At 33.5% G+C, this 72,089-nt stretch overlaps 4 protein-coding genes across 4 annotated transcripts; 2 read left to right on the forward strand and 2 right to left on the reverse strand.

Annotated features, from left to right (window-relative positions):
- Positions 1-16,805: 16,805 nt before the first annotated feature.
- On the forward strand, positions 16,806-18,326 carry LOC112805234 (putative pectinesterase 10). The gene is made up of 3 exons (XM_025847635.1): positions 16,806-17,020; positions 17,098-17,257; positions 17,880-18,326. Exons 1-3 carry the CDS (start codon positions 16,806-16,808, stop codon positions 18,324-18,326), a joined length of 822 nt encoding a protein of 273 aa, XP_025703420.1.
- Positions 18,327-23,424: 5,098 nt separating this feature from the next.
- Positions 23,425-35,001, reverse strand: LOC112695725 (uncharacterized). The gene is made up of 27 exons (XM_025748183.3): positions 34,587-35,001; positions 34,410-34,475; positions 34,209-34,295; positions 34,065-34,121; positions 33,826-33,890; positions 33,517-33,686; positions 33,119-33,180; positions 32,889-32,972; positions 32,423-32,582; positions 31,887-32,002; positions 31,073-31,201; positions 30,927-30,998; positions 30,653-30,748; positions 30,489-30,566; positions 29,193-29,312; positions 28,540-28,713; positions 28,129-28,332; positions 27,933-28,046; positions 27,593-27,834; positions 26,740-26,785; positions 26,407-26,655; positions 25,528-25,758; positions 24,970-25,061; positions 24,629-24,857; positions 24,192-24,545; positions 24,016-24,089; positions 23,425-23,915 (listed from the first exon to the last, which is right to left on the reverse strand). The coding sequence occupies exons 1-27, from the start codon at positions 34,686-34,688 to the stop codon at positions 23,810-23,812; spliced, it is 3,579 nt and encodes a 1,192-aa protein (XP_025603968.1). The 5' UTR covers positions 34,689-35,001; the 3' UTR covers positions 23,425-23,809.
- A 1,763-nt stretch (positions 35,002-36,764) lies between these two features.
- Positions 36,765-40,718, reverse strand: LOC112695728 (DEAD-box ATP-dependent RNA helicase 24). Its single transcript, XM_025748186.3, has 5 exons — positions 39,804-40,718; positions 38,393-39,621; positions 37,709-37,748; positions 37,063-37,477; positions 36,765-36,955 (listed from the first exon to the last, which is right to left on the reverse strand). Exons 1-5 carry the CDS (start codon positions 40,414-40,416, stop codon positions 36,910-36,912), a joined length of 2,343 nt encoding a protein of 780 aa, XP_025603971.1. The 5' UTR covers positions 40,417-40,718; the 3' UTR covers positions 36,765-36,909.
- Positions 40,719-46,595: 5,877 nt separating this feature from the next.
- LOC112695733 (uncharacterized) lies at positions 46,596-51,704 on the forward strand. The gene is made up of 8 exons (XM_025748189.3): positions 46,596-47,241; positions 47,818-48,210; positions 48,379-48,750; positions 48,989-49,198; positions 49,748-50,119; positions 50,286-50,529; positions 50,616-50,763; positions 50,933-51,704. Exons 1-8 carry the CDS (start codon positions 47,232-47,234, stop codon positions 51,308-51,310), a joined length of 2,127 nt encoding a protein of 708 aa, XP_025603974.1. The 5' UTR covers positions 46,596-47,231; the 3' UTR covers positions 51,311-51,704.
- The last annotated feature ends 20,385 nt before the right edge of the window (positions 51,705-72,089 follow it).

The raw sequence follows: 72,089 nt of genomic DNA on the forward strand, positions 1-72,089 counted from the left end.
TAAATCATTTCTGCATGCAAAATGGCTCAACTAAACACACTAACAATCAAATGACTGAAAATGAGCATCTCCACTGAACAGAAAGAAAATAAGAACACATTTCCATTCCTATACTCTAGTTACGCCAAAAAAATATAATTAGATTAAGTCAATTTACTAAACGAAGTAACTCAATTTAGTAAACCTAAAATGCAACTAGGAGAAATGCGAGATTGCAAGATTTTAAACGAACAGTAGTTTTTATCATATATTTCGCAGTCTTTGTTCTTGTTTTCGTTATTTTTTCTTTTTCCTTTTAAAATCTTCTCGTGATTCTTTTTCAATAACGATTTTTGCAGAGAAGACAAGTGAAGTTTGAGAGATTTTGAGAGAGATTCAAAGTTCTTCAATAGCAGTTTCAACGTTGAAGAAGGAATGTTGTTTCATATTCAAGACGCAAATGAATATGTTAATGTTTTCGATGCTCTGGACGCGTGTAATACACTCTCATTTAATGGTATTGAGATTTTTTGGTATTTGGTCAGTTTGGATGGACTTAGATGAAAAATTATATGGATGTATAGTATGACTGTAACGAATAATAATATTTTATAATTTATAAAAAAATTCAAATAATATAAATGATGCATCATAGGAGAAAAAATATTGAAAGAGTAATTGATAAAAAAAAGATTCTATTGTAATACTGTTAGAAAGATTTATAGAAATAGGTGAAATAAAAAAAAGTAATGAAATTATTTTTTTAATAAATTAAAAAAATATTCACGATCATATAATTGATGATATATATATAAGTATATAACTATTAGATAATAAATTGCAAGACAATATTAATAGAAATATTAGATTCAATATTAAATAAAAAAAGAAATATAAACAATTAATGAAAATATAAATTTTAAAATTAAAATATTTAATATAAAAAAAGAAAATAAAAAAATATTTAGTAAACAATGACTTAAACATTAACGTGCAGTGATAATAAGTTAAATTAAATATTATATATTTAAATTAATTAAATTAAATAATTTATATAATAAATAAATTATCATTATTTGACTCAATAAAATAAGTTAAAAAAATATTTTATAAATATGTCATGTAAAAATTTATAACATTGTCAATTAATCAAATAGATAAGACGAAAAAATTAATACAAATTAAAATAAATTCAATTCATTTATTTCAATCAAATCAAATAATTAATATAATTAATTAGTTATAATTAATATGATCAAATAAAATATTAAATAATTTATTTTTTAATTAAATTAAATAAATATTTAATTATAATATTTTAAAAAAATTAAATAAAATATATAAGACAAAAAATTAATATAATTTAAAACAAAATTAATTTATTTATTTCAGCCAAATCATATAATTAATATAATTGATTAATTATAATTAATGTGATCAAATAAAATATTAAATAATATAATATTTATCTCAATCAAAATAAATAAATAAATATTTTCAAAAGTATATCACATTAACAATGCTATTAATTGAAGAAAATCGATTTTTATAATATATTAGATAGATTTTTAATTTCTAAGAATTTTCAAAAATTATTCGGGTTGCTTTCGATTAGATTTTCAATATGATTGTCACGTATAAGTTCCCAAAACTTTTATTATAAAATAGTTAGGTCTTAAAATTTAATTATTATAAATCAAATTAATCCTCTTTTAAAATGACAGAAGAATTAATCTGTCTAATTGACTAATTAAAATAATTCATGAAGATTCTTAGATAATAAAAATTTGTTAAAATTAAAGTGCTATACATATATATATATATATATATATATATATATATATATATAGATATATATAACAATTAATTTGAATGTTTATTCAAAAATAAATATAAAGAATTATTTTTAATTAGTTAATGTTAATTTTTTATTACAAAGTTATAGAAAATTTTAAAAATTAATAAATTAGATTTATATTAACTAATATTTTTAGTTAACAGTCTAATATCTTTAATCCAATATTTTTAGCTAATAATTATAAATATTATTAGTTAAATTAAAAACAATAAATGTTGCTAATACTATAATTTTACTGTAAAATTATTTTGAATTCGGTTGTATGTTGCTGTTGTTTCCAAATGCTTCTGTATGTTGTAATTAATTGTCATCTTTTTTTTCCCGCGGTTAAGACTGACTGCTTAAGAAGTTAGAATACTTAAGAAGTTAGAAATTGGAATAGCCAATTCTTTAATTTTTAGCGGTTTATGAATGTTTAATAAAAAGACAAGGGATTTTAAACGTTGGCCATAAAATTAAGGAGATCATCCTTATATAGAGAACTCCCGATCGGGGCCTCTGGATTAATGAAATAGGTAGATTTTGTTCTGTTGGGCGCGTTAAGCCCTTCTACGGCTACTTTTGACTCAGAAGTCGCTTCACTTCATCTATTCGTTCGGGCTTCTCATCTCCTCCAAGATCGGAAATGATGGTGTCTGCCTAGGTCTGAGTATCTGGTCTCCAAGAGAGTCAAGCAAGGGATGAGATAACTCGATCTGTTGGGGAGGAGTTTATTTTTCTTAGGATAGGACTTTTTTTATCCCCCTTCCAACTTTAATAAAGATATTAAAAATATTTTTTTTAAAGATATTTACATATGTCATGTTATTATTGGATATTTTTATTAAATTAGTTAATAATTTATTTTTTAATAAATCAGAACAAAATCGATTTATTATAACAACAATAATAAACTTAATTGTCTACATTATAATTATTAGACTAAATTTAATTTCATCGAATTACACAATTTAAATCGAATATTTTTAAATTTTTTGATAAAAAGATAAATATATCCCTAACTTTTTGTTTTGCGAACATTTAAATCCCTAAAAATTAAAAAATACAATTAAATTTCTAAAAAAAATTAGATTTATTGTTATTGTTATAAAAAAATCAATTTTATTCTAATTTATTAAGAAATTAAAAAATAATCAATTTATTAATATATTCAATAATAATGCAATACATAAATATTTTTATAAAAAGACGTTTTACACGTTTTTGTTTTTACGAGAGTATCCTTAAATTAAATGTGATTTTTTTTCTAGGGTCCCACAATATCCTTTCTTCATTTTTGCTTGTTCTCTCAAATTGTTACGTTTTCTCTCTACCTAGCTAGAGAGTTCTAATGGAGAGTTTACACGTCATATCACTATAATGCTCTCACACTCAAACTCAATATATACATTTGCGTAAGCTATCATGTATCATCAACGAAAATAAGTTATTACTGTGCAAAGTTGAAAAAAGCTAGGCTCTTCATTGTTTAATAATAATAATAATAATAATAATAATAATAATAATAATAATAATAATATACTAGGAAAATTAAGAGATAGAATTGTAGAAATAAACTTTGAAAGCGCATAATTTTTGTCAAGTAGAAGTAAGCTGGAGTTTATAAAATGTAAATACGAGTACAAAACATACTTATTATCCAACAGGCTATAAAATTTTTAAGTATATCAATCTTTATGCATGTAAGATTTTATTTCATTTTTTTATATACTTTAACTAATAAAAAAGTGCGAAGAGCCAATGAAATATACAAAAAAAAAGATAAGAGACATTTTTTTAATGAAGATGGGAGATGAAAGAAGAATTTCTATGCCTACAGAAATTCATTGCCATCTCTATTTTATTAGCAAATAGGAAAAGAAAAATAAAATAAAATAAAATAAAATAAAAGATAATGGACGGCTAACTTTGATGTTTGAACTTCTGGTTTCATCCACCACCTTCCAACTCCAGAGAAATCCACAATCACAACTTGTATGCCCCATTTACTTGATTTTCAAGAAAGTCAATCATAGATCGATAGTCATCATTTCTTTTTTTCGTTTATATTAATATTTTTCTTATGAGACCATCTTTCTGGAGAGGCATAACTAGAGTTTTGATTAAGAGTTTTGCTAGGGATACAATAAATTATTTGTATAATATGTATAATGGGTTATTAAGTTATAAAATGAACATCACTTATACTATTTAGAATAACTATCTGATTTTGAGGTTTACAAAGGATCGAATTATTGACCTTTTGAATCTAGAACTCTAATACCATGTCATGATATCACTCATTCAAAAAACTTCATCTGATAAAAAAATATAACACTAATGGTCATATCTCTAATACTTCCTAAACCTCCATTGTACATATTGTACAAATATTCCATTGACTCCTTATTTTTTTTTGTGATTTTTCATTTATTTATTTTCATGGAAAAAGCAAATATTTGTGATGAGTATCTATAAATATTAATTTTTTAAAAAATTTAAAAAAATTTAACTAAAAGATAACATAACATAATAATTATAAAATAAATTAATTAATTAAAATCCAATATAATTCGATTAATCAACTTTCATATTAGTAATCCATAATATATTTATTATAAAAAATAACATAGTTTAAAATGGAGGCTAAGAATTTGAGATTTACGACAAAAATAAATACTGACGCGGGTGAAACTTGCCTCAGTGTGCGTGGAAGTCTAGAAGAGAAGTTAGATATAGAAAAGTAGGATTTCTATATTCATCAAACATATAAATTAAGAGTATTTAATAATTTCACATTTTATGAAAACTTTATATGTCTCTATAAAATAGTATTAGAGTATTTTTAAAGTATCATTTATAATATTTTCAAAAAATATCAATTGATTTAAAATTAAAATCTACATTAAAATTGATATATGAATATGGTATCATTTTAATAAAAAATTAATAAAATTTTATTATTTATATAATTATGTTGATAAAATAATTAAAAATAAGAACAAGTTACATAAATAAAATTATATAAATAAATTAAATTAATTTTAAATTTATGCATTTGGAATTTTTAAAATAGATTATATTTTTATGCTTTTTTTAATGTATGTAAGATATAATAGTTTACAATATACACGTAATTTATTATAGAATATAATAAATTATGTTAAAATGTGCATAAAACAAAAATTATTATAAAAAAATAAATTATTAATTAAATTGATAAATTATTATAGTTAAACCGATAAAATCGATCTATAGATAAAAGAAAGTGTATTGGAGTAATATTCTTACCTGAACAAGAAGCCTAGTCTCTCATTTGAAAAAAAATTTGTTGGAAAACCTTAGATTATATTCTAATGTACTCATTACCATTTCTAAAGAAACAAAATTTTATACTATCAAAATACTCCTAAGTAAGAAAATAAAAACAGATGGATTGTTCAATATTATATAAATTAACTAATAAATTATTATATATACAAAAAAATTTTAAATTTTTTATATTTATTTAAATAAATTAATAAATTAACCATTAAATCAACTCAACTTAATTATAAATTTTCATTTATAAACTCTAATACAAATAATTTCCACAAGTATTTATTTTAACGTTTTTTTCCTTCCCTGAAATAAGATCTTAACAGGGTCTTCAATTCAATTTCTCCATAAATTAAATTTAATTCTAGTATTTGAAATAAAAATAATTAAATTAGTTTAGATAAAATCCAACTTAATTCTATTATTTTTTCTTAAAATCAATTCTAATCTAAATAACTTTGATTTGAAATTTTATTTTATTAAAATTTTATTTAAAATTTAAAATATTCTTATAATTTAATTACTTCTTAACTTTTTTTATTCAATTTTTTTCAATATCTTTCACCTTTCTAGCACACTCTCTTTTCATTAATTCTCTCACTACATTCACTTTCTTTTTTTTTCCATTTTCTTCAACTCACTTAATATAATATATACCTTTATTTTTTGGAAGATCTACTATGTAGATCTAAAAAAATATCCACACGTATAGATTTTATGTGTTTAACTTAGATTAACGACACCAAATATTTACCAATACATCTGAATATTTTAAGTGAAATTGTGTCAATCAAGTGGCATAATTTTATTCCATTTGAATAACATGAATTAATTGCTATAATTTGTTGTTAATAACTAAGTTTTTTTTACTTGTTATGTCATTAAACCACTCAACATATTGGTTCTTGTTAGTTCATGCTTATCTTTTGTTGTTGGTTTGTCATTGGAATTAATTATGGAGAATCATTTAAAATTTTTTATTAATAACAATGTTTTTAAATTTAATATTTTTAGATTTATCCAATTTTTAATTTTTTAAATTATATAAAAAAATGCTTAATACCATCAAATTTATCATCAAAAAGAGTCAGATGGTATAAACCTCACCCGTAAATATTTACTGTCAGATTTTTTTTGTCCGACAGTAATTATCGTCAGATTCTGTGACGGATTACTTGCTCGAAAAATCATTTTTATCGGCTTCCTATGGTAATGTTGGCACCATAATATGTTATTTTTTTCGCACTATTACCGTCAGATTATTTTCTCGAAAAATTCGACGATAATGTCAACTTTTTTTTAAATTGTGAAATAAATGATCAATTTTAATTCTCTATTTAAATTTATTTTTCACATAATTAATGGTCAATTATAAATATTAGAAACCTATTATTTAAAATAAATTATCAAATGTTTAAATAAATTAAAAGTAAAGTAAATCAAATAAATATAATGAATCAATAAAAGGAAGCACTAATCACTAAAGATCCAGGTAGTCCCCGTCATCATCGTCGTTATTTCCGTGGCGCTGATGAGGCGGCGGTGATGTCTGTGTGCCACCGACAGCAGTGCTGCCAAAAGCAGGGATGATACCAGCAGTGCACATCTGAGTCTAGTACACCTCCATCTGAGCCTCTATCTGCTGAAACCGCTCCAGTTGCTTCCTCTACTCCAGTTTGAGGTCATCTATATCCATCAGACGTGTGAGGATCTCCTAATAACTCTCCCGATCATTGTTCAGCTCCTGAGCTGTTGGTGAAGGCTACAAGTGAGATCCTATACTTGCAGCCTCAAATCCATACCTTTTTCGTATTCGACGGCTCGACTGGTGGCAAAGGCAGACGACTGCCTTAACGTGGAGATGTGGAGGCTATTGACGAAGAACGACTCCATCCCGTAGACGCAATTTTTGTACGGCGCTGAGGCGGTCTCGCGCCAAATCGCAACGGGATCGATGACTGAAGCAATAGAGCCATCGGCGTCCTTTCCACTTTGTTGAGATTGTTGAGTCGCAACCTCTAGTTTTTGCGTGTAAGGCTCCTGTGTAACACATGTTATTGTGATTAGTACAACAACTATACAGTTAATTTCTAATTTTATATCAGAAGATCAGATGTATGTTTACTCACATAATGATCCTGAGACCGTTGATAAGCAAATCGCGCTTTGTTCTCCTTCAACGTGTGGGTGTACTTGAACGTCTCCGCCAATGTCACCTCACAATCTAACGACTTCAACTACATATGTTGCATTGAAACAATATGATTATGATGCCTAGTAATGATATATAAAAGAATATAAATAAGTTAATAACAAAATTAAAGAAACTACATACCAATCTAGCCTTAATCGTCATGAAGGTCGCTGAGCCGCCGGTATACTTGGACGACCTGGCCGATGTCCTGTTAGCTCTGTTGGTGAGACACCGATTCCTGAACCCCTCATCGGTCTCCCAGTGAACTAATAGAGCCTTCTTTATTTTCGGTCGGAGCTAGGTCGTCAGGTGGTCTTGCCCCTCACAAACATCGTCCAGTATCTATTGGAGCTGTCGACCCATTCGATGGTCGTATATCTTCCTAATGAGGGCATCGTGCTCAGCGTCCCATATAAAGTGCAGCTGCACAAAGAAAATTTATAAAATTAGTTAATCAAAATAGAAGAAATAAACTAGCTAAAAAAGTTTGAACTAAAAAAAATAATTACCGTCCATTTCTGAAACCATCTCTCTCTGGTCTCAGATGGATCTTCTTGTAGCTGGCCTAGGAATAGTTGTACATCATCTTGATGATATTAGTCATCTCCTGAGTACATGCATTGTTGTTCGGTGCAAACCTATCAACAATTGATGCGTGATCATCTTATCTATCTTTTTCTAGTGAATTTGCATCTAATTTATTGAGTTTAATTAAGAATTAATTATATTTTAGCTACTATGGATGCTATTTTGAGTTTTGTGCAATTTTATTTATTTTAGGTAGCATTCGGATGGATTTGATGAAGTTTCTGCAGAGAAAAAGAAGAAACCAAAGAGATGACCAGCGAAGACCGACGTAGACGCATGGCTCACGTGACCGCGCGGAATGGAGAAATCGCAATGACGCGATCGCGTGCCTGATGCGAACGCGTGGACTGGAATCTGCACAAATGACGCGAGCGCGTGGACGACGCGGACGCGTCACATGCGCGATCTACAAAAATACAAATGACGCTGGGGTGATTTCTGGGCTGTTTTGACCCATTTTCCAGCCCAGAAAACACAGATTAGAAGCTGCAGAATGGACAAAGCAAGTGGTCCCCATCCATCAACTGAAGATCTGTAAATTAATTCGAATTTAAATTTAAATCTTATCTTTTAGGAAAATATATTATTTTTATTTTTAGATAATTAGATTTTAAATTAATTAGGATTAGTTATAAAAAGGGGAGACTTCTCTTCTTTTAGGGGGATCAGATTACATTGCATTAGGGGGATTTCATTAGGGAATTCTATACAAATTTACATTCTACATTCCATGAGCAACTAAACCTCCACTGTTAAGGTTAGGAGCTCTGTCTATTTGTATGAATTGATTTTATTACTTTTTCTATTTTAATTTTTGTTTTGGATTTATATTTAAGAATTGTTTTCGTTCTTTATCTTATGAATTTGGGTGGAACGGAAGTATGACCCTCTTTCTATTTGAGTTCTTGTATAACTTGGAAAAGCTCTATACTTGAACAACAGCTTGAAAACATATTCTCCTAAATTCTAATTATCTGGATTTAACGGGATACGTGACATATAATCCTTTTATTCTTTGGGTAATTAGAGTTTTTGTGGCATGCAAACTGGAATTTGATTATGTACCCTTTAATTAGAATTAATTGACCAAGGAATTGGCAGTTAATGAATTTTAGAGGAGACTAGGAAGGTCTAAGGAATTAGGGTCTAGTCACATATAGTTTGCCATAAATTAAATCCTACATAATTAAAATAGTTAGTAAGAAAAGTTAATCCGGAAAAATAATTAACTCTGAAGCCTTAACTGTTTTATCAATATTTCATTCCCAATTTATTTAATTGTCTATACTTTTGATATTTTGAATTCGAACTTAAACCTTTTGAACATCTCAAAACCAATTTCTGCTTGCCTAACTAAGCCTATCAAACACTATTGTTGCTTGATCTATCAATCCTCGTGGGATCGATCCTTACTCACGTAAGGTATTACTTGGTACGACCCGGTGCACTTGCCGGTTAGTAGTGTGGGTTATAAAATACCGCATCAACAATCCACAAACAAACCAATATGGCAATATAAATTAAAACTTCAAAAGCAAATAACCATAATATATAGAGATTTTTATAGAAATGTTGACAGAGTTTCATCTATAACTGGAATGCACCACAAATTCTATCTATCAACAATTAACTGAAACAACACCAAATGTCAACAATTAATGAACAACAACCAATAAATCGACTAAACTAGAATCAATAATTGGACACTTTATTTTCAGCAATTAAATAATCAGGAAACATGAAACACTTTCAGCCATTCAAACCTACAACCCTAAATCCACTAAAATAAAATCAATAATCAGACACTTTAATTTCAAAAATTCAATAATCAGTAAACATGAATCCTAAATTAAATCCACTAAACTAGACTCAATAATCAGACACTTTTAGTAATTTAATAATAAAAAAATATAGAATAGTTAAAGTGATACTTATCCCGTGCTGCCATCAAGCTAAGTCGTCAACCATACGATGGGAGGTGGTGGAGGGACATCAGCTGCCTCACTTCCGTGAGAGGACTCTGGGACCGCGACTTTTGTCGCTGGAGGCAGCGTCGTTTTAGCAACGGGCTGCTGAGTAATTGGAGGCAGTGTCATCGCCGTAGATGGGGGGACGTAGTTGGGGTTAGGGATCATGATAAACGGCTGGTTTGATAAACCCGTAACCTGTGATGTCACCAGGTAGTTGGAGAGGAATTTATCCCAAGTGTACGAGAAGAAACCTTCCCTCTACCACGACCATGACCAATATCCTGATTCGCAATACCTCTATCTGTCATCATGTTTGCAAATAGCATACCAATTCAATTACCAGAAATTCAGAACAATAAATTATAATAATACCAATGTAATTTTTATAGCTAATACCACAATATTAAGTTCAACATTTAAAATTCATTCTTAATATAAGTTCAAACACCAATTAAACATACAAAGTTGATATAATTGGGTTAAAAATGACTAAATTAATTTTGTATTATTAAATAAATACCTCAGTCATGCAAAATCAAGATCAAATATCAATGGATAGCCCCAATTTTAAATCTATAATCAACACTAGCAACAAATAATTTAAAACTAGAACCAACCAAGTATAATCCAAATAATTCATCAATCAAATTTTAGTAAAATCAACCGTAACACAGTGAATCAATATAATTCAAACAATTTCAAACAACTCCAGCAACAATATTCAGCAATTCAGTTTAATAATCCAAACACTTTTCAACAATTTAAAATCCTAATAACTTAATCTAACATATCCTAACCACCTAAAATTCACTAACAAAAGATTAAATCTAACTAAAGTATAATACTAACTAACAACTAAAACATAAACTAATAATAATTCTAACTAAAACATAATATGAATTAGCAGTTTGAACAAAAACCTGGAGTAGTGAGCAAAACGAGAGAGACAGGGATCGAGCTAGAGTGGCCAAGAGTGAGAAAGAGGGAACTAGCCGCAGTGGCACTTGGTAGACAGCGGCGGCAGTGAGCTCAAAGGGAGGCAGGGACTGGAGCTTTGATGGTCTCTGGAATAGCGAGGGTGGTTCGACCAGAGGAAGAACAAGAAGAAGGGAAAGAAGAAGAAGAAAGGGGGCGAGGTCGGAGTGGATCTATGGTTGCCAGCGACGACAGAGAAGATGGAACAAAGGTGGTGCCGATGACAGTGGGTTGCTGTTCGTGAAGGCTAGGGTGTGACCAAATGGAAAGAAGAGAAGAAGGTCTCAGCGGTGGGTTGACGGCGACGGAGAGCTAGGGGGCTGTGATGGTGGTGGTTTTGACAGCGGCAGATGGTGGTGTTGGAGAAAGGGGAGGAAATAGATGAGTGAGAGAGATAATGAAATTCGAATGAAGGGGAAAGAGGTTTTACACTTTGAATTTACGGCCCAGTTATCGTTGGATTTACAGTAAAAAAAATTCGATGATAAACCATTACGGGTTACTAAAACATAGCGTTTCACTAAGTGGGTTTACCGTCGGAATGGTAAATCCAACCCAGAAAGATGCGCCAATTTATTTTTGTTTCCCTCCAAATATTACCGGCGAATTTACCATTAAAAACTAAAATCCGCCGGTAATTACTTAACCTTACGAATTTGATGTCGTTACCGCTAGTAAATCCGACAGTAAATCCGCCTATACTCTTCGACGTTAAATTCGATGATACTCAACGTTTTTTTGTAGTGAAATAAAGAGGTGAAAAAAATTTAGTTGAAAAAAAAACTTTAGTTAAAAAAATAATTTTTTAATTATTTCATATAATTTAATAAATAAGTATATTTATGACTTAAATATGATATTATATTAATAAAGAATAAAGTTGTCCAATATAAAACTTTAATTTATTTGATAAATATTCCAAACATTCAAATTTAATTCAATTCAATAATTTTACTAATTCATTTTAAACACTATAATTTAATTCAATTCTGACAGGAATTCAATTTTTGATAAAATTTAATTCAATTCTACATCATTAAAACTTTTTAAACATGCTGAAATAAGTCTTTTTAAAATATGTTTTATTTTTTTATTTTTGTAGAGATATAATAATAGTATATAGAATTATATGTTGTAACATTTATATAATAAGTTAATTAAATGATATATGGATTGGATCAAAATATTTTTATTACAATATTTCATAACCAAGATTTGATTTTAAGGTGTTTCATTTTTGTTCATATAGCTAAAATGACAAATAAAATGAATTGAACAGATTTCCTTTATTTACCTATTCAGACTTTTGTTTAGATAGGTAAGTTATCCGATCCTTCTCGAGAAACAAATATTTTATTTACAGATGCGAATATACGAATCTATTTTCATGAGGCTAATAAGTATATTCTTCTCATAGTCATATTATTAGGTATATATAAAAAATTAATTATTAATATAAAATATATATTAAAATATAAAATATATATTTAAAATAAATTAAATAATACGTATTTATATATAAATATATAATAATTAATTTAATAATTAATTTTTTATGTATATAGCATTTTTTATTTTCCTAAAACACATAAATAAGCAGTAAATAGTACATCAGCAATAACATCCTAAATATATAATAAATAAAAGTATATACCCAATGAATTGTATACCGGATATTGTACCGAAAAATGTAGAGTGAATAGAGTAAAAAAATTATAATATCATTAATTTGATATCCAATCTTTATCTGAGCATTAGTAACCAATTTTGAGATATGGAAGTCACTTGAATAAAGATGTCAAAAATATTTTTTTAAATATTTTTAATAATTAAAATTTAATACATATAATCGATTAAATTGTGTTATTTTTATTAAAATTAGACAAGACAAATTAATTTTGTTAAAAAACTAATAAATTAATTTTGAATCGGTCTAAACTAATATTTTTTATAAAAAATAACTATAATATCCCTATTATAAAAAAATAAATAAAATACCCCTATTATATATATATAAATTTTAAAAACTCTAAATCTTAACCCTATGACATTAAAGAAAAAAAAGGCTAGAATTTAGGATTCTCAAAATTAATATATATAATAGGAGTATTTTAGTCATTTTCTATAATAGGGGTATTTTAGTCATTTTCTATAAAAAATAATATTAATTTAGACTAATTCAAAATTTGATTTACCATTTTTTCGATCAAATTAATTTTTCTGGTCTAATTTTAACAAAAATTAACACGATTTAATTGATTATACGTGTTAAATTTTAATTATTAAAAAACATCTTTAAAAAAAGACGTTTTTAAAATCTTTATCTAAATGGCTCCCTTTGGAGAAATAACAGACATTGGTAAATCACCTATCAATGAACAACAGGCAATAAATTTACTAAACTAGAATCAATAATCAGACACTTTAATTTCAACAATTTAATAATTAGGAAACGTGAAACACTTTCAACCATTCAAACCTACAACCGTAAATTCACTAAACTAGAATTAATAATCAGACACTTTAATTTTAGCAATTCAATAATCATTAAACATAAAACACTTTCAGCCATTCAAACCTACAACCCTAAATTCACTAAACTAAAATTAATAATCATATACTTTAATCTCAGCAATTCAATAATAAAAAAACATGAAACACTTTCAGTCATTCATACCTACAACCCTAAATTCACTAAACTAGAATCAATAATCAGATACTTTAATTTTAGTAATTCAATAATCAGTAAACATAAAACACTTTCAGCTATTCAAACCTACAAACTTAAATTCACTAACTAGAATTAATAATCAGACACTTTAATTTCAACAATTCAATAATCAGTAATCATGAAACACTTTCAACCATTCAAACCTACAACTCTAAATCCACTAAACTAGAATCAATAATCAAACATTTTAATTTCAGCAGTTCAATAATTAGAAAATATGACATACTTTCAGTTATTCAAACTTACAACCCTAAATTAAATCCACTAAACTAGAATCAATAATCAAACACTTTTAGCAATTCAATAATAAAAAAATATAGAAGACTTAAGGTGATACTTACCCGTAACGCCATCAGGCCAAATCGTCAACCTGCGATGGGAGATGGTGGAGGGGCATCAGCTGCCTTACTTCCGTGAGAGGATTGTGGGGCCGCAGCTTTCATTGCTAGAGGTGGCGTCACCGTGGCAGCGGGATGCTGAGTGGTCGGAGGAGGTAGCGTCGCCGTAGATAGAGGGACGTAGTTGGGGTTAGGGAGCATGATGAACGGCTGATATGATAAATCCACAACCTGTGATGTCGTTGGGGGTAGTTAGAGCAGAAAAAGAGGATGCAGAATTTTCAAGGATACCAGAAGAAATCCTCCTTCTATTACGATTACGATCACGTCCACGACCAGTAGTCTGATCTACAACACCTCTATCTGTTGTCATATCTGCAAATAGCATACCGATTAATAAAAATTCAGAACAACAAATCAACAATAAATTATAATAATACTAATGTAATTCTTATAATTAATACCACAACATTAAGTTCAATATTTGAAATTTGTTTCTTAATATAAGTTCAAACACTAATTAAACATATAAAGTTGATATAATTAGATTAAAAAAGACTGAATTAATTAATCTTGTACTATTAAATAAATGCCTTAATCATATAAAATCAAGATCAAATATCCATTGACATCCCAAATTTTAAATTTACAATCAACACTAGCAACAAATAATTTAAAACTAGCAACAATCAAGTATAATCCAAATAATCCGGCAATCAAATCTCAGTAAAACTAGCCGTAACACAGTGAATCAACATAATTCAGATAATTTTAAAAAATTATAACAACAATATTCAGTAATTCAGTTCAATAATCCAAACACTTTTAACAATTTAAACCCTAATAACCCAATCTAACCTATCCTTACCATCTAAAATTCACTAACAGAAATTAAATCTAACTAAAGCATAATACTAATTAATAATTAAAACCTAAACCAATAATAATTCTAACTAAAATAGAATACGAATTAGCAATTTGAGCAAACACTTGGAGTGGTGAGCAAAACGTGAGAGACAGGGGTCGAGTTAGGGTGGCCCAGAGTGAGAAGAAGGGAAGAAGGAAGAAGAACAAGAGGAAGGGAAAGAAGAAGAAGAAAAGGAGCGATGTCACAACAACTTTGTGGTTGCCGATGACGACAGAGAAGATGGAATAGAGGTGGTGGCCGTGATGGTGGGTGCTTGTTCACGAGGGCAAAGGAAGAAGAAGAAGCTAAGAAGGGAGAGATCTCGGCGGTGGGTTGACGGTGACAGAGAGGGCTGTGATGGTGGTGGTTTCAGTGGCAGCAGATGGTGGTGTTGGGGAGAGTGGAGAAAAAGGATGAGTGAGAGAGTGTGTGAAATTCAAATGAGGGGTAAGATGGTTTGCACTTTGAATTTACGGCTCAGTTACCGTAAAAAAAATCCGACAAAAAACCATTATGGGTCACCAAAATGCAACGTTTCACTAAGTGGGTTTACTGTCGGATTTTTTCGACGGTAAATCCTACCCAAAAAATGCGCCAATTTATTTTTGTTTTTCTCTAAATATTACTAACGAATTTACCATCGAAAACGTAAATTCGTCGATAAATCCGATGGTAAATCTACCATTACTTTTTGACGCTAAATTCGATGATAAATCTGACGGTATTCAACATTTTTCTTGTAGTGAAAAGGTGAAAAAATTTTAGTTGAAGAAAACTTTAGTTAAAAAAAATAATTTTTTAATTATTTCATATAATTTAATAAATAAATATATTTATGTTTTGAATATAATATTATATTAATAAAAAATAAAGTTGTTTAATATAAAATTTTAATTTATTTGATAAATGTTCTAAATATTGAAATCCAATTCAATTTTATAGCTTTACTAATTCATTACAAACACTATAATTTAATTTAATTCTGGCCAAAATTCAATTTTTGATAAAATTCAATTCCATTCTATATCATTAAAAGTTCTCAAACAAATTGTAAATCTCCTTAAAATATGTTTTATATTTTTATTTTTGTAGAGATATAATAATAGTATATAGAATTATATGTTGTAACATTTATATAATAAGTTAATTAAATGATGTATGGATTGGATTAAAATATTTTTATTACAATATTTCATAATCAAGATTTGATTTTAAGGTGTTTCTTTTTTGTTCATATAGCTAAAATGACAAATAAAATGAATTGAACAGATTTCCTTTATTTACCTATTCAGTCTTTAGATTAGATAGGTAAGTTATCCGATCCTTCTCGAGAAATAAATATTTTATTTACATATTCTTGATGCGGATATAAGAATTATTTTCATGAGACTTCTAATAAGTATATTCTTCTGATAATCATATTATTAGGTGTATATAAAAAATTAATTGTTAATATAAAATATATATTAAAATATAAAATATATATTTAAAATAAATTAAATAATACGTACTTATATATAAATATATAATAATTAATTTAATAATTAATTTTTTTATGTAGATAGCATTTTTTATTTTCCTAAAACACATAAATAAGCACTAAATAGTATATCCGCAATAACATACTAAATATATCATAAATAAAAGTATAACCCAATGAATTGTATACTGGATAGAGTTAAAAAATATATATATAATATCATTAATTTGATATTCTATCTTTATCTGAGCATTAGTAAATAGTTAAATACCTTTGGGAGAAATAACAGACATTGGCTATCAATAATTATTTTTCAACTCTTAATTTGTCGAAGTATTTTGGTATAAATTAAAAAAAAAAAGTTTACCTTATAATGTTTAAATTATTATTTTAAAAAAATCCGTACTCGCCTTTATTTAAGGATTATTTGTGGCAGTGCCTAGATTATTTGCACTACATTTATTATTGCATGCAGGAGAAAAAAAAAAATGCAGGTTCCTAAATTCTTTTTCTTCAAGGTTTCAATGCTAATAATTGGTCTTACAAGTGTTTGTAAATGCGAGGATTGTAGGAAACCACCGAAGACGATTACTGTTAGTCAATCAGGAAATGCAAACTTCAAAACAGTTCAAAGTGCCATTGATTCTGTCCCCTCAGGAAACTCTCAATGGGTTCATATCCAAATTTCCCCAGGCGTTTACAGGTGATCTTTTTTTCTCTTATGATAATGTATGTGATTACATTATTATATACGTCATTTTGATATGATTATATGTGCAGAGAAAAGGTGGTAATTGAGAGCGACAAACCTTGCATATATCTTAAAGGAGGCGGCGGGGGTTCCACCAGTATTGAATGGAATGACCACGGCAATGCACATTTCACTGCTACTTTCAACATTAAAGCATCTAACATTGTTGCAAACGCCATTGCCTTCAAGGTAACTAAACTATCAAATACCGACTTTTTTTTTCTCAGACATATTTTGAATACAACACATAAATATTTGTTTGATACACTTATTTTTTTGTGTTTAATCGTATTTTAATAAAAAATAATTTTTTTCGGATATATTTGAACACACATGATAGTATATTCAACCTCAATTTTAATAAATATTCTTAAAATAAATTTAAAAATAATATATATTATTAATTATTAAAACAAAAAATATTTTAAATATTTTATATGATTAAAACATATTAAAAATAATTAAAAATTAATTTATATTTTAATGTCAATAAAATACTAAAATATCATTATAATTTATCAAAAAAATATTTTATATTTTATATTTTATATATGTTGTGTTTTTATATCTTATAAAAAAATTTAAATTCGTATATCTCTATGTCTGTATTGTATCCTATCCCATGTCTATATCAATATTTATGTATCACAGTAACTAACTAATATATATTTAAAAAAAAAAAGTCCAATACCAAATTAACGTTGATTGCATGAAATTAAATTAAATGAACCATGCCATGCATATGTATCTCAAAGTTTTATGATTATATAGGTTTAGTAAAATGTGAACAATAAAAATTTTCATGATGCAGAACACATATAACACTGTAGACACAGGCAAGGTGGTTCAAGCAGTAGCAGCAAGGGTTCATGAAGACAAAATTGCTTTCTACGATTGTCAATTTATAGGGGTACAAGATACCCTGTTCGATTCATATGGCCGCCATTACTATAAGGGTTGTTACATTCAGGGTGGAGTTGACTTCATCTTTGGGAGTGCTCAATCAATGTTTGAGGGAAGCACGCTATCTTTCTCAATGGGACTTGGTCCCAAAGTAGATGGGGTTTTCACAGCAAACGAAAGGGAAGAAGATGACAACAGCGGCTATGTGTTCAAGAATTGCAACATAACTGGAACTGGAGGAAAAGCCATTCTTGGAAGATCTTTGAATGCTTATGGCAGAGTTATTGTTGCCAATTCTGTGCTTTCAGATGTCGTTAGACCAGAGGGTTGGGAATCTTTGCACCACAATGTGTAACATTCATGCATACCTCATACATACTTTTATTTATTAAAGGAAACACTAGTTTCTTCTCACATTATAGATTATAATACAAAAAGTTTATAAAATTAAACAGTTGTAAAGGACAAAAATTTCTATCCATTAAAAAGGCCAGAATCTTTATAAAAAAAAATTAAATAATAAATTTTTTAGTTATTATTTAGAGTTATACTTGATAACTAATAATTTTTTTAAACTGAACAACTACCAATCAAATAAAAACACATACACATATAAATTATTTATCTAAATCTTAATATTAGAATAATCATCCATACATCTAATGAAATGAACATCCAATACATATATTATTCATATTATTTAATATTTTTATTATCTACTTATACTTTTTCATATGATTATTATTGCAGATTAAAGATAACGTTTGTAGAAGAGGGAAACGCAGGACCAGGAGCAAACACATCGCATCGTGTGCCATGGACGAAACATCTAAGCGCCTCTGGCCTTCATCAATTCTTGGACATGTCTTTTATTGACAAAGAAGGCTGGATTGCTAATATTCCCTCGTTATGATGATTTATGATTTGGTGATTGTTATAATGTATAAAAAGTAATATCTAACTTATTAAAAAAAGTTAAAAATTGTTATTTAATTTAAAACTATAAAAATATATCATCTTTTAAAATTTAAAATATATTATAAAAAATAAATTAAACAAAAATTATTCATAATATATATATATATATATATAATACATGCACCCACGTAACAAAAACGATTCAAATAAGGTAAAAATTTAGGTAAAGTTAATTTTATGTAAAGTTGATATTTCAGATTCGTTAGATTAAAATTTAATCAAATCAATTAAATTATTTAACGACTTTTAGTTATCAACTTCACGTCGACTTTACCTAAATTTTCACCTTCAAATGAATAGAGCAATAAGTAAGAAAATGTAAACTTAACTAGAAGACATCATGAAACTTATTAGATCACGTATAACAAAGGAGGAACAGCATAATGAACTAGTTAGTTCTTCTATTCATTTATAATTGATTATGTCATGTGTAAATTAAGATTAGAAAAGTTATTTAGATTTTTATAATGTTATTTTTAAAATATTTTTTTAATAATTAAAATTTAATATATTATTAAAATTAATCACTCATATTAAATATATGTTATAAAATATAATTAGTAACTGATTTTAATATATAAATAATTTTTTAATAACCGATTATAATGAAAAAAATTAAAAAAATATAAATAGATAATAAAAATAGTAAATAATGTATGCAACTAAATTAATAACGCATGCATGCATAACAACGTAGCAATGGAAGATATGTCGTTACTTATTATAATCCATCGAGAAAATGAAGATAAACATACAAAAAGATAATCAATTTTAATTTTTATGGTCTCATAATCAATTCTGTAAGATACGACAAACATAACATTTCTACAAAATATTAATACATGATCATGGGCCATGTTTTATTCATGAACAATACAATGTTCCCGTCATTTATATATTACATCAATGGACCATTTTACTAAGCTTTCTTTTGTTTAAAATTTTCCATCGTTTCCTTCGATTCTGTTATTTCTTCTGCCATTTGTACCGGCACCACCACCGGCACCGGCTCCGGCTCCGGCTCCGGCTCTGGCACCACCTCCGGCACCAACACCAGCCCCTGCTCCTACACCAACACCTTCGCTAACCCCAGCACCTCCACCTGCCCCAACACCTGCTCCTCCACCAGCCCCTGCACCTCCACCGGCGCCTCCGCCTGCACCAAGACCAGCACCTCCGCCTGCACCGACACCAACTCCAACACTTCCACCAACCCCAACACCTCCCCCTGCACCTAGACCGGCACCTCCACCTCCACCGCCACCAGCGCCAGCTCCTGCACCTCCACCAGCCCCCCCTCCAACTCCAGCGCCACCACCTCCTCCTACACCTACACCGCCGCCAGCACCGGCACCGGCACCCCCACCAACACCAGCACCTGCCCCTGCCCCTGCACCCGCACCCACACCTCCTCCACCACCACCTCTTCCACCTCCACCTCCCCCGCCACCCCCTCGACCACCTCCACCAGCACCACCACCACCTCGACCACCTCCACCTCCACCACCTCTTCCTCCTGCACCAGCTCCTCCTCCTGCACCTGCACCTACACCAACCCCAGCACCACCACCTGCTCCAATCCCAGCACCTCCTCCTCCACCAGCTCCAGCCCCAACGCCACCTCCTCCACCGCCACCAACTCTGCCGCCGCCGCCACCACCACCACCTGCACCTGCACCTCCTCCTCCACCTACACCAGCACCGCCACCAGCACCAACTCCAACACCGCCACCTACACCTGCACCTCCCCCGCCACCTACACCGGCCCCAGCACCTCCACCTCCACCACCACCAACTCGACCACCTCCACCTCCACCTCCGCCAACACCAGCACCTCCTCCTCCACCTGCACCAACTCCAGCACCTCCACCTGCACCAACACCGGCCCCAGCACCTCCACCTCCACCACCACCAACTCGTCCACCTCCTCCTCCACCTACACCAACTCCAGCACCTCCACCTGCACCAACACCAGCTCCAGCACCACCACCTCCACCTCCACCAACTCGACCACCTCCTCCTCCACCTGCACCACCTCCACCCCCAACACCAGCACCACCTCCTGCACCTACACCAACTCCCACGCTTCCCCCACCACCTGCACCACCACCACCACCTCCTCTTCCTCCTCCTCCTCCACCGAAACTTCCACCTCCTCCTCCACTTGCACCACCTCCACCACCAACACCAGCACCACCTCCTGCACCTACACCAACTCCCACGCTTCCCCCACCACCTGCACCACCATCACCACCTCCTCTTCCTCCTCCTCCTCCACCAAAACTTCCACCTCCACCTCCACCTACACCACCACCTCCACCTCCACTAAATCCACCTCCTCCTCCTCCACCAAATTGACCACCACCACCTCCTCCTCCTCCTTTGTCACTACCACCACCACCAAAACTTCCACCTTCTTCACCACCACCTTTTCCATGCCCACCACAAAAATATTGGATATTCCGCGCTTCTATTCCAATGACCATAACAATCAACAATAAGAAAACATGCAATTTGAAGTTGCGTGAGAATGTGGCCATATTTGCTACGAAGTGAAAGAATCTAACTAAAAGCTGATAAGAGAATATGTTCGGGGAAGAGGGAAAATCAAGTAGATTGGAAAATGCTTGCAGTTCGATGATGGGATTTGATTTGATGAGCAACGGTATTTATAGTAGAGAGGTTCCAATGGAAGGTAATGATGTAGTGACTGGCACTTAGGTTCCGAGAATTTTCTACTAGCCTTGTTTTACGTATAGCTGATGATCCATTGGCCCCAGCTGCAACCTGTAATTGCACTTGAAATCTCGACCACAGTTAGTGCCTCTGCCGCCATGATTTTATATACACTAAAATATACGTGTCGTTACACCTTCAATTTATGTAGAATTTGGCTGTCACATTTACTTGCAGGCAAGTTTGTAACTCCGATCCTAAGCACTACATGTAATTCTCCATTAAAGCGTGTTACGTGCCCTTAATACACGCTATGCTATTGACACATCGTAACACTATCCCTCAATTATGGCAAGTTCGTCAACGCATGCATATTCTTTCACATACACTTCGCCACACTTCGCACATCTGGTTATCAATGCAATGTTGTGTATGCTTCAGTGACAGTGAATTGCAACGTAAAGGGTCAAGTCATGCTCTTTGTAGTTAGTGGGGTGTGTTTAAATGTGAAAGCATCAACAAATACATTACCCAAAATAAGCACTTAGTATGTTCTATGCATGACGAGCTTTAATAAAAGAGCAAGCTTGCCTTTCACTTCATTTGCAAGTTCCGAATGGTACTCACAATTAAAATTGACAATGAAGGATAAAAATATAATATTAATTGATTAAACCCTACATTTCATGTCAAAGACCAACAAAATGTATGTAAAATGTGACAACGTTCGGAAGTATTCCTCCTCTTAATCATCTTTTGAAGCAACATCTCACGGCAGTTTTTATAAGGGAAAAGAGAACTGTTAGTCCTCAAAACCAAATGAAAGTTAAACCTTATCATGGCTGAATTTCTGATGCATAATAAGAAAAAAAGGTAAAAATTTAAATCAGCTAATAATCAACCAATATTTTCTCTTTTTAAATATTTTTTCCCTCCTTTAACCTTTATTCACTTTGTTGATTGAAAGAAAAATTAATTTCCTAAAAAAATCACACAGAAAATAAGAAAAAGGGAGTGAGCTGTGCCTATCTTATTTTAATTATGAGTCATAGCTTAAGAACTAAGATAAAAGTAAGTTTTAGCTTGTATGTATTTAAACAAGCAACATCATAATACCGGGAAAAGAATTACAATATTTTTAAAATAAACTATATTAGATATACACTATAATTAACCATCAAAATAAACTACCATATATTTGTATATAAATATATATTATTTAATTCATTTTTAACATATTATTTATATTCTAATATATATTTTATATTAATAATTAATTTAATAACTAATTTTAACGTACAAATAATATTTTTATTTTAAAATTTAATGAGAATTGAATAAATTTAGCTTAACCTTAAAATTTACAACTATATTAAATATACACAAAAAATTAACTATTAAATTAGTCATTCATCCAAAATATATATTAAAATATAAAATATATATTTTTAAATAAATTAAAAAAACATCTATATTTATACATAAATACATTGTAATATTTTGCAAAATTTTACTTTGGTTAAAAATATACTATAAAAATTTTTTGTGATTATATAAAAAATTTTTGTGATCATATATTTATACTATAAAAACTATATCCTTAAGAGATTTACAGCTTGTAATAATTTTTTGTGATCATATATATTGGTGTTATAAATTTTATAATAATCAAGTCAAAATAATTCGTATGTATAATAGGATACCATATAAATTAAATGTTCAGCCAAAAAGAAATTCAATGATCTGACAGTAAAATCCTTGTTTCCAGCAAGAGAGCTCGATATAGATAGAAATCTATGTTAAACTAACTTGAATAATTTAATTTCCCATTAAATGCAGAAAATACATGATGCATGTAACGAGCAGCACCGATTCATTAGTAACAAAATTGGAAAACCTAATTCTTTGGTCAAAATGTTGAAACCTTTGCCTTGCTGCAAAAAAAATCCCAAGCAACAAATACATATGGCTTCTATATGCATTTGCTCCTTGAACGAGAAGTTAGAAATAGCGTACTACCATGTAACAAAAAATTAATAATTACATTCTTCTATTTCCCTGTTGCCTCTCCAGAATAATAAAAACAGACATCTCAACCTACCAGAGAACGTAAACGCAGAAAAACTAACTCTACCAAGTGCAGTTATAACTACCATGCATGCCATCTGCAGTAGGAAAGGGAATCTAATATGTCTTCTTCCGCATCGTTGTCTTCCTTGTGTCCTTTCTTGAAGTAGCAGTGAGTCCTGGTGTGGGTATATCTACAGTTGCTTGATACAGATCCTTCAATCTTCATACACAATAAGGATAAGGAGATCAATAAAGATAAATCGCCCTAGAATCCAAGTCCAAAACTAGTTACCCAATGAAAAAGAATACATGAAACCTACCTTGGAATGCTGAGGAATAGTGCAATGAAAAATAATCCAGCTATAAGAGGGAATACTGGTGCGGGCGTCAGCTCCTGCATTGCAGAAGAGGAAAGAATGAAACAATAAGTGCCATAGCAACAGAAGGAAAATGATGAATTTTTATAAATAAGGAAAAGGTGGTGACAAGAGGAAACCTGCTTCATCTGATCGTCGATCTTGTATCTCAGTGGGCCTACATGGATTTGAGTATCTTTCTCCAAATCTACCTCAATGATGTCGGATTCAAATTTAAGGGAACTCGAAGGGAGGCCAGACCGGAGTTGCAGAAGGTGTCTGCCTTTAGATAAACCCTTCACTTGAAAGTAGTTAGAAATTGGTAGGGGGAAGACAGACTCTATCTTATTTGGGTCACTAGCTGACTTAATTTCTACCATCAGGTGTTTATGCAGTTCCTTAGTACCATTTCCTTCAACATGGCAACTAACAATTGTAATTTCTGGCTCCTCAAAAACTACGAAATCTAAACCCCTGATATCCTCAGTTCCAACCTGGAAACATCAGCCAACAAGTTGGCATTATAGGATATTCACATTGACGGAAAAGCCAAGAAAGATAGCTACAAATGACTAACCTTGACAGGAATAGAATCAGGAGAAGCACGCTCTATGTTTGAACTGCCTAGAACATCCCTTTTAGCTACTTTAACAGCATAGACTGTATCAGGCAGTAGTCCTCTGAGACGGTAATTCCCAGAAGAATCTGTCACAGCTTCCTCGAAATAACCTTTTGACTCTGCCCGAGCTTCAACTGACACTCCTCCTTTGGGCTGGCCAGACAACAGTGTGACGAAGCCAGTAGCACTGCAAGAGTAGATATAACTCAGCATCTTCCAGAATAGAAGTATGCCCAAATTGGAAAGTGAAAAGATGGGAATAGTAGGAAAGTTTCTAGGGTGAAATAATGTATTCAAACCTGTATGCTACACGAGTCGCCTGAAAAACAACTTCTTTAAATTCCCCTCCTCCAAGCTCTATTGCCTGTGCTGAAGGTGAGAAAGCATACTCCTAGGAAATGTGATTAAATAAAGCTGAATAAGGCAGTTGATCACTACACAGAGATGAGCACCCACAAAATCTCAATAATCATAAACTTTTTAGGAAAGTCCTTATATTTTACAAACACGAGGATGCCAGAAAACAGCAACAACTTAATACAAGCCTAGAGATACAACTTATTGAGCTGCACAAGAACACATGAAGATGCTCTCTACAAGCAACACAACAGGGCCGAAAACAATCTTCAGCTATCCATTTCTTTTTCTCATTTTGTTTCTTTGGTCAAGCATAATCAGGCTCCTACTCCCTTTTGGAAGGTTAGAGATGATTTTGATCGTGAACGAAACAAATTACATTGTTAATTGCAAGTGCAGAAGCACATGAACCAGGACATACTGATAGCAAAGTCATGTAATCAAGTATAACAGAATGGTAGTAAAATGAAATACCACAAGAGTTATGTTCAGAGAAGTACCTTCAAAACAGGACGCAAATAGAATGTTCCAGGAAACAAATTATCAAACAGGAATGACCCTCCATCACCAGATACCGAGTTGTTTCTATAACCATTGTCACCACTCAAAGATAGCAGAACAGAAGGAATGGGTTCTCTAACATCATCCTTGTGATGTATACGCACTGAAATTTGACTAAGCTTCTGACAACTAAAGGAATAAGGTCCAACTTGGTTTAAATGATAGCCAGGCTGCATATAAAAAAAAAAGAAAAACAACAACTAAGCCTTTTCCCAGGAATAAACGTAAGAAAACATAATGGCAACAATGGGAAAAACAAAATTTAACAACATGCCTTGTACATTTAGTGCAAAGTATAACAATTGGTATTAATAAAAGGGAAGCTGATTGGTGATAATATAATAAGAAAATTGTACAGTACAAATTATGATATGAAAATGTTTATTTATGTGATTTTCCTCCATTTTTTAGCACACACCACGCTTTCAGATGAAATTGGAAACTATTGACAATCTGTTTGGGCAAGAACGAGAACTATCAACACAACCATCATGGAAATGCATAGAAACAGCCAACACCACTTAAAATATTATTTCTAATTTGACCTTTACTGTAGGTAGTTTGACATAGCTCTGGTGTTGTAGTATAAATTTCATATTTGGCTTCTATTTGGCCTAAAGCTCATGATTTTTTTGGAGGGATTTCCGTGGCAAATATGTTGAGATTGGAAACCTTTACTTTATTGGTAAATTATCTTTTGTTGTTAAAAAAAAAAACAAAATCCCTTTTACTCTCTCCTTTCTTTTTTATTTTATTCTTTTGTATTCTTCGTGTATATATCCTGAAAAAAGGTATAATAATGATAATAATATAACTACCTTTGAGGCTTCAACATTGTAACCAACATCATCATACAGAGGACCTGCCACAAAGGTGCCATCAGCCCCAGTTGATGTTTCAAGTACTATTTCACCACTTTTAAGTGCAGTAATGCTACTCTCTCCAGCTGCAACAAGCTTGATATGGACTCCAGAAAGAGGAGGAGAAACTGATCCTTCAATATATACTCCCAGTCGAGAAGAAAACGTAGGAATATAAGTTTGACAATTATCATCTGCCACTGATATCTGAGGAAATGGAATTTTCAAATGAAAATTTTAGTGATTGTCCCAAGGAATGGTGTTTACACATATTTATCTTTTAATACTTACATGATGCTCTCTAGGGTAAAACAGAAGTTTTTTCTCCCCATCATTCCTGTAAACAAACCAAAAGAATAAGTCAACAATACAAGTTTGGCACATGCAGTCAACTTTGTTTGACCTAAAGACTGAGGAGGGGAAGGAATGAAGTAAGGGAATAACTAGTTACAACATCAGCAGATGCAGTCAAGCATAAATCAGGTGGGGTTGGCTGCATAAATCAAACTAGACCAATAGACCATCCTATCTTATCATAACTCATGTCTATAGATAAGGTGTTTAAATTAAAGTCATTCTTATTAGTTTCATATTTTCTTGATAAATTTCGACCTCTAGATTAATGAGGTGTTCTCCATCTGATCACCTCTTATCGTAGGGTTTTCTCTAAGTATTCTCTTCATGTATTTAAACAACCTAAGGTAAGACTTTACCATCTTCTTCAATGCATGTATTGCTTAATGCAATATATCGTGCATATATTGCTAGTTCTATCTTATCTAGTGTTCTCACTTGTATAATGGAACATTCTAATCTCTGCGACATTGCCTTATAAGGTTTTTACTGTCAACATTCGATAACATAGGAGCACAAATGGAAAGTATTCAATCCCATAAGACCTTAATGTTGTATGGGATTGAAGGATGTAAATGTCAAACTGCAATTTCATGAACTTCATTTATTAAAGGCTGTATGCAGTCCGTCCTCTTTCAATAAATAGACAGATGTCATGAGATAGTTAGAATCTCTAGTGTGTATTCACACAAATGATCTTGTTTTGATCCTACCTCTTTCTATTGAAAGCCTTCTACTAAAATAGATATTTAATCAAATACCATTTGAAAAACCAACCAGAAAGTTGTACCTTGAGTCCCGAGGAATAAAGGTAAGCTTTTCTCCAAGATTGGCCCAAAAAGAGTACTCGTAGATAGCAGTATTTGTTTGATCTTTTTCATGGGATTTAAGTTTGGCTGTAGCAGAATCAACACCACCAGCTCCACCATTTTTAATGTCCACAACTATGCTCTTGGGTAATGAATCAAGTGAGCTGGGCTGCACATTTATTTGTCCTTTAAGAAGATACTTCTCTCCTTTTAGATGGACAGGCTACAAAAAATTAATTCAAACACATTGGAATAAAATACCACAAAGAAATAATCCACATCAATTAACCAAAAATATAGCTGTGTCTGAGTTGTCCATACCGACAGAACAGATGTATCAATTTTCACAGATGAGCTCCCAAAGAAGACACACGAGTCTACATATTTAAATTCATGTACTCCTGGATATTCCACACATATTTTCTGGGAACCTTTCTGCAAAGAATAGAAAATGAACTTTGTGAAGCTGCAATTTCATGACATAACTAATATGGACTATAATTGTCAGACACAATACCTTGATCTTCAAATTCACATTTGACCCATCGGGTTGAGTCAAGTAACCATCAACATTATGAGTTGAGATAATATTGACCCAGTAGCCTTTCTGAACAAATGTAATTCCTTCTAAGTCCTCAGCTCCAAGATTTACATCAATGAAGCTCTGCTCCCAGCACCAATCATCCTTTGAAGTCACTGCTTCAGGGGAACTATGTTTGACCTAAAACAACAATTATCAAACAGCAAAAGAAGGGGGGTAACACCACATGAATCAGAACAGTTCAACAAACAACTTATATTGAAACCAAAGTAGAAAATTATTTGAAAAGACAAGTCTTCATGCAATAGAATTTTAAAAGCCAATAAGAATGCTAATTGGGTTAGATAAAATACACAAATTTAAATGGAAATGTAAAAGAGGACAAACCTCAAGTCTATACTTTCCAGGAATAACATCTGAAAACAGAAATTCACTACTCTCGGTGGTCAATTTAATTGTCTTTCTATCTTCATTATGTTTGTCAACCTTGACAAGAGTAACAGATACAGATGGACCACATTTCTCCTTGCAGGATACAGCACCGCGAATATTGACCAGAGCCTACAATCATCCAGCACCAAATCAGAATAAAACATGTTTATCAGGAAAAGGAAAAAAATGATATTATACTGAATCAGGGCCTAAATCATGGCCCCTGTGAGAAGAAGGAAAAAGGATTCTCAAAGGAAATGAAAGAAATTTTAAGGAATCAAATAAAAGTCAACAATATAGGGAATTATATTGAGATTTGTAATGCATGCAAAATCACAACATTCTATTTTCCCTTATAAGCAGTGGGCCTTTGGCTCAGAATAACCACATAAATATTAGTTATATCCCATGAGTAACACAAGTACACAACCAGATGATGGATCATTCATGCTCAAGTATGTTGACAAAGGACTAATTTATAGATTTTGAGCATTAGATTGCAGTATGCACTTAATAGAATAGAGATTATAACATAAAAAATAAATTAAAAAAAAAAAGAACTAACAAGCTTGAAAGACACCCTATAGTTAGTATCTATGAAAAATTACCTGTGAAAATTCTACATTTAACAATGGACTTTTGACCACAACATCAATATATGACGGCATAAACATGAGCCCAGGAGCATTCTCAGCAATAGCTGATAACCGATATTCACCAGGCACAACCTAAAAAATAAACAAACATGTTACATGTCAGTATTAAGGCTGGAAAAATAACAATTCAGCAAATACAACTAGGGAATCATATATTTGACTACAGGATGTGGGAATAATTCCGAGCAAATCACAGAAGAAAACTTCCTCTTACTCATTCAGAGAAAATACCCAATAAATAAATAAATAAATAAGCAGAAAAAGTGATAGAGACAATGCAGAGGCTCTATGGATCTGATCCCTTCCCACCCACAGGCCCCAAGATTCGCAAGGGATTGCCTACCAGCCATTCCTCTTCTCTTCATTCTCTTTGCATTTATTCCCATTCACCTATAAATGAATTTTCCCCCTCGCTCATTTTCCATTACGGTGTTGCCATTCTGTTATGCTATAGGTTAGCCTTGAAACTTCCCATCTTACCCTTACCAGAAGTGTGAGCAAATCCTTACCATACCCCATCTTTCTAACCTTCCTCAAAACACACCCCTCAATACCAGGGATCTATCAATGCTCTAAATGCAAAAATAAAGAAACAATAAAACAATTTTTATCACTTAGTTGATATTTTATAAGGTAAACATAATTTGGACACCTATTCACAGAACATTGTTGTTTAACGAACTGCAAGCACTGAAAATTAGCTGTTGTTTTTTACTTATTATTTTAACATTTGAACGATGTTTGATATAAGATTGCACTACCTAGCCAGAATCCCTCCAAAACTTATCACTTTTTATATTCTATTTGTTCAAAAAAATAACTATATAGCAAATTAGAAGAACAAATAAATAGTTAGCCCAAATCTGCAACCACAAATTCTCAGGTTTCTCTTATACGTGGTTATTGCTTTCTGTCATCCCCTGTATAGCTCATTTAAAAAGATAATTATCACAAATTGCATAGTCCTAAATTTCAGAAAATTCCTTATCAAAGCTTGTGACCATAGGATACAAAAATACAACAAAATTGAGACATATCGCGAAGGTAACATGCTGCTTCTTAAACTAGTTAACTGGCAATAAAATCTAAAACACTCAGACCATACTGTAGAAACTCTCATTTGCCATCCTAAGCCACTGCTTCCTTTCGCCTTTAGTTAAACGTATCCACATATCCACATGATAACTCGAGGACCTCAACAAAGGGAGGGGGGAAATGACTAAACTATTGCTCGTTGAGCAAACATACCTCAAAGCAGAATCTTCCATTTCCATCTGTTTGCTTCTTTTGTGGTTTCACATTCTCAGGTCCATGTGTCAAAGCCACCTATTACAATTAACAAAAGATCAGCTTTCATTAATAATTTAACATGCGAATATCACTGTAATAAATAAATGAGAGAAGAAGCATACCTTGGCTTTCGGACCACCACTAACTGACCTAACTGAGCCACAAAGGTCATATGAAATGGCATTAATGTCTTCTATTGAAGCCATATTTGGCAAAACCTGATCATGAAAGCAATCCTTAAGAAAAGTGCTATGATAGCGACGGTATTCATTACACAAAGTATCAATGCTAAATTTCATGCTTTTATCAACAATTGAGAATTTATTTATCATGTTACCACTAGAGCAATCTATTGAACTCAAATAAATCTAATATGATGTTAATGCTATAATTTACCATATAATTCTCCAACTTCCTGAATTTGTAATGCTCCTTTTTGGCTTCAATGGTATAATGCTTGGATGTCACCTAAGAAGTTCAAAAACATAGGTAAGGGGAGGAAACAAACACACACACACACACACAAGACTCTACTTTGATACCTGATCAAGCTTATAATATCCTTGATTATCCGTAATAGACCTGTCATGACCATCCACTATGATTTTAACACCCTCCACTCCCATTTCATTTCCATCAACCACACGGCCTCCAAGAGAAAACCCAGTTACCTGTAATAATAATTGACATAAACAGATAATTGAAAAAACCAGAACACAAAAAACAGAGTAAAATTCAAATACGATCATTGTTACCACAAACTTGTGACAACATACTAAGTATTTTTATTTATTTTTTTGATAAAAAGAAGAATTCATTAAAAGTAAAGAGAAGGATAATACAAATTGGGGGATAAAGGAACCCATACACAAAAGCAAAAGCAAAAAAAACAAAGATTTATCTATAAAGCATAGCTTTCCAATCTAACATGACCAAGAGGGCAAGTCCCCTATGAAGATCACGAGCTTTACACCAACTAGATGCTAGGCGTCTAATTCTATCCCATAAAACATGCTTGTCAAAAAATCTGTCGTTGAAGTTGCGTGCATTACGCTCCAACCAAATAGTCCAAGTAGTCATATATATATTTGACACCTAGATGTTTAGCAATTCAAAATTTTCATTTGCAATTCTTTTCCAGTTTGGTTTCTCTTATATTTTTTCATATCTTCTCAAGAGGCAATATGAACTTTTATAACTGATAGCAAGCAAATTTTTTCATCAGCATTTTCAGTGATGCATCATTAAATAATTAGTTTTACCACAGTGATGGACCTTTTGTTTACTTTTTGAATGCCAAAGAAAGAAACTAAAAAGATGGTATGTACATGCTACATTTTCATCTATATATTTTACCTGGAATTTCTGAGGCACCGTTACATGTTGATGCTTAACATTAACCGAGACGCTGGACGGTGAAACATCAAATACTGTATTTTCACCCTTATAGTAAGGTACGAGTTCATAACTTCCTGTAGATTAATAAGAAGGGTGAGCACCCATTTAAGCAATAGGTTGTAGTAGCAGGTGATAATAACAAGAAATTTTCATACAATACAAAATGACAAATAATCAACACAAGAAAAAAAAAAAAAAAAATTGAAGTGAAGTTTCACTCTATCATCAACCAAGAGAGAAAATGGCAACAGACAGGTGCATTGTGAAGTTTCCAAAACCTTGAAAAACTAAATTATATCTTTCCACATACATAATTATAGATTGTCATTGGTTCAAAAGTTAAATGCACAAACTAAAAAGCATGATGGAAATAATATACGTGTGTCAGAAATTCTAAAGAGTGCTCCAACTAGAGCAGAAAAAAAAAATTAAAATCCACAATGGCACACACCAAAGGAGGAGAAAAGAGAATAAGCATTTAAAAAGTGAGTTACCACAAGGTACAGAATTGAATGTGAACTTTCCATCAGCATCGGACACAGCATGACAGAGAGCTACCCCTTCTCGTGGACCATTTGGAGAACCTTGTAAACATTCTACCTCAGAAACATCATCTGAATATAGGAAAACATGTACCCCTAATATTGGATTTCCCTGTAAAAGGAAGAACCAAAATAAAAGAAACCATTACAAGAGAAATGATTCAATTAAACCGTCAAGTAGAAAAAACAAAACCACGACATTGTTTTGGAAGTTCAAGTTGACTGAGAGCTACCCTCAACTCACTCATAGATATATGTATAATTGAATATATGAAGCATTTGGGGTAATCAATAATTTAGTCTTGATTCTATATGTCACGCATATAAACGGCATTCTTCACTAAATTATCATATAGGATTAATAGTTCAAGTGATAATACAGAAATCAACATACACAAGTCCCTTTAGAAAACATTACCTGAGCAACAACAAAACCACTGATACTATACCCAGGGACAAAGAACACATCGTCAACTACACCATTTCCAAAGCCCAACTCCACCTGCAAGAAGCACATTATTAGAAACATTGCAAGCAGCATATTGAAGCTCATTAAATGCATTATGAAATTAAATTTGACACAGGAAAGCATGGGTATTAATACAAACAAAATGCCAAAATACAGCAACATAAAATAATAATTCAGACCTGGGTTGAACCTTTAACTTCAACTTTCATATTAGGACTTGAAGCTCGTAGTTCATATTTTCCTGCACATCAGATGTATTTCCCATATGTTGGAACCACAACTAGAAGGAGAATCGGAAATAATACGAATAATGACAGAAATGAATTGTTTTACGAACAAATCCTCTGGACCAATGATAATACCTTTCGGTCACATTGGTACTATCACAGGATGCGCACAATGTATTTTTTGCATCCAATCAGCTGAATTTCCATTTCAACTTATTCAATCTAAACATCCTGATTAGCATGTTATATGACTTAGGTTCCCCCCCCCCCCCCCAACACACACACACACAACAAGATATTAGAATTTAAACACAAAGATCTAAGCAGAAGTAAAGAAAAAACTTCCCTACCTGGAATTATATTTTTAAACAAGTAATTCCCTGATGGAGAAGTTAAGACAGCAGAGACAACATCCCCAGCAGGGGACAATAGCTCAACTTTTACATTTGAAGGACCACCATTTTTAACTGAACAGCTTCCTCCACCTACAGCTCCAACAACTCTACCAGATATAGTAAACCTACAGAACAGAAACTTATGCAGGTAATTTAAAAAGGCAGAGCATCATCAAGTTAAGAAAATAGAAATTTTAAACTTAAAAACAAAAATTAAAAAAAGAAAAAGAAAAAGAGTGAATGAAAAATAGAACAATAACCCACCCTGTGAAATGAAAATTGATATCTTCATTGCCATTACAACCTTTATCGTCAACCACCACTGGAACCTACAGGGATGGAGGAAAACAGAGTGAAATAGACCATAAGCATGCATCAAATATTTCAATTTTATCAAGATTCAGAAAATATAATAGATAAACATATCATGCATACAGATGAAGCAGGAAATAAACAAACAAATCCCCATAAGAAAATTGAATAATAAGCAAGAAATAACTAACCTTCTCTGGATCCCATGCCCATCCTTCAGGTCCATTAATTTTAATTACAAAGGAACCCTACAGTGAACACACTTGCATTGAGAAGAACAGACTAATGCATAGAATATATAAATCCTTGGAGCACGAAGATCATGCAAGTTTTACCTTGTCATAAACTGGAATAAAGTAGTATCCATTTGGAGCACACTGTGTTCTATCCTTTACCAGTCCATCCACTGTTTGAAGCTCAACCTATAACAAATATATATTGTTGAAACAACCAATATGCATAATTTTTATGTTTCCACTTCGTTTTAGGTTTGCAACAGAGTCATTCAGTAAAAACCAAAGTTTACAAGCACTCACCGTGACATGAGAATAATCCAATTTGGAATCACTTTGCCGCCTCGATTTTACTAGCGATGAGCTCGCCTATAAGAAAACAAAATAACATTCAGCTGATATAAAGAAAAGCAGAGATTCAGATCCACGTATTTGCATCTACAAGTAAAAAAAGAAGCAGAGGTAGATTGCTTTGTTTACCTCGACGAAGCCGCCGCAGCCATAGATGGAATCAGCAGAAGCAGCTGAAATAGAATGAAGTGCGATGAAGAGCGATAAGCATAGGGCGAATCTGATCGACATATCGGATCTGAGATGAATTCAATCAAAACAGATCTCGACGATCATGTGATATGTTTAATCCTTCAGTTTTTAATCCTATCTTATTATAATACTAATAAACAGTGGTTGAATCAAAGTGTGAAGTGTTAACTGTTAAGTGAAGATGGATGGAGGAGGGTTTATGGGTTTAGTAGGACGGAAGAATCACAGCAACGAGAACGGGCGGCTGCTAACTCTACCGCGCGGTAGCTGTGATTCTAATATTTTGTTTACTGGACTCGGCTATCAGCTTAGCCTTAAAGATTTCTTTTTCAATTTAATTTTATTTTTGACTGATATATCAGTATCAGAGTTGTTTAATTATTGAAAGATTTTTTTATTTTGATTACTCCATATTTTTTATTTTCAACTTAATTAATGTCACATATTTAAAAGCCAAGATAATACAATATGACCTAAATATTCAAAAATTTTAGCTAAATTATATCTAGACTCTACTACTACGAATCAGTTAATTTTGATTAAAGTTTGTAGTTATCTCTCTCAAGTCTCAATACAAATTTTCCCCCTTTTTGTTACTCTTCTTGGGGCTAAAAAATCTCATTTATCTCACATGAGGAAGACAATATAATACTTCTAATCAATACTCCTTTTCAAACGAGGGTTTTGATACCAAAGAATAAATAAAAGAATAATTTTATACATCTAAGTCTTTTTATTAATTAAATTTAACTAAATTAGTCTAACATAATAAAAATTATTTATAACTAATATTATTTTAAATTTTATTATTTAATTCAGTTAGATTTAATTAATAAATAGACTTGAATGTATAACATTACTCATAATTTTAACCTACGAAATATGGCATATGGCATAGTTAATAAATGGTAAACAATCACTTAACAAGAATTCAATTCTTCAACAGCACTGGAAGTGAGCCGAGCTAGACCAAACTCAAGCTCGACTCACAAAAATTGAGCTTGGCTCACGGCTCGACTCATTAACAATCGAGCTTATTTTTTAAGCTCAAACTCGGCTCATTGAAAGCTCACGAGTTGGCTCGAGCTCACGAGCTAGCTCAAATAATAGAAACATAAATACATAATATATAATTTTATATCAATAAATTATAATTTTTTTATTTATGTCCTACATCAAAATTATATGTAAAAAAATATAAAATTTTAAATAATTAAGATCATTAATATATTTATATATATATATATATATATATATATATATATATATATATATAATTGAGTCAACTCACGAGCTAATAAGCTGAGCTTATCCAAGCTCAAGCTCAGCTTATTTAATTTATGAGCTCAATTCCAAATTCAAACTTGGCTCACTAGCTCACGAGTTTAGTTTATTGAGCTATTATCAAATCGAACTCGAACTAACTCATGAGCTAGCTTGATTCACTTTCAGCCCTATGTACTGAGTTTAGTTTTTTATTTTGGAAAATGTTTTTGGTACAAGTAGCGCATTAACTTTCTTTCTGGTTTGGCCAAAAAGAATAAATATAGAACCTAGGTATTTTTTTTCCTTTATAATCAAAATACTGTTTAGAAATAAATTTTTATACTTGATTCTAGAAAGCTTTTCTTTTATTCGTTTGGCCAAAAAATGTAAAGATAAGTTTTATCAAAAATACGGTTTATTCTTTTTCTTTTATATATGCATTTTTTTATCTTTCTTTTTATGAATTTTTTATTTAAATTAAATAAATACAATATTTATTGAAATATATAACGTACAGACAATTTTAAATAGTAAATACACATACACATCTGACAAAAAAAACCTTTAAAATTATAAATTATCTACATATTACACATTTCGCTAAATATTATATTTATTTAATTTAAATTAAAAAATCCTTTACGTCTGTCATTGTTTATTAATCACTTCTAATTGAAAAATAAAAAATGTGGTGCATAATTGTGGTGTATCGTACAAAATTTCCCTTCCCAGTAGTAGTAGCTAGTAGCTAGTACCTAGTAGCATTAATTGATCAATGTAATCATTGACATGCATTCGGCTCTCTCGCTCTGCAAAACTCTCGTCTAAATAGAAAGTTGAAAACAACAATAAAACCGAACAGAGCAACCTTTCTATAATTTAGGCTAAAAAGCATTGAGAAATTATTATTTATACAAAGAAAATCATATCAAGACTCGACCTACAAATATAGAAACATTGATACACTTGAGAGTGATGTCACTCAAATAAGAAACTACCTATCCCAGCCTGATGGCCTCCTCCTTTCTCTGGGTTTAGAGCTGCAGCACAAGTTAAACAAGAGCTCTATCAGCAACTAAATCGTTTGAACATGTTGCAATTCAGAGAAAGATAAAAATTCAAAAACTTAGCTTCGAAAACTACTAACCTGTTTGAGTTGTTCTGAGCAGGGTTTACACCGGAATTTGGGCCACCGGAGTTTACTGCTGCTGTAGCAGGACTGGGTGAAGCAGCATTATTATGAGAATTTATATCCCCGCCAATTGATCCACCAGATACAAAACCGCGAAGTGCAGGTCTCTTATTTGCAGCCATACTTGTATTGTTATTGTATCCTTGATTTTGGGAGTTAGAGGAAGCAGCAACAAAGCTACTCCGAAACTGTGACATCATTCCTGTTCGTAAAGAATTTACAGCAGCAGAGCGGCTCGGAGGGGTGTTAGATGAAGCATTGTTGGACTCGGGATTATATCCAATACCAAGGCCAAAATCAACTCCACGCACACCCCGGCCGCCACCGCCACCACCACCACCTCCTCCTCTCCCTTTGCCTTTTTTCCCACCTGTGCACAATACACAACAAATTCAGATAGAGATTATTTAATCAAACAACAACCGACATCACATCACGGTCCTACTGTGTTAAGGTGGAATAATGCAGCTTATGACAAGTGCATAAAGTGGTACATTGCAAGAAAATCACATCACCAATTTTTTCTTTTAATAATTTTGTCTGCTCAGCAAATCTGTTACTGTTCCATAGACATAATATAATGTAAAGTATTATCTCATACCTCCTTTTCTTGCATCACGTTTTGACCTGAACCTCCCATCCTATTAAAATACAAGGCAACAGCTATCAAATAAAATCATGACACAGGTGCAATCTGAACTTTTAAACAGAATCTTCAACATTAAGAGCCAGATTAAAACAGAGTTTTTAAAAACAAAGAACAATAATGAGTAAAAATAAATATATTACTATAGGAGACAAGCACTTCCAAGATTACTACAGTATCTCCATAGTGTTAATAAGTAATAAATATGGCTAAGAGAATTGATATATTCTTCTCCACATGTTTAATATTTAAGACAGTTTTTGAGGATTCAAATTTCAATATAACAACCCAAGTAGCTGCAATGAAGGAGCTATAATGAGAAAATTAACAATATATATTTTACTACACATTTGTTAACTCCTTAACCTCTTAACAAAATACTCCAAGAGGAATCACTCGTAGAACTGTGTTAGTTAAAATTAATTATGGGCATCAAAGTAGCGGTATTATATCAAAAACACATGCAGTGAACCAACAAAATATACAAGAATGTCATAAATAGGAGAGCCTATAGAATCTTTCAATGATATGAACCAACAGCAAAATTACAAACTATTGGCAAAATATTTGGACAACATGACAAATTGTATAAACATCAAGGTATAAAATATTGTTGAAACAATTAAGGGGTATAATTACCTTCATAGCAAGATCCATCAACTCCATGGATACATTCTGACCAGCAGCAATCAAGCTATTCACCAGTTCGCCAGCAAAGCGTGCTTCTTTTTGAGTTATAAGAGTGTATGCAACCCCATCCTTGTCACCAGCACGGCCTGTTCTCCCAATCCGATGGACATGCATATCCATATCTTTTGCAATATCAAAGTTTACCACAGATTTAATTGACTTGATATCAAGACCACGAGCAGCAACATCAGTTGCAATAAGCACATGGTAGACACCAGCTTTAAACTTCTGCAAAGTTTCCATGCGAGAAGCTTGATCTTTATCACCATGCAGGGCAGCAACTTTAAAGCCTCTCTGAGCCAATTGTGATTCAATTTCATCCACAGTAGCCTTCTTGGAAGCAAATACTAGGACATCACCTTGATCGATCATCTCGGGCAACTTCTCCAAAAGCCAAGGCAATTTTTCAGCATCAGAAGGAATTACATGGACAACTTGAGTAATGTCTTCATTTGCCATTCCCACCTCCCCAACTGTTACTCTAACAGGATCACTAAGGATCTCTCTAGCCAACTTTTCAACTTTACGAGGCATTGTCGCAGAAAAAAGTAAAGTCTGACGATCCGGCCTAATCTGACCAACAATGGACCTTACTTGTGGCTCAAATCCAAGATCAAACATCCGGTCAGCCTCATCAAGCACCAGGTAAGTTGCTCTAGTCATTGTCAAGGCCTTCATTTTTAGCATGTCTATCAATCTCCCAGGGGTGGCAACTACTATCTCACAACCTGCCTTGAGTTCTTTGAACTGTTCAAGTTTTGACATTCCACCATAGACAGCAGACACACGTATACCATATGCTTTTGCAAATTTCTTGGACTCAAGATATATCTGATGTGCCAATTCTCTTGTAGGTGCGCATATAACTCCTATAGGACCCTCTTCCTTCTGAAGTTCAGGCTGATCCATGATATGCACAATCATAGGAAGCACAAAAGCAGCAGTTTTACCAGAACCAGTTTTTGCAATGCCAATGATATCTCTACCGGAAAGAATAACTGGTAAAGCTTGGCACTGTATAGACGTTGGCTTCTCATAACCTTGTTTCTTTATAGCACCCATAATTTGCTGAGAGAACCCACAGTCCTCAAATGTCTTTATTGGCTTAGGCACATCAAATCCCGACACACGAATAGCCAAACTCTTCCGGTACTCAGTGACATCTTGCTCACTCATACCTGAAGGGGAAAATCTCAGTTAACTCGCAGGACACACCTCAATGCCACCCTCTTCCATTATAATTATTACTACTTTTTAACATTAACAATTATGCAAATAGAGTTTGGTTTTAGCCATTAAAGCATCATAAAAATAAGCAAACAAGTAATACATTATCGATATAATTAGGGTCCGGAATTACCTGAAATTGAAGGTGCCTCCTCATAGAAATCCTTATTGAAGGGCTCATAGTCAATAGAACTGTGATCAAGTGGAGGAATGGGTTCGATCTTCTTCTTGTCAAGAACTATAGGATTATCATCAGAATCATACTCTATCATACCGGCATCCACAGCCTTAGCAGCAGCATAAACCTCTTCATCAGAATCGTAGCCAGCGTGCAGAGCCTCCGAGGCCAACGTCAACCCTAGGTCCTTCTTCGCCCTCAAGAAGCTCTCCATTGGATCATCCTCCTCATCGTCCTTGTACCTGTCCTCTGCCTTCTCCTTTGGCTTCGGAGGCGCCGCCGTCCTCATCTCTTCGTGAATCCCTTCCATGAAGGCGTCCAGCGGATCGATTTCCTCGTCGCCACCATTATTGCCACCTCCGCCATCGCCGGCAGCTTTGTTGTCGTTTCCGGCGGCGTCGTTGTCGTCGTAATCGATGTTGTCGAGGTCGGTGTCCTCGTAATTGTCGTGGCCGTGGCGTGAAGAGGGAGGGACGTAGAGGCGCTGAGGAGCTTGGGATCGCTCGAAGTTGTAGGTGGATTGGCGGTTTATGCCGAAACCGTCAAATCCGAACTTCCTCTTCGACATGGTTTCGATTTGTTGCAGAAAAGAAACGCAGAGGATGACAAAACCCTAGCTGAGCTTCCGGGAAGCTGAAGAAGATGATGCAGGAAAAGAAAATAATAAATAGTGTATAATAATGAGAAGAAAATTAGGTTTGTGAGAAATGGAATTTGGCGGGTTCGAGTGTTTGCATAGTGAGTATTGAAGCAGCGAGGAGTGAAGGGTCGGTGTGTGGGGTGGAAGTTGGAACCAGCAATTTGGGGCACCAATTTCTGGTTAAGGAAAAGAGGTGATGATTGAATAGCGGGTCGACAGTTTGGTTGGTTAGTACCCGAAATAATTGAAGCCCAAACAAAACTTGGCAGGCCTAGACCAGGACAAAGTAGGCCCATATCAAAGAATTGACATCCAAAAAATCAAGGCAAGTGTTGGCCTAGTAGAAGCCACATCTCAGGTTCGAATCCCAGCTATAGCTGGGTAGTGATAGAACTTTTAGTCTGTATGTGAGTGGGTGTGTTGTGTAATCTAGGATTGGGAGTTGTCTAATCCATTGACAAAAAAAAAATCGAGGCAAGTGTTGTAATATGGATAACAATCTAATAAACACCCATTATTTATTCCTCTAATCAAAATTATTTAGGCGGTTCAATCTTTAATAATAGACGGTACAAATTTTTCAAAAGTTAAAAAAGTTAACTTTGTACGTGTATAAATAGGGGATATAGTCAAAGACAATCAATGTTCTGAAAATCGGACCAGTTTAATTGCGAACCGGCAGTATTAACGATCTGGTCAGGTATATAAAACCGATAATCAAAAAAACAAAAAAAATTGTTGAATCGGATGAGAACCGGTCGATCAGACCGAACCGAAATCCGATCGATTTATTATTGATTCTGTTCTATCGTCTTATGGATGATTATTGGATTTCTAGCCGTTCTGTTGCTGTTTTTAATTTGGATTATGATTTATTGATTTTAGTTATGGATGAAAGTATTAATCAAGAAGCAGTTGCTAATAATGCCTATTTGAGTAATAATTTGTCTGCTAATCCTCCTGATTCAAATGATTCTGCTAATCCTAATCCACCTAGTTCGAATAATAGTCAGTCACAAGATTCTTCTAATTTATGAATTTTGATGATTGATAAATCTTCATATTGGTTTTTAATATTTAGATATTTCTTTTTACTATTTAACTTTTGATATTGTATTTTGATAAGATCATATGGATTTGATTAATGACACTTTGTTGTTGATTGCTAATTTTTGTTGTTGAATGCCCTATTTGTTGCTGAATGAAAATTATGGATACTTCTTTGTTTTGTAGTTGCTCGTTTTGCTTTGATTTGTAGTTGTTGGCTTCTAATTATTGCTGGTTTTGCTGGCTTTATTTGTTGCTAAATGTTGGTGGTAGAATTTAGAGATGGTCATGTTGATAATTTTTTGATTTTTCATTGTGCTGTGACTGGTCTTTAATTTTATTTTAATTAATAAAATTTTTATTAATTTCAGTTATGGATAATAGTATTAATCAAATAGAGATTAATAAAACTTTTATTAATTTCGAATGATGTTGCTAATCCTAATCCTAATCCACCGAAGCAAATTTGCAACAAGTTCTTGCGAATTTTGATGATTGATAACTCATGATATTGGGATTTAATATTTAGATATGTTTTTTTACTATTTAATTTTTTAGTTTGTATTTTGATAATATCATATGGATTAGGTTGATGATATTTTATGTAGTGTTTTAAATTTCGAAAATATTTTAAGATTTATATTAGATTATAATTATATTTTAGAATGTTTATTTATAATTTATTTATTATTTTATTCTAAAACGATTTTTCCGGTTGGACCAATGAATTAGTGAACTAGTAACTAGAACGGTTCGATGACCGGTCCGGTTCTCAAAACCTTAGAGACAATTGATACATACAAGACTAATAAAAAAGAATTTAGATTCTCTAAATTTTGAATTTCACATTAGAAGATAAGGTGTGATCTTTTACCCTTAAATAGTCTCTCTCTCATTTTTTCTCTTGGTCCCACCTATAAAATAAATTGTGAAAGATCACACATTACTCTCTAAAGTGAGGATTCAAAATTTAGAGGATTCAAATTCAATAAAATATCTCTCTCTGTATATGTACGAAAGTAAATCATCAAGCAATGCATGAATTATCTATTATATCGAGATAATAATATTAGTGAATATTAATACTAGAATTTTCTATTTACACTTCTCTATTTTATATTTATTTTCTCTTCCTTAGACTCCAATCAAAATTTAAGAAGACACAGAAAATGGCAAAAACATATAATGAAGATATTTGCCTTGTAGATAATGCAAGTTCGTATATCATTCTCAAAAGTAACATATATTTTACTCATCTTATACAAAAAAGGTGTTAATACAATTATTTGTTCAGACAATGTGATAAAAGGCTTTGGAAGAACTATAATTTTATTTTTTAGAGGATCAAAATTTATAATAAATAATGCACTATTGTCTACTAATCTCTAAGAAACTTGTTGAGTTTCAAAGATATTTGACAAAATGGATACCATATTGAAACAGTGAATGACAAAAATCATGAGTACTTATATATCACAACTCATGATTCAAATAAAAATGTTATATTAGAAAAGTTACATTCACTTTCTTCTGGGTTATATTATACTAAAATTAGTGCAATTGAATCATATGCCATTGTAAACCAAAAGTTTACTAGTCTAAATGAATTTACAATTTGGCATAATCGATTGGGTCATCTTGAAACAACCACGATATAGAGAATTATTGAAAATTTTCACGGACATTCACTAAAAAACCATAAAATTCTTAAATCTAGTGAATTTTGTTGTACTCCATATTCTCAAGAAAAAGCTAATTTTAAGGTCATAACCAGTAAAGATTGGATTTAAGTTTCCTGAATTATTATAAATGATTCAAATCGATATATGTGGACCTATTCATCTACCATGTGGATCTTTTAGATATTTTATGGTCTTATTAGATGCATTTTCGAGATAGTTGTGTGCTTATTGTCTTCTTGCAACCTGGCGTTTGTGAGATTATTTACTCAAATTATTCGATTAAAAGCACAATTTTCAGAAAATTCAATCAAAACAATCCGTCTTGATAATGCTGGTGAATTCACCTCTCAATCTTTTGATGCTTATTGTGTAGCCAATGGTATAAGTGTTGAACATCTAGTAGCTTATATTCATATACAAAATGGACTAGCAAAATCACTTATTAAGTGGCTCCAATTGATTCTAGACCGTTACTTATGAGAACACATCTCCTAATCTCTGTTTGGGAGCATGCCATTTTATATGCTGCAACACTTATTCGTTTAAGGCCAACAAGTTACCACAAATTCTCTCATCTGTAATTAGCTTTTGGCCAGCAGTTAAATATTTCCCATTTGAGAATATTCGCGTGTGCGATATATGTTCCAATTGTTCCGTCTTATCGTACCAAAATGGGACCCCAAAGAAAATTGGGGATATATGTTGGATATGATTCTCTCTCTATAGTGAGGTATCTTGAGATACAAACTAGAGATGTATTTAAAGTCCGATTTGTAGTTTGTCATTTGGATGAATCAAAATTTCTAATATTAGGGAGAAAAAATAAACTTTTTGAAAAAGAACTTAATTGGGACAATGTGAATTATAAGTTCAAAAGATTATATATTTGTAAAGAATAGAAAATGAATTGCTTGATACATTTTCTGATACGAAAAGAATAACTAAATTCTATATACCAGTTTAAAATATCTCAATTTAAATTGATATCCCAATTGGACAAATGTTCACCCAAATAAATTTATGTCAAATGTATGGTAGGCCTGTCAGTTTTAAAGAAAAAAATTTTCAAAAAAGAAAAAAGGTAAATATTATTTCTATTGAAAAAGATAAAGATATAGTAATATGATTTTGACGTCTGAAGACGTTCAAGTACCTGTAAATTCTTAAAATTTTGAAAATGATAAGATGTCGATAAATTATATCTTTACAAGAGAAAAATTGAACCGAAATAAAACAATTGTTAATGAAATATTTGTATATAATGTGACATTACACATTATGTATGAAAGTAAGGATCTTGAACTAAGAATGGTCAAAGAATGTCGATAAAGTAATGGTTGGCCAAAATAGGAAGAAGCTATGAATGTTAAGTTAGACTCACTTGTAAAATATGAAGTATTTGAACTTATAATCCATATACTAAAAGATGTAAAATCTGTTGGATACAGATGGGTATTTGTGAGAAAACGAAATGAAAAAAATGAAGTTGTACACTATAAAACTTGGACTTATGACACAAGATTTTTCACAAAGACCTGATATATATTATGAAAAAACATATTCTCTTGTAGTAGATATAATAAGATTGCGTTATTTAATCAATTTATCTGTATACCATAAATTACATATGCATTTAATAAATGTGATGATAACTTATTTATACAAATTATTAAATTGTGATATCTATATGAATATCTAAAGGGTTAAAGATATCTAAACCAAATTGTAAAATATTTTCCTTCCACATGTACTTTCGAGTCAACATATACCATACATTTACACATTAGTTAACTATAAAAATCGGGTAATGTAGCATGAGTAAGATGCTGCTGGTCATTCATTAAAACTAATAATTTTTCCTTCGCAATTTGGCTTTGATCATTCGTTAGATAGAGCAAGTGTCTTTCTGCCAAATATTATAATTATAAGAGAAAAATTTAAAATAACCTCTTATAATTATCTCTAAGGTTGAAAGTGAGTCAAGCCAGTTCATGAGCTAGTTTGAGTTTGGCTCATTAATAGCTCGATAAGCTAAGTTCGTGAGCTAGTGAACCAAATTTGAGTCTGGAATTGAGTTCATAAATTAAATGAGCTAAGCTTGAGCTTGGATAAATTCAGCTCATTAGCTCGTGAGATGGCTCGATTTTATATATATATATATATATATATATATATATATATATATATATATATATATGCATTTAGTCTACACTTTTAATATTATATATATACATATGAAATAGTAATATATAATTATATATATATATATTAATAATCATAATTATTTAAAAATTTTATATTTATTCATTACATATAATTTTGATGTAGGACATAAATAAAATATTTATTGATAGATAAACAATATATAAAATTGTTCTTTTTAAATATTTTTTAAAATATATAAGTTATAATTTGTTGATATAAAATTATAGATTTTGTATTTATGTTTCTATTATTTGAGCCAGCTCGTGAGCTTTCGGTGAGTCGAGTTTGAACTTAAGAAATAGGCTCGATTGTTAATGAGTTGAGCCATGAGCCAAGCTCAAGTTCGGCGAGCTTGGTCTAGCTCGGCTCAACTCGGCTCACTTCTAGCCCATTTACCTCAAAAGATAACAAGATTCTTGACAAAAAAAAATAGTAATTTGATCTCTGAGCTTTATTTTTATAGGACGGATGAGTTCCTGTGCTAAAAAAAGTCAATGTTATTTTTTTTTCACAAAGACTAATCAATCAAAAAAATATTAGGAATCGGGTTAAATATTTTTTTTCTTGAGGATCTCGTTGTTCTTTTGAGATAATTTTCAGGGGTCGAATATAAAAATGTAACATCATATATATTATAGGCCTCATAAATTAGAATATTAAGCATATTAAATCCTAAAATTGACATTGATCAAACAAAATCAACCATAAAAGGGAATACACATTAATGCCCTATCATATTCAGATAACTATTAACATATGCTCTCAAATCGCGCTAAATGCTCGCAACGATGGCCCAAATTCGTGCATGGTGGTAGGTTTTGATAATTTTTTTTCAACTAATTATAGTTTATCATTTATCAATTGATACGAAAGGAGCTTGATCAAAGTTGAATTTAGAAGACCTTGTATTACTGTATTAGTATCCCGTTGATAATAAATAAATAAATAAATTAATGAGTGCAAGGACAAATTCTTGAAAATAAAGGCCCAAATCACTCAAATATTGGGACAACCCAGAACCTAATTCATACCCCACCGAAGAACGTGGAATGATGCAATATTTCTATGGGGCATGGGCAAATGGGAATAGAATAAAGTCAAAGCGAATAGCACATTACATTGGCTATGCCCATATGACCGTTGATAAACGGTTAATAATGGAATGAGGAACACACTGCACCGAAACCACGCTAAGCACTACCCTAACTTCTGCAAAAGTGATTGAAAAATGAAGATGAGGCACACGCGCCCCTCCCTAGTTACATCACATTAGCCCCTAACCGTTAGTTTGTTCCCTTTATCCCCTTAGTGGGGGTTGGGTTGGGTTAGGGTCCCCGCTTTTAAAACCCTCCCTTCCCCTTCATATCTCCCTGCTCCCGCACGCAACGGAAACAAAATATAAAAAATAAAAATAAAAAACATTTTTCTTAAAAAAAAAACCGATCCACATAAAAAAAAACTGGGGAACTCTGCAGTTGGCAGTGGCGAGGGAAGAAGTACTGTAGTAGTAGTAGCAGTAGCAGTTAGTGAGGTGGTGAGTGGTGACGCACACTCGTATCATAACATCACAATTTCTTCCTAGTCCGATTCGACTCAGCAATGGTTAGCTTGACTCGGAGCAACTCGCTACTATTTGATGCCGGGATAACTCTATCGTTGATGAAATTCTTTCTCGGTTTGGATCCACCTTCGGTTTCAGTGACAAGTGGAGCTTGCTCGTAGTGTCGCCTTCTGCTGCTCCTCGCCGTTGATTTTTCTTCCCAATTGCTTAGATCTGAACCACTTTTAAAGCAATCAACGGCGTCGCTCATGTCTATCGGTAATAATACATGTTTTTTTCTTTTTATTATTTTTTTCCCTCTAGGTTTAGTTGTTTGTGTGAACCAGCATACCAAGGAACCAGCAAAGTAATCTTTAGCTATAGGCAAAAAAGCACTGCTAATGCCACAGTTGGAGTAGGAGCTGTTTGAATTCGCGCCTTATAGAGCTTGGTTCTGTAGTTAATCTTGTGAAATTGGTTCATATATGGTGTTATGGATGTGCATAATTTAAGCAAAGCTTTGTCCAGGTTTTGATGCATGCTTAGATGCCTTGCTAATTGATGACCCATTTTTCGGTCGTAGTGTATCTAAGATTACCTGAAGAAGAATATGTGTGCGGAAAAATGTTCAGTATGCTTGTTCATTTGTATCTGCAGGATAGTAGCCTGTTGAAATTTTGAAATGCAATTTTTTTTTGTTTGTTTGTTCATTTCATTTAACTTTGAGAGTTTCAAGGTAAAAAAAAAAAAACCTTTGCTTCTAGGGACTGATTCTGCATAAGAAGCTATCAGGGTATGTGATTCTAAAATCGTGAGTCTTTAGTGTCCTTGATTTTGTTTTTACTGATAATGTAGGTTTATTGAAGAATGTTCAAGGCCTGTTGCTGAAATGGTTGCTCGTGTTATTCTGCTTGTTGTTTGTTATTGAGTCTGGTGCAAGTGATATAGGACCCCAACCCCCATCGTTAGCTTCAGACAGACCACTACTAGTAGATGACCACGGGTCAAAGCATTTCTCCTTTCATGGTACACCAGTTGTAGCAGTTTCACCAGCCAATCCTCCTTCATATGGTCCTTTAATGAGTACTAGTCATCCCCCTGGAAGTTCACATTTCTCCGTACCATTCAAGAAGAAGACTGAATTACAACCTCCGATTTCTGGATTTAAAGATATTGCTCCTGTACATTCTGCTGGAGCTGCAACACCTTCTGCTTTGGCTCAGCCACCATTGGCCCCTTATGTTTCCAGTAAGCTAATGTTGTTGTTGTGTCATTTTCCAAAAAATGATATATGCCCTGATGATGTACCTAGCTGTTTAATTCCAAATATTGGCATTAAATTATCTTTCTTTTTTTCTTTTTTGTGAACTTTGAGGCAGAAGCCCATAATGACAGTTGCTTATTTTATTCATCCAGATTGTTGTAAACAAGACATGGTATTGAAACGAGGCAGTAAGAGTTGCCAGTGTGTCTATCCAATAAAGCTAGACCTTCTGCTTTTGAATGTTTCTCAAAGTCGTACTTGGAATGATTTTCTTGATGAGTTAGCTACTCATCTTGGGCTACGCAGCACCCAGATTGAGCTGATAAATTTCTATGTAATCGGTTTATCAACATTAAATATGTCAATGGATATTACACCATATAAAGGGATCGGTTTCTCTGCCAGCGAAGCAGCTAAGATAAACTCGTCACTTTCAATGCATAAGATTCAACTGGACCCTAAATTAGTGGGTGACTACAAAGTCATCAATATAACTTGGTTTCAACCACCGCCTCCTTCTCCAGGTAACACCAGGCCTCTGTAATTCTAAAATATTTAATTACTGTTTAGTAATCACAATGATTTGGTGTGTATGATAATTGAAATTAATAATCAAGCAGATAAGATTTTACATATTTATTTTATTCATAATGCCATTTATTTTAATTTCATGATTCAAATTAAGCGATACAAGTTATTGATCTGTGTTTGTGAGTTGGCAACTTGGCACATAATTTTAAACATGCTTGTATCTTAATGCAGCTCCTGCTTTTGCTGCATCACCTGTGAATACTCCTCTGTATCACTCACCTACTGCTGAATCATCAAGTTCATCAAATAGTGGAAGGCATTCAAATTTGTTTCTTATACTTGGAATTGCTATAGGCTTACTCTTCATTGCGATCATATCTATACTTGTACTTTGTTTATGTACATTGTTGCCGAAGGCAAAAGAACCTCCTGTTGAAAGTGGTAAATATCTCTATTTGTATATCTTTCTGTTTAAAACTAGTATAATCTTGATAGTAATTTCATTTCTATGACAACTAGGAGATGGTGGAAGTCTCTTTGGATTATGTTTGGCCACCTTTAAACTTTAATTTATTTATTTTTGGATATGAAGAATTCTGCAAATTGATCCATGCAAAGAGATAAGAAGAAGAAAAAGAAAGAAATAGTAGTTTGTTGAGAAACTTAATTCCTGCTTAGGTTATTACCTGGGCATGATTTGTTTTCTAAACAATAAAGGGTAGATCATAACATAGAGATTATATATGTATTATTATTATTATTATTATTATTATTATTATTATTATTATTATTATTAAGAAATGATATGCCTGCTGGCTGCTGCTAATGAACTTTGAAAGCTAATGGTGCTCGTGTCTGTTGTAGCACTGATAATGATAGTGTTATAACAACTAAGCTGGCTATATGGATAAAAGACTTATAGTACTAGTTTTAGTTTTTAAAAGTTTCAAGGTCATGTCCCTGCCACTAACTTTTGTCTCACTCCTCCAGAAAAGCCGAGGACAGAAAGTACTGTTTCAGCTGTGGGTTCGCTTCCCCATCCATCTAGCACAAGGTTTATTGCATATGAAGAACTTAAAGAGGCAACAAACAATTTTGAACCTGCAAGTGTACTTGGAGAAGGAGGGTTTGGTAGAGTTTTTAAAGGTGTCTTAAATGATGGTACTGCTGTAGCAATAAAGAGACTCACTAGTGGAGGGCAACAGGGTGACAAAGAGTTTCTTGTCGAGGTTGAGATGCTTAGCCGGTTGCATCATCGTAACCTTGTAAAACTAGTGGGATATTATAGCAATCGTGATTCATCTCAAAATCTACTTTGTTATGAGCTTGTCCCTAATGGAAGTTTGGAGGCCTGGCTTCATGGTAATATAATCTTTCAAATCTTTCTTTCTTTTGTTTTAGTATATAATCTCTTTTTACCCTCCCTCCCTCCCCACCACCACCAATATATATATATATATATATATATATATATATAATAAAATATTTCTTTGTGCACTGATGGAAATTTTGGCCGAGTTTTATGCAGGTCCCTTGGGAATCAATTGTCCTTTGGATTGGGACACCAGAATGAAGATTGCGCTCGATGCTGCAAGAGGACTTTGTTACCTCCATGAAGACTCACAACCCTGTGTGATACACAGAGACTTCAAGGCATCGAACATATTGCTTGAGAACAACTTTCATGCTAAAGTAGCAGATTTCGGTCTTGCTAAGCAAGCACCTGAAGGCAGAGCTAATTACTTGTCTACTCGTGTCATGGGAACTTTTGGGTTAGTATTGATCTATTCTTTGTTAGAGTTGTTGTATCTCCACAGAATATAGAGTTAAGATGAAATGGAACTTTTATGTGAGGCAGGTATGTAGCTCCTGAGTATGCCATGACCGGGCACCTTCTTGTTAAAAGTGATGTCTATAGCTACGGGGTTGTCTTGCTGGAGCTGCTTACTGGAAGGAAACCTGTGGACATGTCGCAGCCAACTGGACAAGAGAACCTTGTAACTTGGGTTGGTTCCATATCTTCACCCACAATTCCTCAATATTCGAGTCGGCTTCAAAGCATCTTTCTCTGTTTTCAACAATTGGGAATATTTTGCAATTTGAGCCTTTAATTTGTCCCTTTTAAGTTCTTATGCTGGAATGCTGGATAGTTCTTAAGTATTTTATTCCCTGCAGGCTAGGCCAATCCTTAGAGACAAGGACAGGTTGGAAGAGATCGCTGATCCAAAACTTGGGGGAAAGTATCCAAAGGAAGATTTTGTACGTGTTTGCACCATTGCTGCTGCTTGTGTTGCTCCTGAAGCAAACCAACGACCAACAATGGGTGAAGTGGTGCAGTCACTTAAAATGGTGCAGCGCATCACAGAATACCAGGATTCCATGATACCCTCATCCAATACACGGGCAAACCTGAGACAGTCCTCTAGCACTTTTGAGTTTGATGGAACATCTTCAATGTTCTCTTCAGGTCCTTACTCTGGTCTAAGCGCCTTTGAGAACGAAAATGTTTCTAGGACTGCAGTTTTCTCTGAAGATCTTCATGAAGGACGATGAAGGTTTTCACCAAAGAAATGGAGGCTGCAGGCTAGACTCAAGTCTCAAATCCACCGAGGTGCCAAAGTATTTAATTTCATAATTTAAGCGAGTTGTTTTGGTCCCACGGCTAGAGGTGAAAATATAAGCCCAGGAGTTTTCCTAAATGATGGAAGCTTTTTGTTGCTGTTGAGAGTGATAGAATTTCATTAGCAATGAGTTAGTTGAAGATGTTTGGCTAATATAGCTTGTATAAATAGAACTAAATTAGCCAACTGGTTCATTTGTTAACTGTAGTCTTGACATTGATCATCAAGAGTTTTATTTATCCTTGACAAGAACCAAAGGATGATTACTTGTATTTGTTGTATTGTATTTTTCTAATTGAATTCGTACAGGGATTTCTTCGTGGTAACATTTGGCCATTTGCCATCATTTATGGTAAACCACCATATCTCATTCTCTTCTGAAGGGTTTGTGAGGAGAAGCTAAAACATATTAGGGTGCGATTGGTTTGTCTTTTCATTTTCCGTTTTTGCTTTTAGTATTTTCTCTTTTTGTTTTTTAGATTTTGTAAAGGAAAAAGTAAAAATAAGAGGTGAAAACACTGAAAATAAAAAGAAAATGAAAATGCAAATCAATTTTTTTTTTAATTTGTGGCAAAAATTTATTTTATATCATTCTTTTTTTTTGGGTGGTACATGCATTGATGCACTTATTTCCAGATTTGTAAGTTTTTCTTTTTGAGGTGGTTGGGATTTCGAAAAGTATAATCATTTTACTTTGTATTTGATAAAGAGTAAGGATCATATGTTTTTGTTTTTAGTTTGAAAAGTTAAGTGTGCCATGAAGATATTTTCAAGGCTAATTTGTGTTTTCTAAAGTTAAAAGGTCTAATATGATCTTATATTAATGAGTAAAGTATTAAAATTAACTATGAAAGATTATGACACTAAAAAATCTGATCATACAATTATTAAAATTAATTTATAACTATAAAAGATAGACTTTGGTAAATAAAATTATCAAAAATTTCTTTTAAAAAATTATCAAACAATTTCATTGAGAAAGCTCTTTCTTATGCAATGTCTATCATATTGGCTAAGATATGTTTATTAGAAGATTTACTAATAGTGGATGAATAGGTTGCAGTAATTCTTTTTAAATTTTATATATTAAAATTAGTTATTAAATTAACTACTAGTATAAAATATATATTGAAATACAAGATATATATTAAAAATAAATTAAACAACATATGTATTTATACATAAAATATATAGTGACTGATTTTAGTGATTAATTTTAGTATATAAATAGTAATTTTTTTTTTTATAGATGAAAGTATAATAATAAAAATTTAAATATAATAAACAATTAAAAAATATGTATAAAAAAATAAATAATAATTTAATATAATTATTTTATATAAAAAATTTCATCATTCTCTCTAAATATTTCAAAAATTAAAATTTCTTAATAATTTTAATATTAAAAAATTCTTTTAATAACTAAATCTTCTTAACACTTAGATTAATTTTCCTTAATTTACCAACCTATCATCAACTCCTAACTTTTAACAATTTAAACCAAGAAACACACCACAGTACCTACCACACACGTACACCTTCCAATTTGAACAGAAAGCTACCACAGCCAATGTCGACCAATAATCACTGCAACAAAACTGGATAACGGTTATCCCATACCTATTTTGGGCAAATAGATGCAACGAAGTGAAACTATAAAATCCCACTCCAGTTCCCTTTTTCAATCAAGGCAAATCTTTTGCCCTGCCTCCTATTTCTTTTGAATAAATTAAATAATATATTTTCCAAAAGAAAAAGAAGACAATGGCTTATAACAATAGCCTTCTCCTCATTGTGACACTCTCCTCTCTCCTCCTTTCAGGCCATGCCTATCGATACACAGGGAAGTCTATCTGGTTCACTAATCCAGCCCCCGCCCCGGCCCCCGTCCCGGTCACGGTCACATTTGAAACCACCGATCCAGTTAACGGCTTCTTCAGCGGCTTGAACTTGAACCTCAAGCTCGACGCTAACGGTGATGATGCAAAAATCAAGGCCCAGGTCGATAATTTCTGCAATGGCGTGGAGAACCCTGGGTTATGTGCCGAAACCATTGTACCACTCGTGAAGGGCCAATTGGATCCACTCAAGGTCCTTGACACTCAGATGAGTGCCACCCTCAACCGCACCTTGGAGGTTGTGGCTGAGATCGCCAAATTACTGAAGAGCCAAAAGAAGCCAGTGGGTGCTCTGGACGTCTGCAAGGAGTGCTATGACTCCGCAGTAGATACCATCAATGAATCTATTGAGCTCGTGAAGCAGTACAACGTGGTTGATGCTTACCACAGGTTCGGCAATGTTAATAGTTACAGCAGAACCTGCGATGATACTTTCGCTGAATTGGAAGTCACCAACCCTATTCCCAAGGAGGCTGTTGATGATGTTCGTCAACATGTCAGTAAAACCTTGGTAGTCCTTAATGCCTGGGTTAATAACCAAAACAAGTTCCTTGTTTAATTCATAATTACTAGTGCTGCTTGTGGAGGAGGAGGAGGAGGTTCACATGGTAGCCATATATATATATGGCTGCTAATTCTTTATGGTGTATTATCGTTGAAATTTGTAACATGTAATCTTTCAGCAACGAAATACAACAATATATATTGAGGAATTTTTATTATAACACATGTGTTGATGAGTATTATGTGCTACTTCTCCAATATATTGTTCTTTACTGGATCTTAGTTGCGGTGATATTGTAATTTCGCATATTCATTCGTTAGGTCTTTTAATTTGGCGTTGATGAATTTATCAAACCTATCTAAGATAAATATTAAATATTTAAAAGTTATTTATTTATAAATTAAATATTAATTTTTAACTTCTTTTAATGAATTAAATAATATTATTTAGGTATGATAATAAGTATCTTAAGTTTTGCAGAACTAACTTTCAAGCCACAAAAATATAAAATAATAATTTAACTACTATCCTCACTAATCACATGTTGCACTAAAACGTCTCATAAGTTATTAACAAATATTATTTTATATATATATATATATATATATATATTTTTTTTTGACTCAAATATTATTATATTGTGGTAAGGTCTATGATAGCCAAGACATTTGTCACCCTTAAATTTAGAGGCAGAGTTTAACTATGGTAACAATACATGAAGAAACCATACTTAAGATCAGAACTGAGAGAGGGATATGTGATAGAAGTACGGAGAGAATTAATGAGAAAATGAACTTTTTATCAATAGAGAATAGAATAAGAGAAAAATTACTGTACTATTAATTTACCTACCTGCTATAATTAGAGTGGTAATAGACAGAGTAGAGGAGAATTTGAACCTAATCCTAATTTTATTCGCATGCAGGTTGAAAATATTTTAATTTTATTCATTTTTAATTCGCGAGTAATTTTATCCGCAAATTACAAAAAACATGTAATATTATTATATAAGTTGATAATAATTTAAAATAAAATTGACTTTTACATAAAAAAATGTATTAAATTATCAATTACTAATTTTTTCTTAGAGACTAAGAATCTTTTATATTTAGTGAGAAATCTTTGGTTCAACATTCACTTAAAACATATTTTTATACAAGTATATAATATATATATATATATATAGCTTCAAGCCAGCGAGTAATGCCTCATATTCTACTTGATTGTTGGAAGTAGGAAACTCGAACCTTAAGGAGAGTTTTATCCGGATTCCTTCGTCGCTTTCTAAAATGACACCCGTCCGATTTCCGCCTTTGTTTGATGACCCATCTACATATAAGCTCTAGGTAGTTGGGTCTCCTGGGCTTTTGGGGTATTCAGCGACGAAGTCAGCGAGATATTGGACTTGATTGTCATCCGAGCTTCGTACTTTAGGTCAAACTCGGACAATTCCATGGCCCATTGTAGCATCTGCCTTGCCAAGTCCGTCTTTTGTAAAATGTGTTTCATTGGCTGATTAGTATGGACTTTGATAGTGTGAGCCTGAAAGTAAAGTCGGAGTCTTTAAGATGTGAGGATAAGGGCATAAGCGAACATTTCTATCTTTTGATAGTTCAATTTTGCCCTTTGTAGGGCTTTGTTGACAAAATAGATAAGTTGTTGTCCCTTTTCATCTTCTTGGATTAGGGCTGAAGCTATAGCTCGGCTTTCTACTGCCAAGTACAGCACGAGTTCTTCCTCTTTGATAGGTCGGGTAAGTATTGGGAGCTATCACAAAAACGCTTTGAAGTCCTGAAAGGCTTGTTTGCATTCTGGGGTCCACTTGAATTGCTTCTTTTTTTTCTTAGGATTAAGTATAGGGGGAGTGATTTCAGAGCTGATCCGGCTAGAAATCTAGAGAGAGCTGCCAACCTTCCATTTAATTGTTGGACTTCTTTAATACAAGACGAGCTCTTCATGTCGAGTATAGCCTGGCACTTGTTTGGGTTGTCTTCTATACCTCTTTAGGTTAGCATGAACCCTAAGAACTTTTCAACTTCTACTCCAAAAGTGCATTTTGATGGGTTCAACCTCATTTCGTGCTTCCTTATCGTGGAGAACACCTCAAAGAGATTGGACAACAAGGTCATGTCCTCTTTGGTTTTGACGAGCATTTCATCTACACCTCCATAAGTTTTCACAAGTGAGAGAAAAAAACTTTGTTCATTAGACGTTGGTATATAGCTCCTGTGTTCTTTAACCCGAAAGGCATTACTATGTAGCAATAGTTAGCCTTTGGAGCTATGAATGAGGTCTTCTCTTGATTTGGCTTGTACATTGAAATTTGGTTGTACCCCGAGTAGACGTCCATAAAAGATAAGTATCGATACTTTGAAGCTGAGTCGACTAGAGCGTTAATGCTTAGGAGATACGGATCTTTGGGACAAGCTTTGTTGAGATCGGTGTAATCGACACACATCCTCCACAACCTGTGTCCTTTCTGGTCCGATCTTTCGACGCTTTTGTTGAATAGGTTGGGAGCCCAGATACACTGCGAGTTTGTGGGACATTAGGTCGAGATCTATACTGGGCATATCGGAGGTCTTCCAGGCGAAGAGGTCAGATTTTTTTCTCAATAGCGCCACGAGTTGTTCCTTTAGACTTTCCTCCAGGTTAGCTCCGATATTTTTTGTTTTGTTGGGGTGATATCCGATTTGTACTTCCTCTACCTTGCCCCAGGTTGGGGGCGTAGTTCTTTTCGAGTTTGGACTCCACCCAATTTAATCGTATTGACCTCTTTGCTCTTAGGACTACCTTTTAAATTAAGACTTTCATTGTAGCATTTTTGAGTTAGCTTTTGATCTTCCTTAATAGTGCGATCCCTTCCACTGTGAGAAACTTCATGCAGAGGTAAGGTATTGAGACGACAACTGCAAATCGGTTTAAAATCGTCCGATCTATTAAGGCATTATACGCCGAATTTACATCAACCACTATGTAATCAATATTTAGTGTCTTCGACCTGGCACCCTTTCCGAAAGTGGTGTATAAGGAGATGTACCCCAGCGATCGAATTGGTGTGTCCCCCCCAGTTTAAATAGGTTGTCTGGGTAGGCCTTTAAGTCCTTTTCTTCCAACCCGAGCTTGTCAAAAGCGGGTTTGAATAGGATATCCGCCGAGCTGCCCTAGTCTATCAAGGTTCTATGGAGATTTGCGTTTGCGAGAATCATCGTTATCACCAAGGGATCATCATGCCCGGGTGTTATCCCTTGGGCGTCTTCTTTAGTGAACGAGATGGTAGGTAAGTTAGGTATTCTTACTTCCTCCCCGACTTGGTATACCTCTTTGAGATGCTTTTTTCGTGATGATTTAGACATTCTTCCTTCAGCAAACCCCCAATAGATCATGTGTATGTGTCGTTCTAGGGTTTTAAGGTGGATGCTCTTATTGTCTTTTCTCTTCGTCCCTCCTTCTTTTCGTTGGGTCGTCCGACCTATCTGCCAGATATCTGTTTAATCGGCCTTCTATGACATTCTTTAAGTCATAGCATTCATTGGTGGAATGTCCATAGAGCTTATGGTACTGACAGTATTCAGTCTGACTTCCTACCTTCTTATGTTTAATTGGATGAGGAGGTGGGAGCTTTTTCGTGTGGCATATTTCTCTGTAAACATCTACTAGAAAGACTCTTAGAGGGGTGTAGTTGTGGTACCTCTCGGGCTTTTCTGAGTTTGGTCTTCCTTCTTTTTTGTTTTTTTTTTCTTTTTTACGAGATGGATAGGACGAGCTGGGTCGTGGAAAAGGTTCCCTTAGTCGAAAATTCTCTTCCATGTTGATATATTTCTCTGCCCTTTCTTGGACTTCATTTAGAGAAGATGGATCCCTCTTAGATATTGACTGGGAGAATTATCCTTCTCTAAGGCCATTGACCAATCCCATGATCATGGCTTCAGTAGGGAGATTCTGACCAAGCATGCCTTGTTGAACCTTTCCATGTAGTATAGGAGGGTTTCTTCGACCTCTTGCTTGACTCCTAGCAGGCTCGTAGCATGCTTTGTTTTATCCTTCTAGATGGAGAATCTAGTTAAAAACTTCCTTGCCAAGTCATTAAAGCTAGTTACCAACTTGAGGGGCAAGTTGTCAAACCACTTCATTGCTGCTTTGGTTAGGGTTGTTGGGAAGGCTTTGCAACGGGTAGCTGATAAACCACTATTTTATGGTTTATCTTGTGCTTAATTGAGTGGATTTTATCAACTCTTTACCCACTTATTCATACTATTTGCATGGTTTTACATTTGCCTTCCTAATTATGTGCTTTGATTGAAAACATGCTTCTTTGGCCTTAAGTTCCGTATGTTTAATCCTCTCTTATTACCATTAGATGCCTTGATATGTGTGTTAAGTGTTTTCAGATATTATAGGGCAGGAATGGCTTGGAGGATGGAAAGGAAGCATGCAAAAGTGGAAGGAATACAAGAAGTTGGAGAAACTGCAAAGCTGTCAGCCTGACCCTCTCGCACTAAAACGACCATAACTTGAGCTACAGAAGTCCAAATGACGCGGTTCCACTTGCGTTGGAAAGCTAACATCCGGGGCTTCGATTTGATATATAATTTGCTATAGTGGCCGTACAGATAGACGATGAGAACGCGTCATTCACGCGGACGCGTTGCATCTGCAAAAATCAGCGTGGCAGATTTCGCAAACAGCGAATCCTGGGCTATTTCCGGCCCAGTTTCAAGCCCAGAAAACACAGATTAAAGACTGCAAATTGGAGGAATGAAGGGGACTTCAGATGCTTTTCATAATTCATAATTTTAGTTTTAGATGTAGTTTTTAGAGAGAGAGGTTCTCTCCTCTCTCTTAGGATTTAGGATTAGGATTGTTTCTTCATATCAGGTTCGATAATTTATGTTTCTCTTCTACTTTTATTTACTCTGATATTTTTATTTGTGTTTGATTGATGTTGCCCAATTGGCTGATGATATTGTCCATGTTAGAATTGACATTTTTATTTAATATAATTTGAGGTATTTCAGATTTATATGTCATGGATGCTTTGGCTTTATCCAATTTATTTTCATTCAAGTAGATTTTATTCCCTTTTGGCTTTGGTTGATTAATTGGTAACTCTTGAGTTATCAAACTCATTGTTGACTGAAAATTGGAATTCTTCAAGAATTAATTCGAGATCCAATAACTCCAACTTTTTCCAAGGAAAGACTGGGACTTGAGGATTCGAATTAATTCATCCACTTAACTTACCTTCATAGTTAGAGGTTAACAAAGTGGGAAAAAATCCAATTCTCATCACAATTGATAAGGATAACTAGGATAGGACTTCTAATTTCTCATACCTTGCCAAGAGTTTATTTTACAGCTATTATTATTTTATTTTTCTTGTCATTCAACTAACTTTTTACCTTAATCCAAAATCCCAAAACACACTTTTTCATAACCAATAATAAGAACATACTTCCCTGCAATTCCTTGAGAAGATGACCCGAGGTTTAAATACTCGGTTATCAATTTCAAAGGGGTTTGTTACTTGTGACAACCAAAACGTTTGCACGAAGGAATTTTTGTTGGTTTAGAAACTATATCTACAACGCGTTTATGAAATTCTTTACTAGCAAAAATTCTAACGTCAAAATGGCGCCGTTGCCGGGAAATTGCAAACGTGTGCCTTATTATTGGTTATTGTAAATATTTTCAAAAAAAAAATTTAGATTTTTATTTTAAAATTTTTATCTTATCTTATCTTATTTCAAAATCAAATTTCAAATTTCAAATCTTTTTCAAAAAAAAAAATCATATCTTTTTCAAAATCTTATCTTATTTTTTTTCAAAAATCATATTTTTTTTCAAAAATAAATTTTTTATCTTTTTCAAAAATCATATTTTTTTCAAAATATTTTTTATTAATTTTTGTTTTTATTTTCTCTTACTACTATGAATTCTCACCCCTCTGGCTTCAAGTTTGATTCCAATGTTATTGTTAGGAATGGACACTATAATGAGAACAGGAATATGCATCAAGGTCAAAGCAATCAAAGATGGACGGAGCCAAGAGGATCTGATCAACCCTTTAGGCAACAACACCTTCCAAGATATCATGGATAAAGACCATTCTGTAATGCATACCAAAATGATAGATATCCTTAACATGACTTTGGACCACCATACTCACAAGCCTCTTTCCACCAAACACCTCCATATGACCCTAATCCTTATCCACCATACCAACCACCTTATGAGTCAAATGAACCATACACAGAACCACCACCTCAATATACACCATCTCCTTATCATTATCAAGATAAACTACCTTTCTACCATGAACCCTTTCTCCCAACAAATAAACCCTCCTATCCACCCCAAATCTCCATGGAGAAAGCATTTGCTGATCTAAACTCTACTATACAAGCCCTCGCCACCCAAATCGGACCACTGAATACCTTCAATATTCAACCCTCAAGCTCCAATGCACTTCCATCTCAACCGCATAATAATCCACCCATCCCATCACCACCATCCATGGAAGAGCACCCACATCCATCAATCCAAGAGCAAGATGATCCCAATTATGCTATTGATATGGAACAAGAGAAAGAGGATCGTCTTCGCGAATCCATACTTCATAAGGAGCTAGAGGAGGCACTAAAGGTGAAGGTATAAGAGACCCTTGAAGGTGAAGGAGTAAATGAAGGGAGTTGTCATGGAAAGGTAATCGTCAAGAAGGAACAAGAGTCAAGGGACCATTTCAAGGAAACAGCAGATCAATTTCATGCAACCCTTCATCAACTGGAGCAAGCAATAAATCAATTATCTTCCAGACGTTCAGACATCCAACAGACTCCCATGGCCCCATGTGGAGAATCCAATGAAGAACGTAGCATGAGGGAGACACTAGAGACTCCAGTGGACAATAAGGAGCAAGACTTTATACTGGAACAAGTGGAGAAAGCCATAATAGTTGCAGAGGAAGAAGTGGTAGAAGATTTAGGAGATGCAGAACCTCCACGGAAACCTCAAGTCACAGAACCCTCTTCTAAGGACTTTGAATTTATTGTTGAGGAAGGTTTACAACCTCCAAGGCATGTCATGACAGAAGACTTGGAAGAGGTTAATCAAGAGATGGAGATTCAAGAAGAAGAGGCACAACCTCCCATGCCCTTGGTGAGCAATGAAGAAGAGATTGAACTGGCAGAAAGCTACCAAGAGGAAGAGGTTGAGATTGAAGAAGCTTACAAAGAGGTGGAAGTTGTCAGAGAAGAGCACAAGGGAGTGGAGCTTGCAAATTCATTAGAAATATCTCTCCCAAGACCATTACCATCCAACACAACGTTCAAGTGGGTAAAATTCCTATCCTTATCCTTTACTTTCCCACTTGAATATGGGCTACTGGAGACGGATGGTCAACTTAGAGCTCTCTGTGGCATCAAGAGTAAGAGGAAGATGGTTAGTGGTAAGTATTGTACTGCAAGGTTCAACATGGTTATGTGCTCAAAGTTTAAACGTAAAGGTTGGTGTAGAGCTCAGTTGAATAGGTCTAGGAAGTTATTTGGTAGCTCCCCTGAGAATTCTAGAAAGTTATTTGACAGCTCCCCTGAGGATTCAGATTATTTGCTACCCGGATGGAATCATGATGATCAACAAGAAGACGGGTGCACAAGCAAAGTTTGGGATCCCGGAGGATATTGGACGTACAAACATTGGTGGGGATTCCTGGATCAGTACAAGCATAAGCCACCATAACAAGGAGCTCATTAAATGTCCAACTTAAGGACTTTAACTAAAAGTGCTAGGTGGGAGACAACCCACCATGGTATGATCGTTCTCTTTTTAGTTTTAATTTTAGTCTGTTTTTGAATTTTTATTGAACCTGGAATTATTCATAACATCCATATCAGCACTGCATTTGCATCTGCATATAAAAAAAATCGCACACGACACAGCAGCATCGCTGACGCGTCCGCGTCACTAGTGCGTTGGGAAGAAAAGAATTGAACAGAGAGTCACGCAAGAGCGTGGCTGGAGGCGCGCCATTAGTATAATTTGACCCCACACGACCGCATCGCTCACGCAACCGCGTCATGTGGAACTTTGGCCTCCCACGCGACCGCGTCACCCACGCGGCCGCGTGCCATGAAAATCGACGTCAAAAAGGTGCATGGCCAAAAGTTGTGCTGGAATTGGGCTGGACTCGTGCTAGAAGCCCAAGCCCTCCCACGCGAACGCGTGCCCCACGCGGCCGCGTCGTCTTTTAAAAATGGCCATCCACGCGATCGCGTCACCCAGATTTTTGGCAAAATGCATTCAAACAGAGAGTTGTGCGAATGCGAGGCTGCACTCGCGCCACTAGCACAAATAAAGTGACGCGATTGCGTGACCCACGCGTCCGCGTCGCCTGACCTTGTTGCGCACCACGCGGCCGCGTCACCCACGCGACCGCGTCGCCAGCGTCGCACACCTTAACCTAATATGCCAAAATATTTTATCTTTTCTTCCCCAATCCTAATTTTTCCACCCTCCTTTCTTACTTACTTCTTCTTCCCTTCTTTCCCTTCTCATTCTTCTTATCTTTCATTTTCTTTTACTTAATTGCATACTTTCATTCATTGCATTATTTTCATTGGTATTGGAATTTTATTTGGGTCATTGTTTTTTCTATATTTTTGTGGATTATTTACAATTATATATTACTTTTTAAAGGGATGCTTGCATGTTCAATTTAATACTTTCAAATAGCTTATTTACCATGCATGCTATGTGTTTGTGAAAACGCCCGTATGGCATTGTGCACTATTTTTAAGATTTCTTTTAATCTACTACTATAAATGCTTGCTTTTCACAAAACACTTTTTATATTTTAAATATAATTGTTATTACAAACATGTTGTTAGTTTGAAAGACTTGGTAATCTAACTTGGACATTGAATGCTTGATCTATGCTACTCATACCTTTGCCAGCATGCCAATAAACACCTTGCATTCACTTGTTATCATAGGCACTAGTTATTTTCCATTGATGACTTTTCACATGTACTTATGAGCATGTGTTAACGTCATTCTTCTTTCTTGTGCATTGATTACCACCTTTCCCGCTCTCTTTCTTGCTCTAATCCTTAGCTCTAAAAGTTACTTTCTTTTTCCCTTTTCAGGATGGCCACCAAGAAGGGTAAAGAGAAAGCTACTCCCAAATCACCGGCAAGGAAAGGAACAAAAAGAGCCCTAGTTGAAGCAACCCGTCCACTTGTATATCTTAGCATGCACCGAGGACGGTGCAATTTTTAAGTGTGGGGAGGTCGATACCGATCTCCATGGGTTAGCTATTTTCTTCTTTTCAACACCATTGTTTTATTGTCTTTGTTTGTTCATTATTGCATTTGTATGTTTAATTGCATGTTTGTTTGATTTTATGCATTTAGCTACTGCTTGGTTAAAATAATAACTTTCTTTTTAAGATCCTATTTTTGAAAAATTTCACTAATTTAAATTGAAAATTTTTGTGTTAAACTTGTTTGAAGTTGTATTTGGAACATGATTTTTGAGCCAAAGAACACACAACCTGTGAGATTTTGAGCTTATTTATATGGTTACATATTTAACCATAAATTTTTATTCTTGTGTGTTTCCTTCTCTATAATTGCAATCTCTGCTTTGTTCCATTCTATATGTCTATTATTTAGTGTATTTACATGCTTGCATATGATTGAGGCCATTATTTGTTATTAGCTCACTTATCCCAAATAAGTCTACCTTTTACATTACCCTTGTTAGCCACTTTGAACTTTTTAACCCCCTTCTATTTCATAACCACATTACTAGCCTTAAGCAGAAAAACAAAATAAAAATCCCAAGTTGAATCCTTGGTTAGCTTAAGATAGATATTGTGTATAATTTAAGTGTGGGGAAACTGTGGGAACATGGGTTAATAAGGGAATGTATCATGTTTCTAATTTATTTGAATATTGAGAATTTGGGAACCTACTCATGAAAAAACCAAAATAAAAAAAAAATAGAAAATCCATGTGCATTGATAAGTTATGTTTGCTTTTTATGATTAAAAAAAATTATGAATAAGGGGACAAAATTACCCCAATAATAAGTTTAGTAGAGAAATCAATGCACATGGAAGTAAAATTAAAATAAAATTGGTACATGAGTATGTGATAAAAAGTGGGAAAATTATGGGAAGCTAAGTATAATTTTAAAATTTTTATAGAGTATGTATATGTTAGGTGAGATCTTAGACTACTCAAGGATTCACTTTACTAGCTCACTTAGCCTTATATATACCCTTATCTTTACCTTAGCCCCATTACAACCATGAAAAGACCTCATGATGTTTGCATTGGTATGCTAAATATTTGTTGATTGATTAGATGAAGAACAAAGTTTTAGAAAGCATGACTAGAGAAGAGTAGAGTGATTACCCTATACACTAGAGAGATTAGAGTGATATACACTACCAGTGAGGGTTCAGTGCTAAATTCTATGTTCCCTACTTCCATGAGCTATCTTCTTACAAGTTTACTTGTCTTTATTTTATATGATTTGAATTAGTGAAATTTGATTTATGTTTGTCTTGGAGAACTTATTTATTTTTAACCAAGTAGGTAGAAACATTTTTGCATGTAGTTGCATTCATATAGATAGGTTGCATTTCATACATCCTACCATTCCTCTTCATCTTTATAGTTTCTCTTGAGCTTAGCATGAGGACATGCTATTGTTTAAGTGTGGGGAGGTTGATAAACCACTATTTTATGGTTTATCTTGTGCTTAATTGAGTGGATTTTATCAACTCTTTACCCACTTATTCATACTATTTCCATGGTTTTATATTTGCCTTCCTAATTATGTGCTTTGATTGAAAATATGTTTCTTTGACCTTAAGTTCCCAATGTTTAATCCTCTCTTAGTACCATTAGATGCCTTGATATGTGTGTTAAGTGTTTTCAGATATTATAGGGTAGGAATGGCTTGGAGGATGGAAAGGAAGCATGCAAAAGTGGAAGGAATACAAGAAGTTGGAGAAACTGTAAAGCTGTCAGCCTGACCCTCTCGTACTAAAACGACCATAACTTAAGCTACAGAGGTCCAAATAACACGGTTTTACTTGCGTTCGAAAGCTAACGTCCGGGGCTTCGATTTGATATATAATTTGTCATAGTGGCCATACAGATAGATGACGCGAACGCGTCATCCATGCGGATGCGTCGCATCTGCGAAAATCAGCGTGGCAGATTTCGCAAACAGCGAATCCTGGGCTATTTCCGGCCCAGTTTCAAGCCCAGAAAACACAGATTAAAGGCTGCAAAGTGGAGGATTGAAGGGGACTTAAGATGCTTTTCATAATTCATAATTTTAGTTTTAGATGTAGTTTTTAGAGAGAGAGGTTCTCTCCTTTCTCTTAGGATTTAGGATTAGGATTCCTATTAGGATTAGGATTGTTTCTTCATATCAGGTTCGATAATTTATGTTTCTCTTCTACTTTTATTTACTCTGATATTTTTATTTGTGTTTGATTAATGTTGCCCAATTGGCTGATGATATTGTCCATGTTAGAATTGACATTTTTATTTAATATAATTTGAGGTATTTCAGATTTATATGTCATGGATGCTTTGACTTTATCCAATTTATTTTCATTCAAGTAGATTTTATTCCCTTTTGGCTTTGGTTGATTAATTGGTAACTCTTGAGTTATCAAACTCATTGTTGACTGAAAATTGGAATTCTTCAAGAATTAATTCGAGATCCAATAACTCCAACTTTTCCCAAGGAAAGACTGGGACTTGAGGATTCGAATTAATTCATCCACTCAACTTACCTTCATAGTTAGAGGTTAACAAAGTGGGAGAAAAATCCAATTCTCATCACAATTGATAAGGATAACTAGGATAGGACTTCTAATTTCTCATACCTTGCCAAGAGTTTATTTTACAGCTATTATTATTTTATTTTACTTGTCATTCAACTAACTTTTTACCTTAATCCAAAACCCCAAAATACACTTTTTCATAACCAATAATAAGAACATACCTCCCTGTAATTCCTTGAGAAGACGACCCGAGGTTTAAATACTCGGTTATCAATTTCAAAGGGGTTTGTTACTTGTGACAACCAAAACGTTTGCACGAAGGGATTTTTGTTGGTTTAGAAACTCTATCTACAACGCGTTTATGAAATTCTTTACTAGTAAAAATCCTAACGTCAGTAGCGTCAGAGGTGTCATAGAGATTCATGTCGGGTGTTTTGAAGTTTCTGAGAATTTTGGCCTGCATGATCTCTTTTATGAACGGGTCTTCCCCACCTAAGGGGCTATCTTCCCAATCTATTCGGTTATTTCGATTCCAAAGGTGTCGGTTTCTAACTTCAGAAGCTTTTCTTCTAGCTCTCTTTGTCGTCTTACCTCTCTCCGTAATTCTCGTTCCGCTTTTTGTTGTCGCCTGGCCTCATACTCCAGCTGTTCCAGCTGTTCTCACTGGCCACAAAACAGACCCAATATCTCGGCCGTTTGTGGGGGTTCTTCCTCTTCAGAGTGACGGATTTTCGAATGGATCCACCTTGGCTGGGGGTTTGCTGATGGCCCTTCCCCATGAAGACCATGCGTTTGGTGTGGTGAAGGTAGTATAATGGCGTTGTCCTCTGGTTTTCAACTTCAGATTTAGACGCCGTATGACTGTCTTTATACTGGAGGTCCGCCATTATCAAAAGGTGATTTTCAGGTTCCTGGCAACACTCTACCCAACCCACAAAAAATCTTACCCGCACCTTATCCGTTGCGAGTCAGATTGACAATCCTAACAACTACGGATTGAATTGACAACCTTACTCAACTAAATTGGGTCGGATTAATTACCGGTAGATAAGGTACATGTTGCCACCTCTAACTACAATATATAGTTCTCACTTCTCATTGTTAAGACTTGCCAAAATAAAATATTCCAAAATAATAAAACTAACTAGTTAACATATTCATCAATACAGTAACTCCACTAATGAAGGAGGGGTGACATTGGCCGTTTGGGGTCAACTATTGGAAAACTGAGCTCTGCAAGTTCCGACAGCAAATAACTTGTTAGATCTGTTGAGAAAAAGAGCAGTAGCGGTGAGGCTCCGCCTAGAGGTTTGCGTCGGTGAGAAGAACAACGACCGACCATCATCGTAAGCGGAGGTCTGTGATCCATCAAGGAGTAGCGGTAGTGATGGACTCCGATTAAAGGAAGGAACAACGACCGGCTATCATCATAGGCAGAGGTTTGCGATTCATCGAGTAGCGGCGAGGATCGACTCCGATTAGAGGCGGTCGTTACCGTCATTCACTGTAACTCCCGGAGAAGTGCCATTCTGTCGATTTTGTGTCACTTGTCAAGTTCTTTATCCTTTATTTTTAATCGCCGATGTGTTGTTCAAGTTCCAATCAAATTGTCATAACACATGTCTATTTAGTTGTATCAATTAATTTTCTCATATACAAAAGTCCATTTATACAGGTGAAGACTCACCTACGGTATTTTCATATAAAATTGATAATTGAAAACAATTTGATCAAATTTATTCATCATCTTAAATTTCTTTTATTCAATTTTTATCTCATTTTTATCTCCACAAGCAGCAGCTACAACTAACAGGAGCGGGAGATCCTCCATCATTCGAGACCTTCATTCTTCTCTTCGAAAAAGGTGTGGTAGTGGCACCTGCGATTATGGAAGCGACCTTCTTAAAGAGGCGCGGCGTTCTTGAAGAGGCGAGATACAAACTCCTGTGCTTATACTTGGGTTACGTCTAATCAAAAAAAAAAAGGTAGAAACTTAGATATAGTTAACTTCACGTGAAGTTAATAGTTAAGAATAAGTTAAATGATAGTTAATAGTTAAGAATAAGTTAAATGATTTGACTAAATTGTACTTAAGTTTTTACCATTAACATTTTCATAACACACTCCCATCACCCAATAGAAAATGTCACATGTCAGCACACTAGTGACTGGTCAATTAGTGGGCACCGTTAGCCACGAAAGTCCATGCCAGCACAGTAGTCGCCTTATATTGTTTGATGCTCACAACCTACATTTTACATAATGCAAGCAGCTGGAATGGCATGGCCTACTCATAACTCGTTAGAACAAGAGAATTGTTGTTGAAACCCCATTTTACTTTGTATTTGATAAACTGTAAATAAAGATCGATCATATGTTTTTATTTTATTTTTAGTTTGAAAAGTTAAGTATGCTCATGACGATATTTTCAAGATTAATTTGTGTCTTTTAACAACTCCTACCTTTTATCAATTTAAACCATACACACATAACACCACACACGTACACCTTCCAATTTGAACAGAAAGCAACCACAGCCAACGTGAACCCTTAATCACTGCAACAAAATCGGCATATTGAACAGTTATCCCACACATACCTATTTTCGGTATATAGATGCAACGAACAACTGAAACTATAAAAGCCCACCCTAGTTCCCTTTTTCAATCAAGGCAAATCTTTTGCCCTGCCTCTTATTTCTTTTGAATAAATTTAATAATAATTATTTTCCAAAAGAAAAAGAAGACAATGGCTTATAACAATAGCCTTCTCCTCATTGTGACACTCTCCTCTCTCCTCCTTTCAGGCCATGCCTATCGATACACAGGAATGTCAATCTGGTTCACTAATCCAGCTCCGGCCCGGCCCCCGGCCCGGTCACCGCTGAACCCACCAATCCAGTTAACGACTTCTTCAGCGGCTTGAACGAGAACCTCAACCTCGACCTTGGCCTCAACCTTGAAGGTGATGCAAAATCCAAGGCCCAGCAGATCGCGGATTTCTGCAATGGCATCCAGAACCCTGATTTCTGTGCCGAAACCATTGCACCATTCGTGAAGGGGAAATTCGATCCAATCAAGGCCCTTGAAACTCAGATGAACGCCGCCCTCAACCATTCGTTGGAGGTTGTGGCGGAAATCGCGAAGTCACTGAAGGACCACGCCACCCCAAAGAAGGCAATGGCTGCTCTGTCCATCTGCAAGGAGTGCTACGACAATGCAGTAGATGCCATCAATGAATCTCTTGAGCTGGTGAACCAGGACAACGTCATTGATGCTTACTACAGGTTCAGCAGTGCTGCAAGTTACAGAGGCACCTGCGATGATGCTTTCGTTGAATCTCCTGGAGCCATCAACCCTATTTCTAAAGAGGCTATTAATGCTGCTAGTCAATTTATTTCAAAGTCCTTGGTGATCTTCGACGCCTCGATCAATAACCAGAACAATTTCCTTTTTTAATTGATCTAATCAATATTGGAGGTGGAGGAGGAGGAGGTGCACATGGTAGCCATATATATGGCTGCTAATTCTTTATGGTGTATCATCGTTGTAATTAATTTGTGAGATGTAATCTTTTACCAACGAAATACAACAATATATACTGAGGAATTTTATTACAATGCTCTGCAAAACTTCCAAGCTGCAAAAGAAAGAAAGCAACATAATAACTTCACTAACATCCTCACTCATCACATGTGAAATATTAAAGTTCCGGAGTTACTGTGAATGGATTAAACCTTAAAGATAATTAAGCAAATACTTAGTTCAATTTGTCAATCATTATATCAAATATACAAAAAACTTATCAAATACTTACAACAAAGACGAGATATACATGATGTGATATCAATATGAAAATATAACGGTGTTTACAAATTACAAACATGATAGATTAACTTGAAACATAAATCTTAAATTTAAGAAAAAAAAAAGTGAAATTATGACTTAATATTATAAAAATGTATTATATATACACACTAAAGTTTATTTATCATATTGGTTACTATGAACCTTTCATTTCTATGCATAGACAAATTAGACAAATTAAACCAAAGTTTTCTAAACTATAATAGGAAGTTTCTAACCAAGTAATTTGGATGATCATTGAAGGTACAAAACAGAGAAAGAATAGGACTCAAGAACTTGTGCAGGAAACAGAGTTTTGAACCTTAGCATGATGGGGTTTGAGTAGTCACTTTTAAATAGAAGTCTAGATTTTGAGTGGTCATTTTTAAATTGGAGTTTAGATTGAGTGTTCAGTCTTACAGCAACATTGGAAAACTTTAACTGTAAAATACTAAAGTTGAGATAGCTGAGTTGTTCCTTTCATAATTTTAGTTGTAGGTCATGGATTGAGGCCATGCATTTTTTACAAGTGAAAATGTGTTTATTCAATTTGCAGTATATATATCATTTTGGCATTTGCAAGTGACAAGATCACCAGGGGCGGAGCTTAGTTAAGACAAGGGGCCATGATTTTCCCAAACTTTTGTTAAAAAAATTAGTAGTACTTTTTTAAAAAATAAAAAATAATTTAATTGGCTCAAATAGTTTACTATGACTTAAAATACCAAAATTCAATCTTCATCTCTTACTTTTATTGCACAATAGTTTTTAGTTTTAAACATTCAAACCTTGTTGGATTTGGACTGAACTGAATGTATTCGCATTTCGCAGCTCTCTATTCAATAAGCAACACTCCCTCTACTTGAGTTCAAATATAAAAAATTAGATATTTTTTATTTATATAATTTAATATTATTTTATATTTTACTGTTTATTTAATTTAATTTTTTATATGATAAAAAATATTAGAATATTCAATAAGTATTGATATTATTGTATTTGTATAAATTGATAAAAAAATTCAATAAATATTATAAATTTTAATTTTTGTCCTTCTAATTTCTTTTATATTCAATTTTTATACAAAATAATCATGAAAAAATAAAGAATTGATGCATTTTTAAAAGAAAGGCTAATATTCAAGAAGTATAACATATAACTTTTACGATATTAACACCTATAGATAGTTCTTTTACTTTAATGAATCACGAAAAAAGTGAAATACAACCTTCAAAAGTTCAAAGAGTTGCATCTGATGAGTTTGACATTAATTCTTTGAAACGAGACCCTAGAAAACAGCTTCAAATTTGGTAATATCACCCAAATTAGAGAGATGAGGTTAGACGAGCCTATCTTAAATGGGTCCATATCAAAAAGCCCTCCCAAAATTTTGTTTCAAGTTCCGCCACTGAAGATCACCCCAAAATTATCTATGCAAGTGTGTAAAGCAAAATTCTAAAAACTAAACCGGTGATAGTAGAAATTCAAAAGTTTAAAATTCAATTGCAACTGAATTGAATATAATAAGATAATATATTTATGTATAAAATATATAATTTTAAAAAAAAATTTATATTTTATTAGTTTAAACCAATTAACTACTAGAAAAGAGAACCAGTTATTCAGTTAATTAATTATTTGACCAATTTTCTTAATTTTTTGATCGATTTATTGTTGAGCAGTTTTAATCTTGAACCAACCTGATTCAGTGACTAATGCTCAATTCGATTATCAGAACGGTAAAATATTAATATTCATAGTTGTAATTTGTTGATGGAGCAATGTTACATGGCCAATGAATATATTTTTATATGAAATATCTAAAGAATACGATATTGTTTAATCCCTAAATATTAAATTCTAAATACTAAATTCTAATTCTTAAATTTTAATAATATAAAATTACAATATTAGCTCAAAAACTATGTTTGTATACAGAGACAGATATATAGTCATACAAAGTTATATTTGGTAGATAAAATATGAATACAAATATTATGTTTTGAGATATTGAATTAGTATATTTTGTATCATTTTTGTAATATAAAGACACTAATAAAAAGATACAATTTATTTTTTAATTTTTTTCATTATTCTTAGCACTTTTTTATTATTATATTTTTTATTATTATATTTTTCTTTCTAAATTTTTTATGCAAAAGAAAATTAGAGTAAATTAAATTTTTATATTTTATTTTATATATATATATCATTTATTAACAAATAAAATACAAAAAACACAATTTTTTGTGTGTACGTTCTTTGTGCCCTATCTTATTCTTTATTCAACGACCAAATGCAGCTAAGAAGTGATTGTCCCTTTATTTCTCATTAAATAATGGCATATTGTTCAAGTGATCAATACCCGTATTGGAAAAGTATTAGTTACATGTGGATTACAAGCCTGTTCCCTTAGCATGAAATCCATCAAAGTAACAACTACAACATGATTCACAGCAGAAATAATCATGCCTGTGGATAGTAGTGCTGGTAATCTGGTATAGAGGAGACTAAGGCAGATAGAAAAGGATCCGAGGCAGTTATTTCAGTTGAGTCTATCTGGTACACCAGCAATACCAGAATTATCTAGTGAAGGTTTACTTGGTCATCAAGCCATCACTTAATATCTTAGCCTATGAATAGATGTTACTAGC

Source organism: Arachis hypogaea, chromosome 6 (assembly GCF_003086295.3).
Source record: "Arachis hypogaea cultivar Tifrunner chromosome 6, arahy.Tifrunner.gnm2.J5K5, whole genome shotgun sequence".
NCBI classification, from domain to species: domain Eukaryota; kingdom Viridiplantae; phylum Streptophyta; class Magnoliopsida; order Fabales; family Fabaceae; genus Arachis; species Arachis hypogaea.

Bases quoted from the DNA above. Each gene is read 5' to 3' on its own strand.
- LOC112695728 (XM_025748186.3), bottom strand. From the start codon at position 40,416: ATGTCGAAGAGGAAGTTCGGATTTGACGGTTTCGGCATAAACCGCCAA. The intron at 37,478-37,708 runs GTATGAGATAAT...TATTGTGCACAG, and splicing joins ACGTGATGCAAGAAAAGGAG to GTGGGAAAAAAGGCAAAGGG. The intron at 36,956-37,062 runs GTTAGTAGTTTT...CTTGTGCTGCAG, and splicing joins GCTCAGAACAACTCAAACAG to CTCTAAACCCAGAGAAAGGA.
- LOC112695725 (XM_025748183.3), bottom strand. From the start codon at position 34,688: ATGTCGATCAGATTCGCCCTATGCTTATCGCTCTTCATCGCACTTCAT. The intron at 32,583-32,888 runs GTAATGTTTTCT...TTCCTTTTACAG, and splicing joins GTGGTTTTGTTGTTGCTCAG to GGAAATCCAATATTAGGGGT. The intron at 25,759-26,406 runs GTAGTTATATTA...TTTTATATGCAG, and splicing joins ACAATGTTGAAGCCTCAAAG to CCTGGCTATCATTTAAACCA.
- LOC112695733 (XM_025748189.3), top strand. The intron at 48,751-48,988 runs GTAACACCAGGC...ATCTTAATGCAG, and splicing joins ACCACCGCCTCCTTCTCCAG to CTCCTGCTTTTGCTGCATCA. The intron at 49,199-49,747 runs GTAAATATCTCT...TCACTCCTCCAG, and splicing joins AGAACCTCCTGTTGAAAGTG to AAAAGCCGAGGACAGAAAGT.
- LOC112805234 (XM_025847635.1), top strand. From the start codon at position 16,806: ATGCAGGTTCCTAAATTCTTTTTCTTCAAGGTTTCAATGCTAATAATT. The intron at 17,021-17,097 runs GTGATCTTTTTT...TTATATGTGCAG, and splicing joins ATTTCCCCAGGCGTTTACAG to AGAAAAGGTGGTAATTGAGA. The intron at 17,258-17,879 runs GTAACTAAACTA...TTCATGATGCAG, and splicing joins CAAACGCCATTGCCTTCAAG to AACACATATAACACTGTAGA.